The 72089-nt window shown below is 43.4% G+C and overlaps 1 protein-coding gene across 1 annotated transcript; it reads right to left on the bottom strand.

Moving 5' to 3' along the window:
* Positions 1–26270: 26270 nt before the first annotated feature.
* LOC133931203 (polygalacturonase At1g48100-like) lies at positions 26271–29013 on the bottom strand. The gene is made up of 7 exons (XM_062378037.1): positions 28528–29013; positions 28296–28427; positions 27746–27919; positions 27600–27641; positions 27266–27473; positions 26968–27158; positions 26271–26874 (listed from the first exon to the last, which is right to left on the bottom strand). The coding sequence occupies exons 1-7, from the start codon at positions 28786–28788 to the stop codon at positions 26515–26517; spliced, it is 1368 nt and encodes a 455-aa protein (XP_062234021.1). The 5' UTR covers positions 28789–29013; the 3' UTR covers positions 26271–26514.
* Positions 29014–72089: the final 43076 nt, after the last annotated feature.

Genomic DNA, 72089 nt, shown 5'->3' with positions numbered 1-72089 from the left:
AACAAGGATGGCAGCAGTGGCAGGGCAAATGATACAAGGTGGCTTGCGACCTATCTAGGGTTGGCGTGGCGGAAAGTAACACAAGGCGGCTCGCGGTGGCAAATCGAGTAATGTGGTGGCTCGACTTGTTGGTGGGGATGGTGGCGATAGGATAGCGGCATGATCAAAATAGCACGGAGCGTTGACTAAAAACTAAGAACATGACTCTAAAACCAGCAACAAGACTCGACCACGGACACAAACTCAACAACGCGCAACTGAAAACAAAAATTGCAAAGGCACAAAGGGTTCTAGGGCAGCGGAAATTGACAGATTTTTTTTGGCTTTTTCTGGACTCTAGGTAATGACAAATAGACTAATCTAAAGGGGAAAACGAAATTACCTAACGGGCAACCTGAAAATCTGATACCAGTTGATGAGCAATGTTGGCCTAAACTTCCGATAGGTAGCGATAAGTCGGTGGGTGGAGAACTCGACGTTGATGATCCAAAGGCTTCGACTCGAACAGATCATCTCCCTTGCAATCACTATACCACAGCTCCGATGGTTATCAACCGTGTCGCGCGGTTGACCTCGCCAAGAAGGCTCAATCCCTGCAAGCGTACCGAGAACACAAGCAAGAAAATAGAAGATGCAATATGAAATATTACGAATTGAATTCAAGCACTCGAAGTCGGGGTTCCACAAACACTTGCGGCGGCCTAGTCGGTCCGGAACAAGAGCGAAAATCTCATAATTCGTGTGTAGATCAATATCTAAGCAAAACCCAACCCTAATTGGACGCGTCCCTAATGGACTCCAACACGATACACAGCCCAACGGTCCAAAAGATGGTGGCGCAGCACCCTGACAGATTCTGGATGTCCACTTTTTTCGACGATTCCTGTTGACTCCGAAAGAATTTGGACATAGGACCAGTTCCGTTGGAAATCTTATCTCCTTAGCTTTCCAACCATGTGTAGAACGTCCAAAACGGAGTCCGTATGCGTCCTGGGCGACGATTTTAGTGCAGGCTGGTCCTGGACTCCGAAACGGACTCGAACTTGATTGGACCTCCACCTTGGCTTGGGCGCCCTTGCTGTTCTTCTCCCGTGTTCCTAAGTAACAATACATCACAATTATTCAGTAGCATCCCATCATCATCAAAATATAAAGGAACACTAAGGAACGAGCTCACCTCATGATTTAGTTGACGTGCACAAGCTCGTGTCAATGGACCTATTGTTGGAGGAATACTCGGTGTGTGTGTATCCGAAAAAGTGATGTCCTCATCAGCATGTTTTATACTAACATGCATAGGTACACGCACAGAGATGCTATCTATACAATGGGCTCTGAACGGGCCTTTACTGGGCGTCGACTCCTCACGTGCGCCATCGGACGGATGGGCCCCTTGCCGTAGGGAGGCCTAGTGGAGCAAGTGGGGCGCGCAGATGGGCCTTCGGGCCAAGCGCTGGCGTGTAGAGGCCTCAGCCAGATGGGCCTTTGAACTGAGGGCCTTTGACCAGAAGCAGAAACTCTCGGGCATGTGGGCCTAGTGTCGCATGCATGGGCCTTCAGCCAGATGGATGACTCCGCGCACATGGACCTTTTAACCACGCGTGGGGCCCTTCAAATAGACATGCATTTGTGTCTTCAGACCGCTCGTGTGGGCCTTCGGCAGGCAGGCTTCGTAGGCCCACCCACCAGATTGGTATGTCTTAGCACACTTCTTTTAACCAGTTGGCCTACAGCTCTTATCCTGCTACAATCCATGGAGTAGACCATTTATCTTAAGCATTCTAGTGATAATTCTGCTAGCTTTTGTTTTCTGCATACACAAGTTTTATGCTAGGTACATTTTTGGGCTGGAATGTGCAGATTAGTCCTCATCGTGGCTGACAGACCACAAGGTACCTTTGCCCATACATGCCATAAGGTTCCTTTGCCTACTCATATACGTGGGTACCGTGCTTGTGCATGTGCCGAAGCACTTAATTTTACAAATACATCACCTCTATGTCCCACGACCATGGGGTTCGCTAACATGCTGAAGTTTTTATTCTTCATGCATTTGCATTACATATGCATCAAAATATTTACCCTTCGGTCGTATGTCAAAGTATTTATCTTTCGTGCCCTTGCGTTACATTTTCATGAATGCCGAAGTACTCACCTCCTATGTTTACATAGCATAAACGAGTCAAAGTACTCATTTTTACCATTCGCAAGTATATGCAGGTTTTTATGCTACGTTTGAGGGGCTGTTTCTTCCTCCCATGCAGGTCCTTACCCTTCGCATGACATAGCTCATTTTTACATGCTAAAGTGTTTACTCTTCACATACCCACATTACAAGTGCTCATTTTGCACGCGTGCCGAAGTATTTATCTTAGGTGCATTTGCATGAATGCATACTTTGTGTATATATACACTTTGCATGAATGTATATCTTCATTACACACTTGTGATGAAGCGCATACTTTTCATATATCTGCATAGTATTATCACTCAGGAATGCATATGCTTCGCACATTTTGTATTCCATAGGTGCATCAACATATTTATTCGCCGCATATGTTTACTTTTTTAAGGCTTGCATATGTATCAAAGCATTTATACTTTGCACAATTGTCAAAGCACTCATTTTGTTTATGCTTGCATAACTCTTGTGCATCAAGTCAGCTATTCTTACCCTATGCGCGTGCAAAGCAAGGGTTCTTCATGTGATGTATTACATATGCATCGAGGTATTTACCCTTCGCTCATGTGTTGAAGCTTTTAGTTTTTGCATGCTCTCATTACATTTGGACCGAAGCACGTGCCTTTGTGCATGAACATTGGAGTATTTATCTTCTGTGCATTTGCATGGTATAAATGTATTGAAGCATTCTTACCCTTTGATTGATGGAATAGTTATTCCTCATATGCAGGTTTTAACCTTCGCTTGTAAAGTATAACACGAATCACTTGCAGGAATCTATATCCTTCCCAGGATGAAACTGACAATCATTTACTGATAATCATTCAATTCTATCTATATTGTTATTTTGAAACACTGATTGCACAGTGCACAAGACGAGGGATAACACTCACCTTCGCAAAAATGTAAGACGCAGTGATGGTTGACCTCAATAAGAGGCAACGCGCCTTCGCAGCATTGAAAAATTGTAAGACAAAATGACGGTTGACCTCAAAAGGAGGCAATGCGCCTTCGCGGCAAGGAAAAGACAAAGCGTTGATCGACCTCCATACCGAGGCGTTGCCTTCGCAGAAATGTAAATGAAGTGACGGTTGACCTCAATAAGAGGCAATGCGCCTTCACGGCAATAAAAAGATGAAGTGTTGATCGACCTCAAAATCAAGGTGTCACCTTCGCAAAAATATATGACGAAGTGACGGTTGACCGCAATAAGAGGCAACGTGCCTTTGTGGCAATGAAAAGCCGAAGTGTTGATGGACCTCAAAACCGAGGCATCGCCTACATAAAAATTGTAAGACAAAGTGACGGTTGACCTCAATAAGAAGCAACGCACCTTCGCAGTAGTAAAAAGGTGTAAGATGAAGTGCAGGTTCTTACCCTTTTGCTTGAGGAAATATTTATTCCTCATACACTAGTTTGAACCTTTGCATGAGAAAGCTCTTATTGTCCTTATACAGGAATTTTTAATCTTCGTAGGATGGGACTAATCTCTCATATTCCAAAGGTTTTATCCTTCGATGCTACATTTATCATTTGCTAAAGAATGTACTCTTTGATTGTACTTTTCCAGCATCTATTTAACACATGCACAAAAGAGAGGGGCTAAGAGTGCCTACCCCCGCACCAAAGACAAACCATGTCTTCAGATTACATCAATGCATTTAATTATTTATTCTTCATGTGCACACCTAATTGGTTATAATCTCTTTTTCATCTCAAAAAGGATGTGAAGCACCTATAGTCCTACAGGACAGGAAGTCAAAGTGGCACTGGTCTTTAGGTAAAGGTAGCGCACCAATTGACTTGAAAATGAGGGCGAAGGCCCGCTAAGGAGGACCGAGATGCTGCTTTGCTTTAGGTAAAAGCAACGCTCCCCTCAGACCTCAAACAATAAGTCTTGAAGACACGACCCTTTATGCTTTGTGGAGTTGAAGATCTATTCGTACATGGTGCATTGCTGACCACCTTCGTCGACAATGGATGCTACTCCGACCATGTTCACACTTTCGACATCAACTCGTCATCACGTTCGGCATCGACATCAACACAGACAGAATCGCCCTCACCTTTGTCTTTGACAGCGTCGATGAGACTCCGGATGGAGTCTCGATGGCTTTGCCCCCATCTATGTTGACTAGAGTTGCCTTCGGCCATGTTCACATTGGCCATGTTATCTTCCACGTCGACAAGGGGAGTATTCGATCGACAACTTCGACCGCGACAACTTTTCCTCTGTCGACTCCAACTACGTCGACTAGGGGGGCTTGGGCCAACGAATTCTGCCATGATGACTATGCCTCTGTCGACTCTGACTAAGTTCACCAGAGGTGCTTTGACTCCGATGACTTCAGCTCCATCAGCTACTACTACGCTCACAGGAGGGCTACAGCCGCGATGCCTTCGCATTCGTCGACTACTTCTACATTGACCAAAGGGGCTTTAGTCGCGATGACTATGCGTCGACTATGACTTCGCCAACACCAACTTTGACTGTGTTGACCATGTGGCACCCTTCACCACTCACGAACACCGGTCAAGAGGGGCTAGGGGTACCCAGGTTAAAATCCCGTCCTGGGTCCCAAGAGTTTGGCCAGCACACGTGGGCGGAGACGGAGACATCATTTGCTTTGGTAAGCCATGGCAGCAGCCTTCAACCTCTGCTACGTCGACAACGCATGACGAAGCCTACTGAAGCTTCAGTGATAGCCTTCGCTGGTTACTTCATTGAAGACCCCCTTTGCCGACCAGGACGGAGGTGTACCTTCAACTTTGGCTACGGAGTAGGGTTTCCTTGGATGGATTACTACTAAATTCTTGTGATATTTTATTGCTTAGGAACATGAGAGAAGCACTACAACCTTACCCGTTCTATGGAGGTCCTGAAATCTGTTTCATGCAGCTTGGCAAGGAAATTTTGAATAAGGCCAAGTCTACTGACTTGAGGCTGAGCTCTGGCCGAAGTCATGGTCGTGGTCGAGTCCCAGGATAGCACATCAGTAAAATGGGCATAACTCTCTCATACAAAGTCCGTATTAGGCGTTCTTGGACTTGCTGGAAAGCTTATGTCGAGTCCTTTCCAACGGATCTATGCTTGACCAAATATTCCTTATAGTTTAGTTAGAGTCGAAGGAATAAGGTTCTATGTCGCTATTTTGGACCCTGTCGGGTCTTGTAATCGTGTCGAGGTCGGAGTCCAGGTTGTGCATGCCTCTTTCCATGGCTGCACAACCCTAGGTCAACCTCCTCATGTCCCACTATACATATACGGTAGCCGTCATAGTTTAGGCTCGGATTTAGCTTAGATTATTCTATTTTAGACAGTTTCGCTGTTTATCAGTTTGTTGCACCCCAAACTCGAGTACTTCATTGGTAGTTAGTAATATTCAGAATGCATCTACCTGTTCTTGCTTGTGTTCGCGATTTATTTGCAGGAAAATCCTTCTTAGCGAGGTCAACCACGTCTTGGCACAGTTGATAACCACGGAGTAGTGGTGTAGTGGTTGCGAGGGTTCTCGATCTATTCTGTTCAGAGCCTTTGGATCATCAACGTCGAAGCTCCACCAATCAACTTATCATAATACCTTTTCGAAAGATCGGGTAAACGAGCATCAAGTGTATTAGAGCCTCGGTTTCCTATTAGGTAATCTCAGTTATCCCCTTTGTTTAGTTTTGTTCAATAACCTAGTGTCCAGAAAAATTGCCCCACAAAAATATTTAGATCATAGTTTTTTCCGCTGTCCAAACCACTTTGAGCTTTTCGCAATTTTGTTTTCAGTTTTCGCGTTGTTGAGTTTTTGTCCATCATCGATGTCTTTGTTGCTAGTCGAGCCATCGTGTTCTAGTTTCTAGTGTCAATTCTTTGCTGTCTTAGTTGTCATGTATCTCGATTTGCCCTTGTCTGCTTTCATTGAGATTGTGTCACAGGCATGTCGATGACTAGTCAAGTTCGACCATCAACTTGGGTTCAACTACTAGTCATGTTCTTCCACCTACTCCTCTTCGACCACTAGTCGGGTTCGACCACCAACTCAGGTTCGACCACTAGTTGTGCTCGATCACCTACTCGAATTCGACAATCTACTCGAGTTCGACCACTAGTCGAGTTGACCATATACTCAGGATTGACCACTAGTCGCTCTGACCATCCACTCGGGGTCTGACCGGCTGCTCCAACCACCCACTCGGGGTCTGACCGGTCACTCCGACCACCAACTCGGGGTCTCAACTAGTCACTTCGATCACCCTCTCGAGGTTCGACCAGGTACTCTGACTACCTTCTCAGATCTGACCAGCATAGCCGAAACAGAGGTAGCCAAAGTTCAGAGAGAGTGAAAGTTTGTGACCCATATACCTCTTTCAACTTAGAAAAGTCAGTAGAATACTTTTGAGTTTGTGTCACATTCGCAAAAAAAAACAAGCAAGAAGCAAAGAGTGCCAAGAAAAGGAAGCAAAGAGGCAAGAAAAAAGAAGAAAAGAGTGCAAAAGAAAAGAGAGAGAGGATTCAAAAAAAAGAGAGTGAGAATTCAAAAAAAGAGAGAGAATTAGTTTGCATTGCGAATTTTGTTCCGTTGTGCTTGTCTCTGTTATAGTTTTCGACTTGCTTGCGCTAGTAGGAACATGTTCGGGCTAGCAACTGTGATGAGTATTGCGGACTTTTATTCAGCTTTGTGAATCTGATTTCAATTATTGTCATTCCTTGCTACTAAATATTTCCTATCCAAGCTACACCTTCTCTCGATCAGAACGGTATGTTCCCTTGCAACTACCTCACTCGCACCCGATAAAGTATCACGAATCAGCAATCGGTTGTGCCAGCTACGGTGATTGGTAAGAACACTTGCAAGAGCGTGGTAAGACGCTTGAGAATGTGTGACTCCACCTCCACCACCTAGTAGTCGATAGAGATAATTTATCTTTCGTTGTTTTCTATCTTCGACTAACCATGGCAGGAGAAGCACCGAATGCACAGGAGTGTATTTTGAGGGAAGACCTCACAATGTTGTTGGATGATCATCGAAAAAATATTAATAACAAAATCGACAAGAAGCTTGAGGAAACCAATACCGCATTGCAGTGACTCAATGAAAGCATTGCAATGCTCAATACACGCTTTGATCAATTGGTTAATCTGGCACCAAACAATGGTCGAGTGGATCCTCATTGTGCAGCCTATGAACAAGAGGAGTCCGTCGCAGATGATGAAATTTTGAGAAAAGAACATGACGCCTTTGAGGAACGACAAAGGAAGTGATTGAACTTCAACCATCAAGGTATGAGAGGTAATAATTTTCAGCAACATAACCAACGTATTAATGATGATCCATTTCCTAAGGTTAAGTTTACTATACCATCTTTTGAGAGTGTTTATGATGCTGAAAGGTACTTAGATTGGGAGATGATAGTAGAATGGAAGTTTACTGCTCATTTAGTTCCTGAAATGAATAGACTTAGGCAAGCCACTAGTGAATTTAAAATTTTTGCAATCATCTGGTGAATAGGGTATGCATTGACGGATTAGTGCCTACTACATGGAATGCTTTAATGGTTGCTATGTGTAACAGATTTGTTCCACCCTTTTTTAAAAGTGATTTATGTAAGAAATTGCAGCGCTTAAACTAAGGTGATAGATCAGTAGAAGAATATTATCAGGAGCTTCAAATTACTATGTTGCGTTGCGATTATTGAGGATGAAGAGGTTGCAATGCACGCTTTTATGGAGGGTTAAGGTGTGAAATTTAGGACATAGTTGATTACAAAGAATACGATAGTGTTCCTAGATTGTTCTAACTTTTGTGTGTGACAGAAAAAAAATTACAAGGACAATAACAGATACCAAGGAGCAATTTTGGAAGCACGACTACTTTAAAATCAACACCGGGACAAGTTAAAATAGCTCTAGGTTCAACTACATAGTCTGTTGCCCCCTTCTCGAGTAGGACACGTTCAGCAATACCTTCGACATCATCACACGCTATCGAGGTAAGAAAATCCATAAGTGTGCAAGGCCCAGTGAAGAGCTCTTGTTTGGTTGCCTCGACTGGTTGCACAAATGGGGTTATTTGCCACCGTAAGGGAATGGGCCATGTCATGAAGGATTGCCCATGTCAAGGCATGTATATTGTAATAGAAGACGGTGGATATGTAAGTGCTAGTGATGTTGAGGATGAATATGCTCTTGTAACTAACCATGCAGGTGACGAGGATGGACGTGAGACGGATATCGACCATGAGGAAGTGTTTGATGCCACTGCCACGGAGGATTATCGGGCCCTCATTGTGCAGCGAGTGTTAAGCACTCAAATAGATCAAGCGAAACAGCTATAATGCCACAATTTGTTTTAGATGTTCCTGATAGTCAAGGATTATCATGTTCGAGTCATTATTGATGGAGGAAGCTTCAACAACTTTGTAAGTTCAGATATGATCAAGAAGCTTGCCTTGTTGACAAGAAACCATCCTCACCATTATCATATTCAATGGTTCAACAACAGTGATAAGGTGAAGGTAATGCAAACAACTAGGGTGCATTTTTCTATTGGTTTATACCATGATTGTGCTAATTTCGATGTAGTGCCCATGCAAGAATGTTCACTTTTGTTAGGACGACCATGGGAGTTTGATACTAATGCAAAACATCATGGCAGAAGTAATAAGTACACCCTTATGCATAAAGGAAAGAAAATAACTTTTCTAACTTTAACCCTTGTTGAAATTGTGAAATGTGAACAAGAGATAGCTGAAAATAAGATAAAAGAGTTTAAGAATAAATCTGAAAATCAGCAAGTAGCGGAAAAAGTTTTTCCACCCAAAAAGGAGAAAACAACAACAACTTCTAAGTGCGAAGGAATTAGACTAAAAGGGTGTGTTATGCTTGCTACTAAATCTGGCCTTGCTGAAATTTGTGATAATTAGCTGCCATGCTATGCTTTGATATCCAAAGATGCTTTAGTTTCACTCGAGAATATATCTAGCTCTTTGCCTACTGCTATTGCTAACCTTTTGCAGGAGTTTTTGGATGTATTTTCAGCTGAACTTCCCCCGTGATTACCACCAATTCGAGGGATAGAACATCAAATTAATTTGATTCGGGAAGCAACTTTGCTAAACCGTGCTGCATATAGGACCAACCTGGAAGAGACTAAGGAAATTCAGTGACAAGTCCAAGACCTTTTGGATCATGGGTACGTACGAGAATGCCTTAGCCCTTGTGCTGTTCCTGTTCTTTTTGTTTCTAAGAAAGACGGTAGTTGGCGTATGTGTATTGATTGTAGAGCCATTAATAATATTACTATAAGATATTGTCACCCTATCTCTAGGTTAGATGATATGCTTGATGAGTTGAGTAGTTCTATAATTTTCACTAAAATTGACTTGCAAAGTGGACACCACCAAATTAGGATAAAACTTAGAGATGAATGGAAAACTGCATTTAAAACTAAGTTCGGCTTGTATGAGTGGTTAGTAATGCCTTTTGGGTTAACTAATACACCTAGCACTTTCATCCGATTGATGAACGAAGTTTTTCATGCTTTCATTGGAAGATTTGTGGTGGTATACTTTGATGATATCTTGATTTATAGGTAGTCACATGAGTCACACTTTGATCATATACTTGCTATTTTTAATGCTTTGAGAGATGCACATTTGTTGGGTAACCTCGAAAAGTGCATCTTTTGCGCGTTTTGAGTCTCTTTTCTTAGCTATGTTGTTACTCCACAAGGAATAGAAGTGGATGAAGCAAAAATTGAAGCCATAAAGAGCTGACCAACCCCTGATACTGTTACTCAAGTGAGAAGCTTTCTTGGTCTTGCGGGTTTCTATCGGCGCTTTGTGCGGGATTTCAGCACCATTGCTGCCCTATTGAATGAATTGATGAAGAAAGGAGTGGTTTTCAAGTAGGGACCTATACAAGAAAAAGCATTCAAGTTGTTACAAGAGAAACTTACCCAAACTCCTTTATTCCAACTCCCTGATTTTGGTAAGACCTTTGAACTAGAATGTGATGCTAGTGGGATTAGAATTGGAGGTGTGTTAATTTAAGAAGGTAAACCGGTTGCTTATTTCAGCAAGAAATTAAGTCGACCAAGTCTGAATTATTCCACTTATGACAAAGAATTGTATGCTTTAGTTCATGTGCTTGAAACTTGGCAACATTACCTATGACCCAAAGAATTTGTTATATATTCTGATCATGAATCGCTGAAATATATTAGAAGTCAAGTTAAACTAAGTAAACCACATGCTAAATGGGTAGAATTTATTGAGTCTTCTCCATATGTCATAAAACATAAGAAAGGAAAGGATAATGTGATTGTTGATGCGCTTTCTAAGCGTTATACCATGTTATCTCAACTTGATCATAAGAACTTTGGTTTAGAGACCATTAAGGACTTATATACTGTTGATTTGGATTTTAAAGAAGTGCTTGAATATTGTAAAGAAGGGAAAACATGGAATAAATATGTGTTGAATGAAGGATTGCTCTATCGTCCTAATAAGCTATGTATTCCAGCTAGCTTCGTTCGTCTTTTGTTGTTACAGGAGGCATATGGAAGAGGATTGATGGCACATTTTGGAGCAAAGAAGACTGAAGATATGCTGGCCGCCCACTTCTTTTGGCCAAAGATAAGATGAGATATCGAACGCTATGTGTCCTGATGCACCACTTGCAATAAAGCTAAATCTCACTTGAATCCACATAGTCTTTACATGCCTCTTCCTGTTCCTAGTGCACCATGGGAGGATATTTCTATGAATTTTATTTTAGGATTGCCTAGGACGATGAGAGGGAGGGATAGCATATTTGCAGTTGTGGATAGATTTTCTAAGATGGCACATTTTATACCTTGTCACAAGAGCGATGATGCTACAAACATAGCTAATTTGTTTTACAGGGAAATCGTTCGACTACATGGAATGCCTAATACTATCATCTTATATCGTGACACAAAGTTTTTCAGTCACTTTTGGAATAAAATTGTGGATGAAGCTGTTGTTTTCTACTACGTGTCATCCCTAGATTGACGGTCAAACAGAGCTTGTCAACCGTACATTATCGACTATACTACGGTTGTTCTAAAGAAAAATTTGAGGATGTGGGAAGAGTGTTTACCGCATATTGAATTTGCTTACAATAGGTCAATACACTCCACCACTAAGGTAAATCCGTTCCAGGTAGTGTATGGATTTAATCCCCGTGCTCCTATTGATTTACTACCTTTGCCTCTTTTTGAAAGACTTAATTTAGATGCTAAGAAACATGCTGAATTTATTCTTAAGTTGCATGAAACAACTCAAAAGAATATAGAGAGCATGACTGAAAAGTATATGATTGCTGGAAGTAAAGGTAGGAAGGAAATAATATTTGAACCGGGTGAATTAGTTTGGTTGCATTTGAGGAAGGATAGATTTCCAAAACTAAGAAAATCAAAGTTAATGTCTAGAGCTGATGTACCATTTAAGATAATTAAGAAAATCATTGACAATGCATACAAATTGGACCTACCTGCAGATTTTGGGGTTAGTTCCACGTTTAATATTTCATATTTGAAGCCATATTTGGGAGAAGAACACAATCTTGAGTCAAGGACGACTCCAATTTAAGAGGGGGAGGATGATGAGCACATGGCTCCTTTAGATATGATCAATACTATTAATATTCCTCAAATCATACAAGGTCCAATTACCTATTCTTGCTTGTTCTCAATTCGCTTGTAGGAAAAGCCTTCTTGCTAAGGTCAGTCGCATCTTGGCACGGTTGATAACCACGGAGTAGTGGTGTAGTGGTAGCGAGGGTTCTCGATCTGTTCTATTCGGAGCCTTTGGATTATCAATGTCGAAGTCCACCAATTGATTTATCATATTACCTTTTCAGAAGATCGGGAAAACGCGCGTCACTTCCTCATACTCGGAGTCAGAAGAAGAAGATTCCTAGCAGTCTAGATGCTAACGCTTCTTGTTGCGTAGCTCACTCTGTGCCTAAGCTTGCTTACCTCTGACATACTATAACTCCTCGGTGGTACAGTCCAGCTCAAAATTAACTCCAAGGCCAGGATAGTCTGCTCTCCAGGCTTGGTAGTGCCTTCTGCGGGGATAGGAAGAGTGGTGACATTGGTGAATCCTGATGCGTTGATGGTAGTGAAGAAACTGGGTGAAGACCAGGTCTTCGCTGTGGTGGTGGCAGAGGACCAGAAGGGCTAGACGTGCGGTGTCACAGATTCCAGCCTTGAATGTAGCTCTTGGCGAGATGGCATAGTTGATGCTCACCACTTCGTAGGCTCCACGCTCTGATAGCGAACTATAGATCACCACTTCGACTTTCCACTCAGGAGGAGCATCGACGTACTCAGTCTTTACTCCTGCGTACTCAGGTGTCGTCTCGGTTCCTAGACTGTGAAGTATCCCCCAAACCTTGGCAGGGAACTATCCTGTGCGGTGTCCATCGGAGTGGTAGACACGGATCTAACAATAAACACAAGGCGGCTACGATATTGCAAAAGCCATAGCACTGGTTGGGGTCAACAGTCGGGCAGGGAGACGACCACTTGTGCTCTTGCGTGTAGTCTCACGGGTATGAGCTAACTACAACATTTTGAAAGGGAAAGAAGAAGTCGGTAACAGGGTTCAAACAGAATCAGCCAAGAACAACATAGAAAAGCCAAGGCAGAATTTTTTAAAATAGTTTTCTTAACAAAAATCATCCTTAAGACTCGACGATTCTAACTAGGCTCACGTCCTACAGTCAACATGGCTCTAATACCACCTCTGTCACACTCAATTTTATAAAAGGACAAAACCAGATGTAAACCACATGTATATCAGGATCAAGTTTCATACATGTAGCGACTTCATCAGTGTATCACACGCAGTGCCATTATTACAACATTTAACTTAAATAAGATAGGAAGACCTCAAAGTATTTAACTGAACACACTAGAAAAATACGGCGAAGCTCTCATCTTCCACAGGAAATTGTCCGGGGGTCCACCAACCTAGCAATCTTCATCTTCATTGATGTAGTAGTCTGGTTCTCCTTTATTGTTTGAGCAACATTTGATGCATATTTGGATGGAAATAGCAAGTGAGTACATGTCGTAGTCCGCAAGTGTAGATAGTAAATGGCATGCAAGCTTAAATAAAGGAACAAGCTGTAACAAGTTAAAATTTTGCATAAATGCTAACTATGCTATCATAGAGTTATAAAAATATCATATTTAACTATATGATTCATCACTAGACTTCTATCTCCTAGAAACATATCCACATGTTTCTCAACTATGTGAAAACCACTTCAGGTTTCCAAACCAACTGACTTTGATACCCATCATAGGTAACAAAGAACATCCAACCAGACCAACTAATCATATAAGGATCCAAGTCTCATGACTGTGAGTACGGCTGATATATCAGATTTTACACTCTGTAGAGGTTGTCTAGCTTTCCCTACGAGTCATGATTTCCATGTTGCCATGTCCGTGAAACACGTGACACACGCCAATGGTGTGTCACCTGAAAACCCACTACAAGGCTGTTACAAAGTTTTACCAAGTATGTGCACACCTGCTAGGTTTCACCACCGTCAAAGTGGTTTTCACGCCATCAAGGAGCCCCCTTTTGCACCTTGTAGCTCCAGCAAGATTTCACTCTTCCCTTCCACTACACATCACATACCACTAACCAAATGGTTACGAGAATCCACCAATTAATAGGCCAAGCCTATACCATACTAGGTCTCGTGGTTGATACGATACTTCTTGGGTTGTCGTTCCACGAACGGGTCCTTACATAGATCACTTGAGCAATTGCTAAACCAACATCATAACTGTAACCACCATCATTAGCACCTCTTTGCTCAAGACCTTAGGTTCCATGTTGCTATACAACTACAAAATTTCCCAACACATAGTTGCATAGTTCATTAGTCATGTTTAACTGACTACCCATCCATACCATTATGCAAAGCTAAGCATAAGCTATCAAACATAACCACTACTGACAACTAGGCGACAAGTAATATATGGAACATGGTACATTAAGTAAATTGGATTCAGAATGCATGTTTGAAATAGAGAACGCATTTGAAAAACTAGAACTAGAATGTTCAATGACACTTGCCTCTTCCAACTTGCTGCTCAGACTCTTCAAACACTTGGTCCTAGAGGTCCTGTGATTGCTCATCGTCTACTCTCAAAACAGACAAGAAAAGGACACAACAAAACTAACTAATAACAGTACACCAAACAATGGTTAAAATCTATGAAAAAGGTACTTAAAGACAGTACACGTTGCTATGAACACGGCAACGCGAAAATCACCAAAATTGGAGCTAGGCTGAGAAAGTTATGCTAAAAAGAAGTTTAGGATTAAATCTAAAAAAGAAAAGAACCTATTTTGAATAAAAACAGAGAGGATAGGGATCTTTTTGAAAAAACAAAGGGACCTATCTGAAAATAATTAAAAGTTTAGGGGCTAAACTCTAAAAAGATAGGGGTTTTTGGTAAAAATATAGAAGTTTAAGGCTTATTTGCAAGATTACCACTTTTCCTGAATTAAATTATACCGGAAAGTTGATTGGATAAAAGGCAGGTGATGTGGCATTGACATGTAGGCAGATTGGATGATGTGGCCGGCTGTTGTGGATGATGACCTAGTTGGCGGTTGACTGGATTAAGGTTGCCACATGTCATCACAGGATTGGCTCGGCGAAGGGTTATAAATAGATCTAATCTGGGCCATCCATCATGGATCTAACGATGGAGGAGAGAGGTGCTGTGCTCAGGGGTTAGGCCAATGGCAGAGGGCTACCGCACGGTGGAAAACTTGCCAAAATTGAGCTACGGCTCACTGGCGGCGACAGCAAGCGGCAAAAAAGAACCACAAGAGGACGACAAACTCACCTAGGTGCTCGGGTGGCCCCGGGAGGTGGCGAATCGGGCCGACGATGGAAGGGGCGGTGTTGGCTCATGGTGGCTTGATTACAAGGGTGCTCTGATGGCGGAGATGGGATGAGGAGTGGTGGAACCAAATGCTTGAGAGCACTCGGTGCCGGAAGTGGCCTCGGTTGCGGCAAGACGGCGAAAGCAGTGGTTTCACTTAATCTAGGGATCCCCTCCCTAGAGAAAGAGATATGCCTCAAGAATTGCAGGAAACCCTAGGGGTGCCTAAATGTAGTCATTATCAAGTATTCATCATCAAGCCACCCATCAATATGTGAAATGAGGCTTCGACGGATCGAGTACATGGCCAATAAAGATAAGCTTTTTGTCCAAATTTGTCATCGAGTAAAACTTGGGTTACCAATTAGTATGAAACATCTAATCAAGTTTTTTGGGTTCTCAGATTACCTACTTGGGATTCCGAACACCTCTGAGTTCTCAAGTGAGTCCCCGAGAAAATGTTCCATATGGGTAGGTTTTTTGATTGGCCCAAAAATATCATCCTGTCCTTGCAAAGGTACGAGGAAGATAAGACTAATCGCTAGCTAGGCTCGGAAGTTTAACTTTCATAGCAAAAATTTTGCGTAGTGGTGAAAAGTTTCTATCACGAGCATGGAAGAGTTGCTATACCATCTTTTCGACTGTACCCCGTTCACTAAAAAATCCAATGGATAAATGACTACACCGATGGCCGCCTCTTTATTTGTGCAAGCCAGCTAAAAAGATGTAGCCTCGATGACCGTCCATCGCTTGGGTGTTCGTGCCTCATATAATGTGGCCATGCCCAGAATTAATGTTCGGGAGATGAAGCGATGTGTCTCTTGACTCATTGGCCTATGTAAACCTCTTTGTCCTAGAGCTTGGCTGCATCAAACCTGAATCTCCATTGCCCGCCTGGCCACCTTTGAGTGGGCCATGCGGGAGGAGGGGTGTGAAGGGAGGGCAGATTTCTTCGCGGCCCTCCACTTTGCCAGCTGCCAGCCAAAGTTGATCAAGATCGAGGGGACGAAGAGGCCCCTCAGTTTTTGGAAGTTTTCGGAGTATCAACTTCCAGATACAAACGCAGTATCGCGATGCCTTCCTGGCGAAGGCCTTCAAGGGCCGGTGGTATACCGGCTGGTTGCTTTGGTGGTTTTACTGCAGCGTCGGCCCTACATCGCCCCTTCGCTCCACGAACCGGGATATCGCGTATGTTCCGGAGCTAGAGACAGGGATTACGAATGACTAGTTCGCCTCATGGTTGGCCCTTCTCTGGAGGGTGGCCGAGAAGATGAGCATGCGTGACCTCGTGGACGAGTTCACCATGTTGCGTGTCCAGCCCCTCCAAATGGGTTGGAACTGCATTTTTGAGCAAGGTGCGGAAGAGTGGCCAAAGGTGTATTCCGGTCCGCCCGTCAGCGCTGGTGAGTTCCTTTTGTAGTTGGGTTCTCGATCTGCCGATGTGAGCCATCTTTTTTTTCTTTCAAAGAGCTGCCTCCCACTGGAGCGCGCTGTGAAGATTGCAGAGGTGATCATAGGCCCCCATACTATCGCGGAGCGGGAGCGGCGGGTGAACCTGGCACAGAGTTAGGAGCGATACAATAGTGTCTATTTTTACCTTAGCGTGGGGGCTCCGGCATGGCGGGATCCTCCAGAGCCTGGCTGCTGGAAAACAAGCACGTGCAGGCCCCCCCATTTGTACAAGGATGCTCCAGGCCCAGCGGCCCTCAGCATCTGGAGGCTCGCATACTAATGCGATGTCTGAGTTGTCGGAGGCACCCTAGTTCGCAAGAAGCGCCTAAGGCAGGTTGGGAGTGTGAGAAATCAGTCCGAAGGCGAGGGCCAGGGTGGTGGCGATGACCAGGGGAAGGACCAGGCCTCTTTGGATATTGCAAGTCACGGCCAGAGCCAACAGCGAGACGTGGCCTCCGTGGACCTCGACTTTGGTCTCGTCGACTCGGATGCTGAGGATGCTATGGGTCCTCTTGTAAGAGGTTTGGGGGAACCAGGTGTGGTTTGCTTTGTTAGTCATACCATTTTGGTCGTGCGCTGGGATCTTAATTCATATTTCTTTTTTGTTGTAGCGACCTTCGAGGTGGATGCGACCTTGGCTCCACCCCTTGGGGCCTCGGAGGCCTAGCGGAGATCCCGAACTCCTCCGGAGGGGTCTCCGAGGGCCGTCTTGGGGGGATGTGGCTTCATTCCCTAGGGGCCCGGAGTCAGCTGGCGGCCCGCCCACGGCAACTGGTGCCCGAGGCGTCGTGCCCTCCACTGGGAGTCCCTTTGGAGCGGTTGAGGGGGGCCCTGGCCTCGGGATCCTGACCCCGGACGACTTCGCGCTGCGTTCGGAAGTGTCAAGGGCTTTCTCTATGGCCTCCTCTCTGCTTCGGAGTGGGAAGGTCGAGAGAGCATTGGCCCAGTGTCCCCTGGAGGAGCTGGAGGCACGATTGGCAGCGGCGGCCCTTCAGGTCGGTAGTGTTAGTTATGATCGCCGGGCCCGGTGTTGGGTCCTGGGTAGCTTATCTTATCTTTTTCCATCTTTTTGTGGTGCTTTGCAGCAAGTAATTATGACGAGGGTGCTGGGAGGTGGCGGACACCAGGCTTTGGAAGAGGCCTGAAAACAGGCGGTGTCCGCGGAGCGCCATCTTCATGAGGAGATGGTGCTTCGTGAGCGTGTGGAGGCTGAGGCACGGAAGGCTGTCGAAGACCTCTGGAAGGTGGAGGCTGCCGATGAGGCCAACGTGGCCTGTGTGTTCATCAAGAGTGATGCTGACACCCTTTGAGTGGTGGTGGTAAATATGCAGCGAGAGCTGGAGGAGGTTCGAGTATTGGAGGGGGCACTACGTTCGGAGTGTCGGCAGTTAACGGTGCTAGCCGGAGGTGGCCCGGATTACCTCTCATGCCTTGAGCGGCCTAAGGGTCCGTTGTCCACCACTGCCCTCCGACTCGGAGGCGTCAGTCATGCCGCTCTTCTGGCGTTGGTCTACCACGAAGGTTATGGTTAGGGCCGTGGAGGCCTACGCGAGGTCCAGTGCTCGTGTGGCTGCTGCGCTTCAACTGACCCTGCTGCACCAGGCGCGGGTTGAGCCCTTCGAAGCATTGGAGTTGTAGGTGCTGGACTCCGTGGTCGAGGCCTTCCAGCTAAAGGCACCTCCGGTGGAGACTGACGCATCCTTGGAGAGCTTCTGTCGCGGCGTATGGGCGAAACATGGACGGAGCGTGACGTTGCACTTCATGGCCGATCAGAGGGCTCTGGGTGCCTCAGGGGGCCTTCGCCCGAGTTCTTCGTTGGGAGGCCTGGTGCTTCACTCCTAGTCTACGGTTGCTTCGCGGCCCTCAGGGGGAGCTTCATCTAGCGTTGTTACCCCTCCGGAGTCAAGCGTGGATGCCCCGGAGGTGTAGCTCTATCGCGGCTGTCTTTGTTTTCTTTTCTTTCCCAGGGAGGGGGGCTGAGTTCTGGTATGTTGACTACCTCCTTCTGCTTTATGTATATAATCTTTCCTTTATTTGATGGAAACCGCGCATGTCTTCTTGTGTTTTACCTGTGTTGTTTCTGGGATGTTTGAGCCTTTGAGTTTTCACCGGAGTCTGCTCTGCGTGTATAGGTACGGCGGCCCGAGGCCGGAGGAGGTTTCATCTATACCTTGGATATTGCCTCCGGGGAGGGATCGAGTGTGTCTGGTGCATTGGGGTCTACTCCGTTCGTTCGTCGGTGGAGTCGCTTTGTTATGCCCCACGATTTTGATGGGTGTGTTGATCGCAGGTGGCTACCGATGTTTTGGTTAAGGTTGAGCCGGAGGATCCCCCGGTGTCCACTCCGGATGTATGCTTTACCGTGAGAGATGACTGGTGTGTGGCCCGAATGGCCCGAGAGGTTGCTAGCTCACGCTTCTTACGGCGCTTCGTCCTTCCCCGAGGTTCTGACGGAAGGGTGCCTTCGGAAATTCTCGAGTCTACCTTGCGTGAGGTGAAGGTGGAGGAGGCACAGGCCGCGGAGGCCTCGCCGGTGGGGTAGGGGGAAGAGTTGGACTTCTCGGCCTTTGACTCGTATCCCTTCCCGGTGGACTTTTCGTCTTCCCAGGGTCGAGTCTCTATTTCAGGCAGCAGCCCCTTTGGTGGAGGGTGCTCGCGTCGGCCTTCATGCATAGTTGTCGTGGACAACTCTCCAGGTCTCGTGGTGTGTCCGGGAGGCATGGCGGTCGGGCACCCTAGTCTTCCTGTAGTGGTACAGGGGCGTAGTAGGCTAGCTGGTTTGCTGGGCATAGATTCAATGTACAGTGTTAACTGTATAAAAAGACTTTTGTATGTTCTTTTTCCTCTCCCTTTTTGATGATTGATTGCACCGACGTTTTGCCTGTGCCCCTTGTCCCGGCCCCTTCGCATCTTGTGGTTGTGTGGCGGCCACGGGGTGTGAGACTTCGAGGGGCATCGGAAGGGTCAGGTGATAGACTCAATTTTGTTGGGGTTTTTATCCCCTCGCCATGCCTAGGGTGGCCTAGCCTTAGAAATGACAGGGGGTGTTATGCCTGTCTGGTATGAAGGCACTACCTTCAAGATGCCGGAGCGGACTTTGCCTATCCAACATTTTAGGTTTGCTAGGCCCAAATGATGACGAACGGAATGCCTGCCCAACACGGAGACTTTGCCTATCTGCCACGTAGGTTAGCTAGACCTTAAAGATGGCAGAAGGAATGCATGTCCAGCACGGAGGCTTATGCCTTCAAGATGCTGGAGTGGTCTTTGCCTATCCTCCACGTAGGTTAGTGAGACTTTAAAGATGGCAAACGGAATGCCTATCCAACACGGAGGCTTATGCCTTCAAGATGCTAGAGCAGTCTTTACCTATCCACCATGTAGGTTGGCGAGACCTTAAAGATGGCGAACGGAATGCCTGTCCAGCACGGAGGCTTATGCCTCCAAGATGCTAGGTTTTTTTTCCAGGGTTGAGGTTGGGGTTCTTCATACATAATACTTGCGGAGGATCTCTGCATTCTTACTGTGTTTGAGGGGGGTCCCCTCTGCATCGACCAGTCAATAGGAGCCAGGTCTGTTAGACTCGAGGACCAAGTATTGGCCTTCCCATTTCTTGCATAGCTTTCTCGAGGCTAGGGCGCGTCGAAGCACGAGTTCGTCGGGTTTAAAGTTTCACGGCGCAACCCTTGGATTGTACCAAGCCTTTGTTTTCTTAATGTAGAGATATAGGTTCTGAATGGCGTGGAGCCGCGTGCCTTTAGTAAGGTCGAGGGAGAGCTCCCTTTCTCCATCAGTTTGTGGGAGTTGTACCCTGAGTGAGCAGGCCTTGACCTCGGTGGGGGTCATGGCTTCGTCTTCGTATAGGAGGAGGAAGGGTGTGAACCTGGTGGTCCGTGTGATAGTGGTGCAGAGGGACCATAAAACCTTGGGTAATTCGTTAACCCACAGGCCTCGAGCTAAGCCGATGAGGCGTTGATTGAGACCGGAGAGGATGTTGCCATTGGCCCTTTGGACTGCTCCATTGGATTGAGGGTGTCGAACTGCTGTGAAGCATAATTTGATGCTGAGGTCGTCGGTGATCTGTCTAAAAGGCGCAGAGTTGAACTGTGTGTCGTTGTCCACCGTGAGCTGTCGTGGGACGGCGAAGTGGCAGATTATGTTCTTCCAGAAGAATTTCTGGACATTTTTTGATGTGATCACAGTGAGCGGTTCGGCCTCGACCCATTTGGAAAAATATTCCAATGCAACCACTACGTATTGGAGGTTTCCTTTACGCGGGGAAATGGACCGATGATGTCCATACCCCAATTAGCCAGGGGCTAGATAGGGGCAATTGGTTGCAAATGAGTTGGAGGTCAGTGGCTTCGTCGTCGCATCCATTGGCATCCTTGGCAGGTGCAGACGAGTTCTTCCGCGTAGGACATGATCGTAGGCCAATGGAGCCCCTGGCGGAGTGATACCACTTAGGATATGAGGTAGGGATACCAATTGAAAAGATATACCAATTGAAAGAATAGGAGGCATTGATATCAATTACAAAAGACAAACAAAGATCACAAATCATGAAACTCACATGATATAATCTAAACTCCCTCTACATGTGTGCATTCATATGATGAGAGTAAAACATATGCACAACTAGCCAATATGATAAGATAGGAAGTTTAAAACATATCATGCATGGTGAAAGCTTAAATGTAGAAAATGAATTGACAAAGATACCAATTGAATCTTTTAAACATTGCATACCTCTGGGGACTTGTTGATCACTTTATGAGACTACAAAAGATATCACTTGAAATATATTTTAGTCTGAAAATCACAACCCATAAGATATACTCCCCCTAAAAGTGTGCATACAAGTGTTGAATACTTATAAGAGATATGCACTTGTTATTGATAACAATGGGGAATTTATCCTATGGATTAGTTCATGGCACATAAGAAATACTAATTGAAGAGCTAGTGATTACCAATTGAAGGATTAGTGTCATGAAAGAAATCTACAACTAATAGATCATGTAGGTTGCTCATAGAGAGAGAGAGAAACACAAGCAACCTATCATATTTAAAACCTACACTAGGCATTGCAATGAATTGAATTAAGCACTTGCAATCCTAGGCAAGGCAAAGATACCAATTGAAAACATTTTATATCTAGTACCTTTCACCTTTGGATGGGGATTTGGGTATATGATGATCATGTCTTTATCAATGCGCTCAATCTTGTACACTTGGCTTTTTGCTTGAATTTTCACTTAATCTTGTATGCCAAGTATCCAAATCCCCGAAGACCTGTGGACTTTAAGTCTTCTTTGGTACCCAAACCGATTTGGATCCTTTTATGTTGGTGATGACTTCCTTGGGCACCCAAATAGGTTGGTTCCATCCTCGATCCTTTCTCCCAACCATGTGTGCAACCACTTTTGCCATTGTTCTTCTTCTTGAGCTTATAGTGGTTGCTCTTGATTTTGTTCTTGTAGTTGGGCATGGTGTAGATGTTGGAGGTCTTTCTGGAGAGGTTTATCATCTTCTTCTCCTCCTTGGCCTCCTCCTTGACTTGCTTGCATTGGAAAGACTTGTGGCCTTCTTGATGACACTTGAAGCATGTCACGATAGACCCCTCCGTAAGCTTCTTCACCATGGTTGCATGGTTATCTTGAGGAGGTTAGACATGGTTCTAACCTTTTAGTCTTGCCAAGTCCTTATTGAGCTTCTCTACTTCTTGCTTGAGCTCACCATTTTCTTGTGCAATAAGCTCATTAGATGATTCTACAATAACATTCTCAATGCATTTCTCATTGCAAAGGGGTGAGCTAGATAAATCATTTAAATCATCACAAGAAGTAGAAGCATCTAACTTAGTATTGTAATTAAAAAGAGAGGTAAATTGCTTCAAACAGATCTTAGTTTGAGATTCAATGCACTCAAATTTATCCTTAAGCTCTTTACGCTCTTTATTTAGCATATTGAATTTGTACAATAATTGTTCATAATTAGAAACAAAGGTAGCATGAATGTCATTAAGTGCATTGAATTTCTTAAGTTCTTTTGATTGTTTCTTAAGAGCCCTTTGTTGCTCATTGATCAAATGAAGGAGTTCATCATAGGAAGAAGAATTCTCATCGGATTCATCATCACTCATATCGCTATCCATACCTTTTGCCATCAGGCCCTTGTGAGAAGACTTGCGTGATGATGACTTATGTGATGATGACCTTGAGGAAGAGTTCTTCTTAGAGGGGAGGATGATGAAGCTTTCATCACTTGAGCTTGACTCTTCATCATCACTCACCCATCTTCCTATACTTGTGAATGCCTTGGCTCTTCCCCTTATCTCCCTCCCGTTCTTGGTCTTCTTCTTCTCCTTCTTGATATGATCAATTGATTTGACCGAGTCTTTCAAAGAGATTGGATGATCAATCTTGGCATTAATCCTCTTGATGTTCTTCTCCACTTATTGCATGAGCTTGGCCATCTTGGGATCAATCTCTTTATCACTTGATGTGTTTTGATCATCCTCTTCATTGCTCTCTTCATCTTGATCTCTATCATCTTCACTTGAGCTTGACTCTTACTCTTGTCTCCTTATTCTTGCCTTCATATGTTGATATTGAGCTTGCTTGCTTGTGAAAGCAAGGTTCTTGGTGTCAGATGAGGTAGGAGCTTCCATCTCCATGTTCATGGTCATCTCATGGGCGGTGATCTTGCCTAAAACTTAGCTTGGAGTTATCTTGCTCATGTCATGGTTGTCATAGATGATAGAGGCAATTAGCTTGTACTTTGGAAGAAGAGCTTGGAGTATTCTTCTCACCACTTGAGCATCTTCAATCTTTATCAAACCTAGCCCATTGATTTCATTGATAAGAATATTCATACGTGAGTATATGTCATTAGCATTTTGTGGGTACGTTGTTTGATCCTGTTAAGTTTAGTCACAAGAACATGATATTTCTCATTCCGTACATCCTTTGTGTCTTTATGTATTTCAATGAGACTAGTCCAAATATCATGTGCATTGATTAGAGAATATACTCTATTGAATGCATCAACATGTAAAGACAATAAAAGGATACTCTTCGCTAAAGCATCAAATTGTTTCTCTGCTTTGGTGATGCGTCCTTTCAACCCCTCTTTGGTGACCCTCTAAACATCTAGACATTTTGCATCCAAATAACATGTCATTAGAATTTTCCATTAGGAGAAATTAGTGCTGTCAAAGTGTAGAGCACTACCAATATCCATCACAAACCCTGAACGTCACAACTCTAGGCAGTTAAGCCCAATTGAAGAGCATGTGGCTCTGATACAAATTAAAGGGAATCAGGACGTCCTAAGAGGGGGTGAATTAGGACACTTAAAAACTATTGGCTCCAAAACTTTTACAAGATAAGCCTATATCAATTTCTGTCTAAATGTGCTCTAAGCTTATCTAGTATGTCTACTTCTACCGCTCATAAGGGTTGCAAGGTAGATTGCAAGTATGTAAATGCGGAAACGTAAATAAGGTAGAAAGACAAACTCGGCACGAGGAATTTTTATCACGTGGTATCGATGGCATAGAAGCCACCCCTAGTCCACGTTGGAGCTCCACAAAGGATATACTCCCGGTCACCAAGTCTCTTCCAGACATGGCTCTTGAGATGTCAAGTCACCAAGATAAGGCCTCAAGCATGATGAGCCACCAAGTCACCAAAGCGAGGTCTCACCATTAACCTCTCTTCCGGTCACTTGTACGTCGTCTTCACTTCGGAGCTTTAGTCACAAAGTCAAGGGCATCCACGTCCCTGCACAATCCTCTTGCCCCCGCTCCACACCAAGTCGGAGGGTCAACAAGTTACTGGTGAGTCACCAATATTCCAAGGTGCCGGTGTACTTCTTGGTACACGTTTGGATCACTCCTTGATCCACACTCTAGGTTGCAGCAACTAGCAACTCTTCTCTCTAGACCTATAAGCACTAATCACTCACTAATAGTGTGTTTAGTCGCATTGGATGAAAACTTTATGTTCTTGGATGATTTGGATGTCTTCTTAGGTGTAAATGGTTTATCTGGACTCCAGCTCCTTCGAATGAATGAGTGGAGGGGTATTTATAGCCTCAACCGTGTGGACTAGCTGTTATCCCAATGGCTAACTTATTCTGTGAACACCGTATGATCCGATGTTAATAGAGATACAAGCACCGGACCATCCGTTATGTACATTATCAAAAACTAGCCGTTGGAACTCCACTCAGAGTTCTTCTGAACACCGATTATCCGGTGTAATCTTCAATCCATTACTTAACTATCCGATGAGTACACTTGAGCATTCTCATCTTCGACAGCCTTTTTGTGTAAATTGCTCCGGCGTTCATTGTCTTCATCGCCGGACCTTCCGGTGTGTTGAACTTCTCCTTTTCTGGATTTTTCACACCTTCTGTTAAATGCTCCGGTGAAGCCTCTGGTGTGCATCACTTCATCACCAGACTATCCGGTGAGTAGATCTTCGATCTTCTACGCTTGTATTCTTCTCTGCAAAAATTAGTCTAATGTACATCTCTTCTGATCACTGGACCTTCCACTCTGACTCCTTCTGACAGAATTGCTCCGACGTGTACACTCTTTATCACCGGATCATCCGGTAAGACAAACTGCCTTTGGACATAATGCTCCGCTGAGTGTAATTCTTCTAGTGCCGGACATTCCGGTGAGAGCAATTTTTCTAGGACTTTTTCTAATTCAATTAAACTTTGTCCCGATTACGATAGCTTCTTTATGTATTGCATATATAAGACCTACTAACATATATTTTTGACAAACATGTTAGTTTCAATGACTATGTTATCATTAATCATTAAAATTATAATCATGGTCTAATAGAGTTATTTTCGCTATAATGTATATGGAGGTTCGTGCATAACGATTTTAAAGTGGTGAAATATTCACTAAGGTGTAGTTTGTTGATAGGTGTTGACTATTTTGTAAAAGGCCTTATAGTTATATTAGCGTTACAGAGTAAAGTTGGAGTTGAAGTCTCGTGATCTGATCTTCTCGTAAACATAAAAAGACCGTTATAACTATCATGATAATATAACAGAGTAGGTACGTACACGACAAAACTCGTTGGCATTACAACTGTTAGGAGGAGCACGTATAGTCGTTACCTCACGATAGATAAACCTTGTTAATAAATATTATATCCTTTTGCATGTAATCATGGTTCGTCTGGCTAGTTCAAGATGGTCAATTTTCTAACAAAAGTAGGACGCGATACGCAATTGCGTGCAGATCCTGTCTTGTTTTCGGAATCCGTGAACCATATGCCTGGTCTAGGGGCGGGTCATTGCCTCATTGGGCCTAACAGTGTGCATGCCCGTGCACTCAAGATCAAGAAAAGAACAATTTAATAATCTCAAAAAAGAAAAAAAATTAGTATGGACAAAGCCATATTCACCCTTTGTGCCCGTCTAGGCCCGTAGACCTAGTTTGTGCACCCGAGCCTTTCCGACTCCCGCAGGGGCTCGGCCCAGCAGTTGCCTTCCACTCCTTTTTTGTTTCACGGAAGCAAATTCCGCCACCCCTGATCGTAGTTTCAGGCAGAGCATTCGTTCGAACGCGTAAAAAAGAAAGTTGCGTGAAACCGAAAAGCCGCCTATTATCGGCCGTACGCCGGAAGGGCGAGCCCGCTGGTGAAGATGCCTCCCGCGGTAAATGAACTGGAACACTTGCAAGTCTTGAACCATATAAATCTCGTATCCGTATAGTTCTCTGTAGCAACTGTCATATCCTAAATTGTCATGTACCTGAACAATCCTTGTAGCCACTTACAAAGGGCCGGGGTCGGCGTTCTACAGCGACCGCACAGCGCACATTTCAACGCAACGTACCGTATTTCCTTTACCATTTCTAAACTGCCGCTCCACTGATCGTGAGGGAAAGAAATCCCGTCAACCGGCCGTCCATCAGGGGCCACCGGCCATCAGGCACTCGACCGGCGGCTCTACCGGCCGCACCACGTCGCCGTACGCCTTCCAGCAGAACGGCCCGTGGAGGTGGTACCCGCCGTCCTTCACCGGCGCGAGCTGTATGTCGGCCAGGTGGATCCCCGAGCACGGCGCGGCGTCGCTGCATGCCAGGTACACCGGCCGCTCCGTGTACGTCCCGGCGACGCCCTGGTACGCGACGCCGGACACGGCCACCGCTGACGTCTGGTTGGTGCACGTCGTGTGGTCGCAGTAGTATTGGTCGATCGCGATCGGTATCTTCACGCCCGACACCTGCACGTTGGAGAACCGCACGTTCGTGACCGAGCCTGACCCTCCCTATGTTGCATCAACGGTGCAAGGAGATCACGCGTTAGGCTCGGTTTGGCATTCCGGGGCATAACAGCAACAAACTACAGTACTTGCGTTTACCTGCCAGGTCTTTATCCGGACGCCGGTCATCGTCTGGTTCAGCGTGACATCCTGCACGGAGACGTCGGAGACGACGGCCGTGGCGCCGCCCTTGCCGAGCCCGCCGATGCTGATGCCGTGGCCCGGGCCGCATTTCACGTTGCGGATGAACACGTCGGAGCAGCCGTCCTGTATGGAGATGCAGTCGTCACCTGCACATTCCAAGAGCAGAACAGGTATTTTCAAGTGTTTTTTCATTTGGCAACGGTTTCCTCTGCGATCGTCATGAAAGGCGAGGGATGGACCGCAGACCGCTTACCACAAGCAAGGGTGGTGTTGTGAATGGAGACGCCGACGGAGCCGGTGAGGTGGATGCCGTCGGTGTTGGGGCTGTCGCCGGGCGACGAGACGGCGACGCCGTGCACCTCAACGTCCCGGCAGGTGTCGAAGGTGAGGTGGAACTTTGCGCTGTTCCTGATTGTTATCCCCGTCACGGTTACGTTCGCGCCCTGGTACACCCTCACAGCCTTGCAGCAACACGTTTGCAACAACGCATCATTAGTCCCCAACACCTCACAATTTTACTCGCAAATAATCCATTTTAATTATTCAGACTACAGACCGCAAAATGCAAAGTTATCATTTATCTTTACCGTTGGTCTGTTGCTTGTTCCGACACGATCAGGGTCAAGCTCCTGCAGAAGCAACAAACAAGATGCATCAGTTGTAATGTAGTGAGTATTTCTACAGATGGAGCAGGCGTATGGATGACAAAGAGAAGGAAGGGCGCTTGGCTCACCCTCGTGGCGTCGTCATCGCCGTCTCGGCCGCTCCACCATTGGCTGCCGTGACCGTCGACGGTGCCGGACCCTTGAATGGTGAGACCCCTGACGTTCTTGAACTCCAGCCACTGCGTCACATCCCCGGAGTGCCATGCCGTTGAGCCTGTGTCTGCAAGGATCGTGCCATCCACCTGAGAATGCAAACGTTCACGCCATGTTCGTCAGATAACTGCCATGATTGTTTTCGTCAATAGAATTTTCAGTACCCATGGCCCATCCCCAAAATACCACGATGCTACCAATATATGGCATGTTTAGTTCTCGCCCAGATTAAATCGCCATTCAATTTTTCAGCAAAATTTCGGTGTTCTTCGCCGCACCAACCAACCACCACAGCATAGTACAGTTATGCAGAAATTTTGCTGTACTACTTGACTATCCGTGGCACTGTAAGCATCCAGAAATAAAAAGCAACCGGACTCCTGTGACCAACGTACCCGTCTATCCCTACATGGATCCATGTGCCATGAGTGCTTCCTCTTTCGCACACCAATCATCAATTCTCACCTGAAAGACCGTGTTGGCCTCGCAAGAATCGCCCGTGAACGTGATGGGGCCGACGAGGAACACGTAGCTCGCCGGCACCACCACCGTCGACGCCCCGACGCCACACGCCGCGGACCAGGCGTCGGCGAACGCCTGCATTTCCGAAGAAACAGAGACACAACCAAAGATCAAAATCGCTTGTCCTGACCTTGACACGAAAGGAAACATGGTACCACGCACGTTGCGCACTTGCCTTGGTGTCGTCCGTGGTACCATCCCCTACGGCGCCGTAGTGCGTCACGCTGAAGGTCGCCGAGGACGACGGTGGCGAAACGGTTGGAACAGGCGGCAGCGGCGGCGCCGGGCGGTGCCGTGCAAGGGGCGTTCGCCGATGATCCGCTTCAGCTTCTCTTCTCGCGAGGCAGTGATGGGTCAAGAACGTGGTGGTAACGAGCACAAGCAGGACGAAGAGGAAGGTGGCATTGACAGAGCCGTTTGGGATTCTCAGCCCCATTACATCGCCTTTCAGCTTAGTTCCCAGGCTCACTCGATCGTGTGGCGAAGGCAAATTACCACCAGGAATGCAAATGCATGTGAGTAATCCATCTTACATGGCAGTGTATATATATGGATTGACACGGTCGATCTCGCCCCTCATGATAGGAAATGGGCATTGATTGCAAGGAATTCCTTTCTCGAACAGGAATAACTCTGTTGTACCATCGTAATCAATCGACCAAGCTTGCTTCTCTTCCTTAGATAATTTTTCCGTTTGATTATATTTGATAGAATCGACACTGAAATCATATAGGAAAAGATATCATTTGTTCTCTAGATTTTTCTTGGAAAAAAATCTTGCTTCAAAGGAATAAACAAATGGTGAAAGGCATTAAAAGTTTTCAAGCCATATATGGCAACGAACCGACTTGTCGAGCATAGCATTACATTTACCTTACATTTCTGCTGGCAAATCCGTGAATGATTCTCAAGGAATATCTTGCTCTGGCTCGTGACCTTGCTGAGTTATTAGATGACTAAGAAAGTACGTGTGATCAAGACCAATCAAACTTAGCAGAACCAAAAACAGGCAAGCCTCCCTTTGTTTCTTGCAATTGTTCCCTCCAGGGGTAACGTGGGCTTAGCCGTGCAGTCTTCTTGCACGCTTCAAAGGGATAGATGGATTGCGACATAGCTAAGTCGCTTGTGAACTCCTAGGTTCTTCCAGATTGAGCCACAAAAATAAGACTTATTGCAGAATGACATATTGTATTTCACAGATTTTGATATACTACTACAGGGTGCTTTCTATCCAATTTAACATCCGGATTTTTCGCATCGCCAGTTTTTTTCTCCATGTCGTGTGCTCCGGGCAATATAAAAAAAGAACATCGCTACTGGTTAAAAAACAGTGATTAGTTATAGATATCACTACCGGCTCAAGAACCGATACTGATATTCACTATCACTATCAGTTTGTGGCTCCAATCGACAGTGATAATTCGTATCACTGCCAGTTCATGGCTTTAATTTGCCAATTGATATACCTAATCACTATCAGTTTTAACTACGAATCAGCTATAATACTTAATCCTAGAAAAAAATCAAAATTGAAATCGACAAGCCATAATTAATTAAGCTTTATAAGACTAAACCAGAATCACTGTTTTTTCATCACACTAATAAGCAGCAGTCACCATACACCAAAATAAAAGACATGGCCACACGCGTGCAAAAGGAACCCTAAAACTTCCGGTTTGTTATCATCACAAAAGAAACACTAATGAGCCCATGGTTACTTTACATACGATATATTCCGTCAATAATCCTCAAATCATACAAGGTCAAATTACAAGAGCACACGCACAATAATTAGACCATCATGTGAACTCGTTTCTCGTTATTCATGCTTGCTTAAATGGGTTTCTACTAAATTCTTCTGATCTTTTATTGTTTAGGAACGTGAGAGAAGCACCACAACCTTACCCAGACGTCACCTCTCGAAAGCCAAATCTACTCAGACTCGAGGCTGAGCTCTAGTCGTAGTCGTGGTTGAGTTGCAGATAACGCGTCAGTAAAACGGGCATAACTCTCTCATACGAAGTCTGTTTTAGGCAATCTTGGACATTTTGGATAGTTTACGACAAGCCCTTTCCAATGGATATAAGCTCGACCAAATATTTCTTATAGTTTAGTTAGAGTCAATGAAATAAGGTACTACACCATCGTTTTGGATCTAGTTGGATCTTGTAATCGTATCGGGGTCGTAGTCCAGGTTGTGTATGCCTCTTTACATAGCTACACAACCCTAGATCGACTTCCACACGTCCACCCAATATATATACAGCAGTCGTCATAGTTTAGGCTTGGATTTTTCTTAAATTATTCTTTTTTATATAGTTTCACCACTTGTTCGGTTTGTGGAACCCCAACTCAAGTGCTTCATTGGTAATTAGCAATATTTAGATTGCATCTACCTGTTCTTGCTTGTGTTCTCAATTCACTTGCAGGAAAAACCTTCTTGGCTAGGTCAATCGCGTCTTGGCACCATTGATAACCACGAAGTAGTGGTGTAGTGCTTGTGAGGGTTCTCGATCTGTTCTGTTCGAAGCCTTTGGATCATCAACGTTGAAACTCTACCAATCAACTTATCATATTACCTTTTGGAAGATCGGGCAAACACGCATCAAGTGGTATCAAAGCCTCGGTTGCCCGTTAGGTAATCTCAGTTATCCCCTTTGTTTCGTCATTTTCTATTACCTAGAGTCCAGAAAATTGCCCCACAAAAATATTTAGATCTTAGTTTTTCCATTGTCCAAACCACTTTATGTCTTCGCTATTTTGTTTCAGTATTCACATTGTTGAGTTTGAGTCCATTGTTGGTGTTTTTGTTGCTAGTGGAGTTATTGTGATCTAGTTTCTAGTGTTGAGTCTTGTTGTTTAGTCGTCGTGTATCTCGGCCTGCCCTTGTTTGCTATAGCTGAGATTGTGTCTCTAGTCGAGTCGACTATCAACTCAAGCTTGACCATTAGTCGCTTTAACCATCTACTCGAGTTCAACCACTAGTCGAGTCGACCATCAAGTCATGTTTGACCAATAGTCGCTTCACCCATCTACTCGAGATCGACCAAATGTCGACTCGATCACCTGCTCGGGGTCCGACCAGTCACTCCGACCACTCACTCGGGGTCCCGACCAGTCATTCCGACCACCCACTCGAGGTCTGACCAGGTACTCCGACCACCCACTCGGTGTCCCAACCAGTCACTTCGACCACCCAATCGGGGTCCGACCAGGTAATCCGACCACCTAGTCGGAATCGCCCACCTTCTCAGATCTGACCACCATACCCGAAACATAGGTAGCCAAAGTTCAGAGACACAGAGAGTATCTTTTTATTACCTTTATACCCCTGCTCTCCAGAAAACGTTTGTAACCCACGTACCTCATTGGTCTTAGAAAAGGCAGTAGAAGAGTTTTTGAGTTTGTGTCATATTCAAAAAAAAAGAAAAGAAAAGCAAGAAAGAAGCAAAGAGTGCCAAAAAAGAAGCAAATAGTGCAAAAAAAGAAAGCAAATAGTACAAAAAAGAGAGAGAATTAAAAAAAAAAGAGAATCAGTTTGCATCGCGAATTTTGTTTCATTGTGCTTGTGTCTGTTATAGTTTTTGGTTAGGTTGAGCTAGTTCTAGGAACGTATTCGGGCTAGCAATTGTGACGAGTACTATGAACTTTATTCAGTTTTGCTAATCTAATTTCAATTATTGCCATTCCTTGCTACTAAATATTGCCTGTCCAAGCTACACCTTCTCTCGATCAGAATAGTTTCTCCCCTTGCAAATACCTCACTCGCACTCGATAAGGTATCACGAACCAGCCACCGGTTGTGCCAACTACGGTGGTTGTTAAGAACATTTGCAAGAACATGGTAAGACGTTTGAGAGTGTGTGACTCCACCTCCACCACCTAGTAGTTGATAGGGATAATTTATCTTTCGTTATTTTCTATCTTCGACTAACCATGGTAAGAGAAGCATCGAAAGCGAAAGAGTGTGTTTTGAGAAAAAAACTCACAATATTGTTGAATGATCATTAACAAACTATTAATGACGATATTGACAAGAAGCTTGCGGGAACCAATACCGTATTGCAACGACTCAACGAAAGCATTGTAATGCTCAATACATGCTTTGATCGATTGGTTAATCCACCATCGAACAATGGTCAAGTGGATCATCATGGTGCAGCCTATGAACAAGAGGAGTCCATCACAAATGATGAAATTTTGAGACAAGAACATGACGCCTTTAATGAACGACAAAGGCACCGATTGAACTTCAACCGTCAAGGTATGAGAGGTAATAATTTTTAGCAATATAACCACATATTAATGATGATCCATTTGCTAAGGTTAAGTTTACTATACCATATTTTGAGGGTGCTTATGATCCTGAAAGGTATTTAGATTGAGAGATGACGGTAGAATAGAAGTTTAATGCTCATTTAGCTCCTGAAGTGCATAGAGTTAGGCAAGCCACTAGTGAATTTAAAAATTTTGTAATCATCTGGTGGAGTAGGGTATGCATCAACGGATTAGCTCCTACTACTTGGAATGCTTTAAAGGTTGCTATGCGTAAAAGATTTGTTCCACTCTCTTTTAAATGTGATATGCGTAAGAAATTACAGCACTTAAACCAAGGTGATAGATCCGTAGAAGAATATTTCCAGGAGCTACAAATTAGTATGTTGCGTTGTGATATTATTGAGGATGAAGAGGCTGCAATAGCACACTTTTATGGAGGGTTAAGGCGTGAAATTCAGGACATAGTGGATTACAAAGAATACGATAGTGTTCCTAAATTGTTCCAACTTGCGTATTTGGTAGAAAAAAAATTGCAGAGACAACAACAGAGGCCAAGGAGCAATTTTGAAAGCACGACTACTTCAAAATTAATACTGGGACAAGTCAAAATAGTCCCACATTCAACTACATGGTCTGCTGCCCCCTTCTCAATTAGGGCGTGTTCAGGGTCCAGCCAAGAGCTCTTCTTCGGTTGCTTCTACATGCCGATCGACCGGGATTGTATACCACCGATACAAGGGAATGGGCTATGTCATAAAGGATTTCCCAAGTCAACGAGCATACATTGTAACAGAAGATGATGTATATGTAAGTGCTAGTGATGTTGAGGATGAATATGCTCTTGCAGCTAACCATGCAGGTGATGAGGATGGTCGTGAGATGGATATCGACCATGAGGAACTGTTCAATGCCACTGCCATGGAGGATTATCGGACCCTCATTGTGCAATGAGTGTTAAGCACTCAAATAGAGCAAGCGGAATAGTTACAATGCCACAATTTGTTTCAGATGTTCCTCATAGTCAAGGATTATCGTGTTTCAGTCATTATTGATGGAGGAAGCTGTAACAACTTGGTAAGTTTAGATATGATCAAAAAGCTTGCCTTACCGACAAGAAACCATCCTCACCCGTATCTTGTTCAATGGTTCAGCAAAAGTGGTAAGGTTAAGGTAATGCAAATAGTTAGGGTGCATTTTTCTATTGGTTCATACCATGATTGTGCTCAGTTCGATGTAGTACCTATGCAAGAATGTTCACTTTTGTTAGGACGATCGTGGGAGTTTGATACTGATGCAAAACATTATGGTAAAAGTAATAAGTACACTTTTATGCATAAAGGAAAGAAAATAATTTTTCTACCTTTAACCCCTGCTGAAATTGTGAAATGTGAACAAGAGACAACTAAAAATAAGAGAAAAAAGGCTTGAGAATGAATATGAAAATCAGCAAGTAGCGGAAATGGTTTTTCCCCAAAAATGGAGAAAGCAACAACAACTTCTAAGTCTGATGGATAGACTGAAATGGTATGTTATGCTTGCTACTAAATCTGATCTTACTAAAATTTGTGATAATGAGCTATCATGCTATGCTTTGATATGCAAAGATGCTTTAATTTCACTCGAGGATATATCTAGCTCTTTGTCCCCGCTATTGCTAACCTTTTCCAGGAGTTTGTGGATGTATTTCCAGCTATGGTACTCCCGGGATTACCACCTACTCAAGGGATTGAACATCAAATTGATTTGATTCCGGGAGCAACTTTGCCAAGCCGTATTGCATATAGGACTAACCTAGAAGAGACTAAAGAAATTCAACAACAAATCCAAGACCTTTTGGACCATGGGTATTTATGAGAAAGTCTTAGACCTTGTGTTGTTCCCGTTCGTTTGGTTCCTAAGAAGGACAGTAGTTGGCGTATGTGTGTTGATTGTAGAGCCATCAATAATATTACTATAACATATCATCACCCTATCCCTAGGTAAGATGATATGCTTGATGAGTTGGGTGGTTCTATATTTTTCACTAGAATTGACTTGTAAAGTTGATAGCACACAATTAGAATCAAACTTGGAGATAAATGGAAGACTGCATTTAAAACTAAGTTTAGTTTGTATGAGTGATTAGTAATACCTTTTGGATTAACTAATGTACCTACTACTTTCATGCGATTGATGAACGGAATTTTATGTGCTTTCATTAGGAGATTTGTAGTGGTTTACTTTGATGATATCTTGATTTACAGCAAGTCATCTGAACTACACTTTGATCACTTACATGCTATTTTTAACGCTTTGAGATATGCACGTTTGTTTGGTAACCTAAAAAAGTGCACCTTTTGCAAGGATCGAGTCTCTTTTCTTGGCTATGTTGTTACTCCATAGGGAATAGAAGTAGATGAAGCAAAAATTAAAGCCATAAAGAGCTGGCCAACTCCCGAGACTGTTGAACAAGTGAGAAGCTTTCATGGTCTCGCAGGTTTCTATCCGCGATTTGTGCAGGATTTCAGTACAATTGCTGCTCTATTAAATGAGTTGACAAAAAAAGGAGTAGTTTTCAAATAGGGACCTCAAGCATTCAAGTTGTTGAAAGAGAAGCTCACCCATGCTCCATTGCTCTAACTCCCTGATTTTGGTAAGATATTTGAACTACAATGTGATGCTAGTGGGATTGAAATTGGAGGTGTGCTAATTCAAGAAGGTAAACATGTTGCTTATTTCAACAAGAGATTAAGTAGGCCAAGTCTGAATTATTCCACTTATGATAAATAATTGTATGCTTTAGTTTATGTGCTTGAAACTTGGCAACATTATCTATGGCCTAAAGAATTTGTTATACATTCTAATCATGAATCGTTGAAATATATTAGGAGTCAAGCTAAACTGAATAAACGACATGCTAAATAGGTAGAATTTATTGAGTCATTTTCATATGTCATGAAACATAAGAAAGAGAAGGACAATGTGATTGCTGATGCGCTTTCTAGGTGTTATACCATGTTATCTCAACTTGATAATAAGATTTTTGGTTTAGAGACCATTAAGGACTTGTTTGCTGCTGAAGTGCTTGAATATTGTAACGAAGCAAAAACATGGAATAAATCTGTGCTGAACGATGGAGGAGGCACATGGAGGAGGATTGATGGCACATTTTGGGGGCAAAGAAGACTGAAGATGTGCTGCCGCTCACTTCCTTTTGCCAAAGATGAGACATGTTGTTGAGCGCTATGTGTCACGTTGCACCTCTTGCTATAAAGATAATTCTCACTTAATCCACATGGTATTTACATGTCTCTTCCTGTTCCTAGTGTACCTTGGAAGGATATTCTTATGGATTTTGTTTTAGGATTGCCTACGACAAAGAGGGGGCGGGATAGCATATTTGTAATTTTGGATCATTTTTCTAAAATGGCACATTTTATACCTTGCTATAAGAGCGATGGTGTTACAAACATAGCTAATTTATTTTTCAAGAAAATCGTTCGACTACATGGAGTGCCTAATATTATCATCTCGGATCATGACATAAAGTTTTTAAGTCACTTTTGGAGATCACTTTGGAATAAATTGGGGACGAAGCTACTATTTTCTACTATGTGTCATCCTCAAACCGATGGTCAAACATAGGTTGTCAACCGTACATTATCGACCATGTTATGGGCAGTTCTAAAGAAGAACTTGAGGATGTGGGAAGTGTGTTCACCTCATATTGAAATGTCGGTACACTCCACCACTAAGGTAAGTCTGTTCTAGGTAGTGTATGGATTTAATCTCCGTGCTCCTATTGATTTACTACCTTTGCCTACTTTTAAAAGACATAAGTTAGATGCTAAGAAACACGCTGAATTTATTCTTAAGTTGCATGAAACCATTAAATGAATATAGAGAGCATGACTACAAAATATAGGATTGCTGGAAGTAATGGTATGAAGGAAATAAATTTTGAACCGGGTGATTTAGTTTGGCTGCATTTGAGGAACGATAGGTTTCCAAAACTAAGAAAGTCAAAATTGATATCTAGAGCTGATGAACCATTGCCAATGCATACAAATTAGAGCTACCTGTAGATTTTGAGGTTAGTCCCAAATTTAACATTTCAGATCTGAAGCCCTACTTGGGAGAAGAAGAAGAGCTTGAGTCGACTCCAATTCAAGATGAGGAGGATGATGAGCTCATGGCTCCTTAGGATACTATCAATACCGCTAATAATCCTCAAATCATATAAGGCCTAATTACAAGAGCACGTGCACGACAATTAGACGACCATGTGAACTCATTTCTTGCTGTTAATGCTTCCTTGAATGGATTCTAATAAATTTTTATGATGTTTTATTGCTTAGGAACATGGGAGAAGCACCATAATCTTACCTGGACATCATCTCTCAAAGGCCAAGTCTACTCGGACTCGAGGCTGAGCTCTAGTCGTGGTCGTGGTTGAAGTCGTGGTTGTGATCGAGTCGCAGGACAACGCGTCAATAAAATGGGCATAACTCTCTCATACGAAATCTATTTTAGGCAATCTTGGACATTCTGGAAAGCTTACGATGAGCCCTTTCTAATGGATATAAGTTCGACCAAATATTCCTTTTAGTCCAATTAGAGTCAAAGAAATAAGGTATTACACCACTGTTTTAGACCTAGTAGGGTCTTGTAATCATGTCGGGGTCGGAGTCTAGGTTGTGTACGCCTCTTTCCATAGTTACACAACCCTAGGTCAACCTCCTCATGTCCCCCCTATATATACATAGTAACCGTCATAATTTAGGCTTGAGTTTTGCTTAGATTATTCTGTTTCATACAGTTTCGTCGCTTGTTTTGTTTGTGGAACCCCAACTCAAGTGCTTCATTGGTAAATAATAATATTTAGATTGTATCTACATGTTCTTGCTTGTGTTCTCAATTCGCCTGTAGGAAAAACCTTCTTAGGGAGTCAATCGCATCTTGGCACGGTTGATAACCATGGAGTAGTAGTGTAGTGGTTGTGAAGGTTGTCGGTTATATTCGGAGCCTTTGGATCATCAATGTCAAAACTCCACGAATCAACTTATCATATTACCTTTCGGAAGATCAGGCAAACACGTATCAAACACTGCACCCATCATGCACCTACATCTACGCACCATGGCTAGTTGGGATCGGCCACGATGAAGAAGTAGTTGTCGGTGTCAGCGTCACCGTTGATGTTGTCCTCATCCTGCTCCTCCTGCTACTCCTTATCCTCCTCTTTCTCCAAGCTCTGACGCCTCTTCGACTTTAGCTCATCGATGAAGAAGTCTCAAACTTTGTCAGTGGAGGGGGTCCCTATCCATCCGAAGTCCGATGACTACGCCTCATCTGAGCTCTCCAGCAGCACCGAAGCTTCATCATCAGAGGAAGGCACGGGTGTGGGTGGTTTGGCCGGAGATGGTGGATGTGGCGAGGGGGAGTGTGGAGTGGTTGGAGCTGGATATGGTGGTGGAGTTTCCATCTCAGTGGCGGTGATGGTGGTGGAGAGGAGAGGGTGGAAGAGAGAGATAGAGAGAGAGTGGGAGCTAAGTGATTGACCGAGGAGTTAAATTTAAAGGCTTTTGAGAGAAGCCAAATAGACGGAGGCTGGAAACTGTACCGGTAGTGGGCTATCACTAGTGATTCGTAAGTCTAATCAGCAGTGATAGTAGCTATAACTGCCGGTTATTAATGGCACGATTTTTATGTGCTGCTATCACTGCCACAACTTATCACTGCCAGTTCATAGGCAGTAATGTATCAGCACCGGTTTGTAACAAGAATCGGCAGTGATAATGATTATCACTACCAGTTCTTGGTGGCTCGGCTTTTTATGTGATGGTTGAGCTTATGAACCGGCAATGATAATTTATCACTACCGATTATAACAGTATCGACAGTGATAATAGGGTATAGATGACTATTTCTGTAGTAGTGAGGATGAGGTCACAAAACTTCATGTTTTTCTAAATCCCTCGGCACTTAAAACTTCTATTTGTTTGTACCGGTTACAGTTAGTTTATATTTTTTAATAGTCATTTATTTGAAATCAATATTTACATACCCATATCAACAATATGAATCAAATTGATATAGATTCATGTGTTTTCAGTAAAGTCGAATATTGATATACTTTCTCAGTTACATCAAATCCAAGTTGGTTGGTGCAGATCTACAGAACTCAGGTGTTTGGGACCTCAAAACGCCCCCTAACTTATATAGCCACCGCATGACCCTATAGGCATCGGTCGTCTAATGTGATTTATGTATCTTCCAGACCTTTTATTGAACAATAATTAATAGTTGTATGTTGTGTTAAATGCATATATAAAAAGTCTTGAAGAAAACATAAAGATCCATAAATAAATTCAAACATTTACATCAATCAAAGATAACTGTTTAACAGCTCATGGCATGCATCCCTCCAATGGTGGAAGCAGATCCTCTGACTTCACTCATACGTGAAGTCAGGTGACTTCAGTTGGATCTGAGCCATTGGATCAGAGATGAACAGTTCAGATTTAGTGCTACAGTATTTGATAAACAGTAAAATAGTACTATAGTATTGGTGAACAATGCTTCTGCTACAGTACCAAATGCAAACTACTGTTTATCCCGACTCAGTTCACTGTATGTCTCTGACTTTACATTGCTGAAGTTAGAGGATCTGGATCCTCCAATGGTGTATATAGACCTCAAGGGCCCAACATGGTGGATGAATTTTAGCAAGCCCAAATAGGGACTACTAGGGGACGGACTGCTCAACTAGCTATTTTTGTTTTTCCCTCTTACCACTTATTGTCCTAATCCCTACAAATTAATAAAAGTACTAAATTAATCCATGTAATCAGATTTTATTTTTCAGCCTTTTGAATGCATTGATTAAACTATCTATATACGAAAATTAATTCAATAACTTTTCAATAACATGTTTAAAATATATATGTGATTTATTGAAATAACATATTTGGATTACTAAAAAATATATTCAAATTTATTAAAAAAAATAAAAGTCAAAACATATCCAATATCAATCTTGTTTTGTTGCATTAATTCTAAACAACATCATACTTCAAATAGTTTTGGAGATAGATATCAAATTTGAGAGATAAATGTGTTTGAAGTTTTAAAAATACCTCAATTTTTTTATTTCATCATATATTCCAAATATAGGCCCTATTTCGTATGCAGATAGTTTGTAGGAATCTTGCACGAATTTCATAAATTAATTCTTGTTGAGAACAGGTAATAATTGCGGCTTTCCATACAAACATCCTAAGAATGTCGAAGTTGTCATTTGCCCAAAGTGGTAATTGTATGTACCTATCACTCAGGGTGAAGGCAAATATCTTTGGAAAGGAACAAAATATTAAAATTATAACACAGTAATGTAAAATTAGTTGTGACCCTGCAAACATCAACAAGCTAACATCTTAAATATCTTGTTGATACCACATGAGTGCTCTAATAATTCAATTTAAAGATGTCGATGCTTGAAATGTTTTGTTGAGAGAAGATAAAGTGAAAATGATATTTTAGATTTTTCTGATTTTGTGCCTAACTATTACTGTAAGATTTCGTACTCGTGACCTAATACAACAGTGTCCAGCCAGTTGTCGTCTTGTTACAATCATCATCGTTATGCTGTTAATTAGTTTCGTGTTAGAGGGGTTCAGTGCGGCTTGAAGCTGTTGCACTCGATGGCGACTCCGATAGCCCGCATGTGAACCCTCTTGCAGACCCCATTTGAGCCAGCTGTATCCGAGATTATATGATGCTCATATATTTGGACTGAATCCGTGGCCTGACTCTGCCCAGTTCAGCAAGTCATATTTTGTTTGGGTACCTGGTACTAGTAAAAGATCCTGTTTATTTCTTAAGAAAATTGCTGTTGATGATAAAAAATGGCACGGCTAAGTTTTTTTTAACACCGGATGTTCTAGTGTTAAGGCTGTGTGATTGTCGGAATATCTAGTGCGTAGAATATGTTAATGCAATAATTTGCAGAGATTACCGTAGAAATTGATCCGACGAGGTCTCCAGCAAAAGCACCGGACCATCCGGCGAGTTCATGGTGTTTTGCAGAGTGTTTTGGAGCTCTAGAAAATTAGTTCGGTGTTTATAATTTTTTCCTCATTGGAACATCCGGCGTTCATTCTCGGAGTTGGAAGTTTCAGCACATCGAAACATCCAGTTAAATCTTTAATCCAAACCAAGAGGTTGATGTTTTGAAATTTTGGACCTTCCGGTCATATCGGAACATCCAATTAAAGGATTGGTACATCCGATTAATTATTTTTTTCCAATAACCCGAGAACCCATAGTTTGAAAAATCGAACATTCCGGCCATATCGAAACTTCCGATGTTCTAATTGAAACTTCCGATTAAATATTTTTTGCGTCAACCCAAGAAGCCCATGTTTGGAAAAAACAAATTCTCTGACAAGATCAGAACATCTGATTGGGGGAATCGGCACTTCCGATTCGAATCAGCTCGGGATTTTAGAAAGAGATTGAGTCGGATTTGAAACTTGTTTTGGTAAATTACGACTCAAGACGGGGTAAGACTATCCCTCCCTATAAATCTAAAGGGATATGACTGATTGAGATCATCCAACATCCAATCGAACAAATACAATTTATTTTTCTCTTGTTTTATCCTCTTTTGTCCCTAGTTATCTTTTCCAATATCCATTGCTCTTCGTCCTTGATATCGACAACCAAGGACAAGTCACCAGCCATCTATGCTCTGACAGGGTCCCTCCCAAGTGTGGGTGACAATAAAGACTAAACAGTTATGTGCCATGACTGGAATTTCCTAGGTGTTGCTCGTTGGGTACAGTAGATTGGAACTTCCGGTCGTCCCGATCGGAACATCCGGTCTGGGCAGGAAGTTTTGGTTCCATGAGCTGCTCAGTGTTTGGCAAAACGTTTTTTTGCATCAACATACTTTTTGGCGACTCCGCTGGGGACGGCGTTTTTGGCTATCCTCTAGCCAAATTTTGAAGCCCTATATATGACTTCTTCGAAAATTGACAAGGACAACATCATCATAGCATCCTACAATGAGTTACCGAAAGAGGCATGCACAGTGATCGATGCCGACTTGGAACAACATTGGCAGCAGCTCCTCTCACTCTATGTGAAGACTGGGCAAGGCATGTTCAAGAAAAAAGATTCTCCACCGTCAGTCGACCAAAAACCTAAGGTACCAACCAATGTGAGTACTCAACCCTATCCATCACATGAAGATATTGCTAATATGATCGATCAATCTATTGGTGCAACATAGTTAATAGTGTTGAAAAGATGGTTGATGATATATTGGTTGATAAGCTTCGGCATTTAGTTTTACAAATAGACAAGGAACAAAATTTGAAGAAGCCAGTTACTAGTAATGCTAGTGCTTTGATTCTCTTACTATTGCTAAGGTATTACCTAGTGTTTCTTATCCTTATTTGAATAATCATCATGATGGTCGAAATTATATGGGTAGTGTTTCACCTAATCAAATTACTTCTCATGCTATTAAAACTGATATGACACAAAACCCATATCAAACCCCATATTCTAAGCATCATGCTCCAATTTCGGCTCAAACTTATAGAGCCAAAAGTTATCATAATGTGCAAAAACCTTTTTACCAAACCGTAGCATATGGTATCCCGTCTATACTACCATAAGAATCGGGAATCCCTTATGGGCCGATACCTGAAGAAACCTCACCACACCACCTCCTATTACATCTTGTGTGCTGAATGTGCCTACACCACAATTTGAGCCAGTAGTTAATCCCGTTCGGCCCGTGGTCGATTATGCTAAAATTATGTGAGAACAAGTAGCTACCATGCTAAGTGAATAATTTGGTGTGTGTTGGGATCTAAGTCCCCAGACAAGGAAGACCTCCAATCAAGAGGGGAAGCCGAAGGCTTCGAAGTGTGACACGTATCAGAGGGTGAAATAATCTTAATTCCTCTGTCATCTCAGTTATAGTGCTAGTCTATTTATATCCCATACTAAACCACTCCACGCTAGGATTTACAGTTTCACCCCCCCCCCCCCAACTGCCACATTCCCGGCATATTCGGGGATATTATGGTACCATCAAGTACATATGTATATTTACAACTATACCCTGAGCGGCTACATGGCCTTCGACGCCCACCAGACACCTTCGACCAGCCTCGGCACTGCACCCTGAGTCACCCTTCGGTCTCCATCTGAAGGTTCGCCAGAGTCTTCACCTATTATGATCCTCGGCGCCGCGGGTCGACCTTCGGCCTTCGACTGAAGGTCCGCTAGAGCCTTCGCCTATGCTGACAGTTGGCATCGCGGATCGACCTTTGACCTTCAACTGAAGGCCCGCCAGAGCCTTCGCCTGCACTTCCTAAAACACAACTGCAATATTCATCAGTGCTCAACAACTGGCGGACTTCGACTCGCCATTCGAAGGGGTACGAGGGATCATCCCCCAACAGTGTGGAGGTTAGAAGAAAAGCTCGTGCATATCAAAAGTCATATCCCGAGCACTATGATACAATTCCTTACCCCCGTGGTTTTAAAATTCCTTATTTCATGAAATTTACCGGGAAAGATAATAGAACAATGAGGGAGCATATAGGTCAATTTCTTGCACAATTGGGTGAAGTTAGTTCTAATGATGTGCTGAAAATTAGATTGTTTCCTTTGTCATTGTCTGGAACTGCTTTTACATGATTTACATCCCTTGCTCCCACTTCTATACATGTGTGACGTCAATTAGAAGAAAAGTTTCATGAATATTTTTATAGTGCTAATACTGAGTTGAGGCTTTCACACTTAACATCGGTTAAACAAAAATACAATGAACCAATTGTTGATTTTATTAGGAGGTTTAGAGATACAAAGAACCGATGTATTAACTTAATGCTTTCTAAAAAGACTTGACCGAATTAGCTTATTCGAGCTTACTGTCTCATCTTAAGGAAAAGTTAGAAGGTTATGATTTTCAGGATGTTAGTCAAGTCTTGCAAAGAGCTCTAGCACAAGAAAGTCAGGCTAAAGAATCTAGAAATTTTTAGAGGTCAAGTGATAAAATGAAGGTTGATCGTCCTAATGTTCACATGCTTGAGTATGAATCTAAAAAATCGGATAATGATGATGTTGATGTGTGTGTAGCCGAATAGGCTTGGTCTTCTAAGTCTAAACCATTCATTTGCTTAGCTCTTAAGCCGATACCTCCCAAGAATGGGCAAGAAAAAATTAAGTTTACTTTTGATGTAGCTAAGTGTGATAGAATTTTTGATAACTTGTTACAAGAGAAACAAATTAAGTTATCTCATAGTCATGTGATTCCACCATCAGAAGAATTAAAGAAGTGAGCTTATTGTAAATGACATAATTTTTATTCTCATGCTACTAACGATTGCAATATTTTTCGTCGACAAATTCAATCAGCCATTTATAAAGGATGTTTGCAATTTACGGAGATGTAAGTAAACAAACAACCATTCTCAGTTAATGTGGTTAATCTCCAAGACAGGAGCATCCTAATTCGTCCAACTCAAGCCGAATCGATTAAAGGGAAGAATGTAATTATTGGTGAAGAAGAGACTAAACCTTTGGAGGAGAACAAAAATTTGTTGAGAGAGGTGATACTTGAGAATACTCCCGAAGGTAAAGAATCAATTAAGATTGTAGTGAACACTTCAATTCCCGAGGGACATGTCAATGCTAAGCAAAGAATGATCAAACCAAAAAGCCCATAGGTTAGCAAGTGGAAGATTACTGAAGCAAAGAAACATGACATGGTTGAAAAGTTCAAGCCCACTTTCAAGCAACTATTGTCTAAATATGAGAAAGATAAGGCTATCCAAGCAAATATAAGCTAGCCAAGTGCAGTTAAGCGACCAAGATCACCTCTAAAGCAAGGAGTGCACAATTATCATCAACTAAGGGAGGATCATCCTCCTAACATCGACCTACCGCTTGGTCCATCGGCGCCATGGCTATGGGCACCCCCTCCGATGCATTCCCTCCTTGCCTGACATGGGGTTATAACAGTACGTGGATACCTTCTCCTCCTATGCAATTTCCTCCTTTTTCATCTAGGATGGGCAGCACCATAGGGACCGGTATTTGATAGAATATCACATCTTGTCCATGACCGATTGGAGCATACAAATCGGTCTAGTGATATCCAACATGCTAAAGTTGTGAAGAATGTATACTAGGTCAGGGGAAGTAGTATTTCTGCTCAAAATTCAGATTCTATTGTTGATAAGGCAAGGACCACTACTACTGATATTATTAAAATTGATTCAATGAAAGTGGTCATTGAAGAGCTTGGCAAAGGACTAATTGTCTTTAATCCAGTCAAGCCTAAACATATACCTACTGCTATCCAAGTTGGTTCAAAGCCCAAAGATCATGAAGCAAGTAGTAAGTCACTTTCTAAATATGTATAGCCGAGGTGGTGTCCCTCAGACTTATCTCACACAAAACAGAGAAGACTGCAGTGGCTACGCAAGTAAGAGTTGATGGAGCAAGTAGCTGAAAATTTATGAGATGCTACTTTCAATAAGGTTAAACCAATGCAACTCGTAAAACAAGTGTGGAGACCAAAGGTAGATATTATAACAGCTCCTAAGGTAGCTCTTTTACCAACCATGATGTCGGTACCTATGGAAGATGACAAGGAAGATGAAGAGCTACTTGATTATGGTGATTCACCGGTGCATGCTAATAATGCCTCATTGACCGAAGGTATGGACGTCAATATGGTTTTTATGTTAACTTCAGAATTTTGTGCTTTGGATGAAGGTAAAGTGGCTCAATTAGATTTGGGGTCAAAAGAAGCTATCTTTGAAAAGCCTAAGGAGACAGATCGGCATTTGAAGCCTTTATATGTAAAAAGGTCTTATTAATGGGTAGCTGATTTCAAGAATGTTGTTGATGGTGGGGCTGCAGTTAATTTGATGCCATACTCAATTTTCAAGACGCTTGGTAGAGATGATAATAAATTAATGAAGAATGGTGCTCAATGGATTTGCGGGTGATTCTATTGAGGCTAAAGGTATTATCTCTATGGTGCTTACTATTGGAAACAAGACATTATCCACCACATTCTTTGTCGTCGAGGTGCAAAGTAACTATAGCGTTATTCTTGGACATTATTGTATTCATGGAAATAGTTATTTTCCATCTACCTTGCACCAGTTTTTGTTCAATGGGGTGGATGATAAAGTGGAAACAATACATGCAGATACTTCGGCCTATATTACTTTGGCCGATGCTTCGGCCGATTGGAGATATAGCAATGCTAAGTGCTTATCAAGGCTTGATCTTTCATTTTATAATTTTCTTAGTGTTTCCAAGGATGTATTTGTACCTGTGATTGTAAAGTCAGCTTGTGATAACCGGCTCAATGATGTAATGTATCAATGAGTAGGGACAAAATTTATAGTGGCTTCAAAAGCGTATGGACCAATATCCGTCAAATAAGAATGATATTTGTTAAGCCACTGATGACTTAGATGAGTTAGATAAGTTAGGTCAAGGTTTCTCGTCGGCTGATCCATTAGAAGAGGTTGATATAGGTGATGGTACTATATCAAGGTCGGCGTTTGTAAACAAAAATATGGAAGCCGACTACAAGGCTAAATTAATCGAGTTGCTTAAAGAGTATGTTGATTGGTTTGCTTAGGAGTATCATGAGATACTAGGACTTGACCGAGAGTTGGTAGAACATGGGTTACCTATTAAAGCAAGATTTAGGCCTTATAAATAGCCACCTAGAAGGTTTAATCCTAATATGTATAATTGGATTAAAGAAAAGATAGACCAGTTATTGAAATTTGGATTTATTAGGCCATCCAGGTATTTGGATCGGATCTCCAATATTGTGCCGATTGAGAAGAAATAGCGGTAAGTTGCGAGTTTGCATTAATTTTAGCGATTTGAATAAAGCTAGTCCTAATGATGAATATCCCATGCCCATAGCCAACATGTTAATCAATGATGCGTCGGGACACAGAACAATTAGTTTTCTTGATGGCAATGCTTGATATAATCAAATTTTATGGCCAAAGAAGATACGTCTAAAATGGCTTTTCATTGTCCTGGTTTTGTTGATTTATATGAGTGGGTACTTATGACATTTGGGTTGAAAAATGTCGGTGCTACATATCAAGGGGCTAGGAATCTAATTTTTCATAATTTGCTTGGTGTTATACTAGAGGTATATATTTATGACATAGTTATTAACTCAGATGGCAATGATTCTCATTTAGCCAATTTACGTTTGGCCTTTGAAAGGATACGTTGGTATGGTATGCAAATGAATCCACTCAAATATGCTCTTGGTGTGCTGGTTGGGAAGTTTTTACATTTTATAACACATGAGAAGGGCATAGAGATAGATCCTACTAAAATAGAAGCTATACAAAAAGTTCAAGCACCCACATGTAAAAGAGATACGCAAAAATTCTTGGGTAAGGTGAATTATTTGAGAAGATTTATATCAAACTTGTCCGGGAAAATTGGTTCTTTTACGCCTATACTTTAGTTAAAGAGTGAGACCGAATTTACTTGGGGGACAGAACAGTAGCTTGCATTTGATGAAATCAAAAGTTATTTGTCTACTCCTCCGATGCTTCGGGCGCCTAAAGCCAGATTGTCATTTTGGCAATATATTTTTGTGGGAGATGATGTGATTGGTGATGTTTTGATACAAAAAATTGATGGCAAGGATTATGCAATCACTTACTTGAGTGGACGTCTCTTGGAAGCAGAGACAAGGTATGTTTTTCACTGAAAATTTATGCTTATCACTCTATTATGCTTGCACAAAGTTAAGGCAATATTTGCCATCTAGTACTTGGATAGTAAAATATCGAGTACTGTTGTTAAGTATATGTTGCAAAGGTCAATTTTAAGTGGTAGAATTGGTAAATGGGCTTATGCAGTATGATTTGCTTATGAATCTTTGAAATATATGAAAGGCCAAATTGTAGCTAATTTTGTTGTTGACCATCGGATTGATTATAAGCATGGTTTAGAAGTTGACTATATATCTATTAGACGATGGAAACTTTATTTTTATAGTTCAACTTGCAGGGTTGGACAAGGTGTTGGTCTTGTTTTTGTGTCTCCTAGAGGTGTGGTTTTTGAAACATCTTGTCTTTTAGATTATTTTGTACTAATAATCAAGCTGAATATGAAGCTCTCTTGTTAGGATTAGGAATTTTAAGTTTCATGGGTGTGAAGAACATAGAAGCTTTTGGTGATTCGTTATTAGTTGTGTAGCAAGTTTTTTGTAATTATCAATATTTCGATGGATTGCTAAATAGTTATATTCATAAGTGATTAAACATCATTGCAGTTTTAGATGATTTTGCTATTAATCATGTGTCTAGAGATGATAACTTTAGTGTAAATAATTTAGCACAATAAGCATCCAGTTATCATGTAAATAGAGGCAAGTTCTTTGTAATTAAAAGACCGATGTTTGAAAGTGTTGATCATTGTGTAGTCGAATATGAATTTTTGGTTTGGTTGTGTCTTCTCTAGTAGGAAAAAAGGTTGAAGTGGCTGACTCTAAAGATTGGAGAAGGCCTTTAATTGATTACTTGAAGGATCCAAGCAAAGGTATTGATAGAAAGATTCGGCGACAACCTTCAAATATATATTGTTGAACGATGATTTATATCACCGAACTGTGGATGGTTTGGTTCTTAAGTGCTTGGGGTCGGATCAAGCAAGAGTTTTTATGAGTGAAGTACATGAGCTCATATGTGGCACACATCAATCAACATGTAAGATGAAGTGATTATAAAAAAGAGCTGGGTTCTATTGGTATACTATACTTGATGATTGCTTTAGGTACTATAGAGGATGTGAGGCATATGAGAAGTTTGGTGATATTCAATTAGTTACTGCTACTATGATGCATCCTATTACTAAACCATGGCCATTCTGAGGTTGGAGCTTGGATTTCATCAGTCAAATACATCCTCCATCATATAAGGGTCATCGCTTTATCTTTGTTGCTACAGATTATTTTACTAAATGGGTTGAAATTTTTCCTCTCAAAAACATGACACACAAAGAGGTATATTGGAACATATTGTTTATAGATTCGGTATTCCGCAGACTTTAACTACAGATCAAGGTATTTCATTCATCAGGTACATGAATTTGCCGAGTCATTAAAAATTAAACTTTTTAATTCATCTCTATATTATGCTCAAGCTAATGGTCAGGCTGAGTCTAGTTATAAAATTTTGATTAAGCTTATTAAGAAGAAAATAGAGGAACACCTTAGGAGATGGCATAAAGTTCTATCAGAGGCTTTGTGGGCATATTGTTTATTTAGACATGATGCCACTAAAGTAACGCCATATGAACTTGTTTATGGACAAGAGGTTGTATTACGCATTGAAGTGAATCTTGGTGCTCTAAGATTGTCGTGAACAAAATACAATGTTGGCTATGGATTATTATGATTAATGATGGACAGGATTGATGAAGTGACGGATAAAAGGTTGAAGGCTTTGAGGGAGATCGAGAAAGATAAATTAAGAGTAACTAAAGCTTATAACAAGAAGGTATAAGCAAAGTCATTTCAGATTGAGGGTCTTGTGTGGAAGACACTCTTGCCTATTGGATCGAAGGACAACAAGTTCGGCAAATAGTCTCCAAGTTAGGAGGGTTCGTACAAAGTTCTAAGCATTGTCCCTGGAAATTCTTATTTGTTAAAAACTTTGCAATGGGAGAAATTGCCCAAAGCTATTAATAGACAATACTTGAAGAGGTACTATCCTAGTATGTGTCAAGATGCTTAAAGAAACATAACCGATGTATTGGTTACCATCGTCCTAAGGAGTATTCATGGCCGATGTTTTAATCATCACCCTAAGTAAGGTAAGAGAGAAGATGATGTGTTTTTGGTAAGCAAGCTTCACCAAAAACAGGAGGGCATGTGTTGATGACAAAAAATGGCACGACTAAGTTTTTGTGAACACCGGATATTTCGGTCCTAAGGCTGTGTGATCGCCGAAATATCCAGTGTGTAGAATAGGTTAGTACAATGATTTACAAAGATTCCCCTAGAAATTGGTCCGATGATGTCTCCAGCAGAAGTATCGGACCATTCATCAAGTTCAAGGCATTTTGCAAAGGGTTTTGGAGCTCTTGGAAATTAATTTGGTGTTTAGAATTTTTTCCTCTCCGGAACATCTGATGTTATCATCAGAACATCCAGCTAAATATTTATTCCAAACTGAGAGGTCAATGTTTTGAAATTTCATACCTTCTAGTCATATCGTAACATCCGATTAATCGAAACATCCGATTAATTATTTTTGTCCAACCCGAGAACCCCATAGTTTGAAAAATTGGGCATTCTAGCCATATCAAAACTTTTGATGTTCTAATCAGAACTTCCGATTAAATATTTTTTGGGTCAAACCGAGAAGCCCATGTTTGGAAAAATCTGATTCTCTAACATGATCATAACATCCGATCAGGGAATCGGAACTTCTGATTCAAATTAGCTAAGGATCTGGGAAAGAAATTGGATTTCAAACGTGTTTTGGTAGGTTATGACTCAAGAAGGGGTAAGACCATGCCTCCCTATAAATATAAAGAGATATGGTTGATTGAGATCATCCAACATGTGCATCCAAACTGGATGTTGCCAGGTGCTGCTCGTCGGGTACTGTTGATCGGAACCTCCGATCATCCCGATTGGAACATCCAGTCTGGGTTGGAAGTTTTGGTTCGTTTTGCACACGTGGTGCTTCGTGTTTGGCACGATGGTTTTTCGCATCAACAATTGCAAATAACCGTTACAAGTTAGTCAGAATCTGGTTTGCCTCATACAAGTCATTATGTCGTAAATGTACCCCACAATTAGATGCCATTTGATATTTTCCGTGTGGCTCAAATTTCACCAAAAAAATGGTAGGCTGATATAGATGGGTTTGCCTCAAACTGATTTGGTCTGAATAATACAACATGTGCATCCTACTAATCCACAGGCCTCGCTTGAATGATCAAGAACAACCTGGCTTGTTCTTCCAGTGTACTTAACAAAACAAACTAAATCTGTTATTTTTAGAAAAGGGAATGTTTTATTATTCCATGCTCTGCATGAGACATGCACACAACCATTCATTATTACAAAGTTTGAGCCATAAGCTCCAAATAAAAGGCCGACGAATGGCAAGCTTAAAAGATTCACTGAACAAAACACATGATGGGAAGCTAGCTTCAAACACAAAGCCTATTAGTAGACATCCATCCATGTTTGGAGAAGATCTCCATGATTGGGCTCTCCAAGATGTGACATGCCAATCTCATTCAACACCTTGGCTCCTCCTTTTGCAGCAAGGATTAGTATCGAATCCAATGAGTTCCCATGAGAATCACCTGCATATAAGATTTTGTTTTTACATGATTAAAAACAATATTTTCATCCTGGTTAGGTGTTTGCCTTTTCAACAACTCAACTCTTTTGGAAATGTTCCTCAATAACCTGACAATCTTTGTTACTAAACTTCCTATGATGCATAGGAATACCAAGATATCTAAAGGAGTAAATCTCCGTCCCACAACCAAATATTTGTGAATATTGTTCCTTAAACTCTTTGGCCTCCCCATGACAGAACAACTCACTCTTATGAAAATTTATTTTCAAGATAGAAAGTTGCTCAAATGCACAAAGTAAAAGTTTTATATTTTTGGCTTGTTCTAAATTATTCTCCATAAATAAGATTTTATTATCTGCATAATTTAATATAGAGAGGTCATCATTAATCAGATGAGACACAACACCCTGAATTTGACCCATCTTTGCTTCAAACCACTAGGTAAGTGAGCTGGCTCATTTGCTTCATGTAGGGTAAATCGTACTCTGACTCACTGACCTAGGTATTTGAGGCATTCCTACTTTTTTTATTCTTGCTAGTTCAGTTTACTGTCCTGAGGGATGTTGATTTTAAAGTTTGAGCCCTATAATTATAAGGGAAAATTACAAAACTCACATGCAATTTTGGGGGTTTGTCAAAAAAATCCATACAACTAATATTTTGTCAATCAACCCCTTGTAACTTTAATTTCATATCCAATATGGTCTAGCACTATTTGACCATATTGTCGGTGTATTGAGTAAAGGGGTACCCTAGCAAACGGGCCCCTTGAGGGATATAATGGCTAGAGGCGTATATTTCCTAAAACTAGTCAGTCACGCAAACAGGGTATGGTTCCCACGACCAATACAAGGCATACACGACCAGCCTCACTACGCCATCGTATAAACCCGTGACTGGTCTCACTGGTTGCAGGGCCAGATCTGACACAACATGTCAAATTATATTTATTAACATTCACTAAAGTGTTTTCCTTCCCTAGGTGCCAACTCCAATGAATGAAGTCATGGACGGCGCAGAGGGGCATTATCCCTTCTCATAGCATTAAATGCTACAGAGTGGGACTTTTGCAGGTCGATGCGGCATCACACGATAGATGAGATGTTGTTAGCAGGCCGATGAAATAAATGGTCAACGACATAACAGAGGGGTATTGTCTCATCCCGTAGCATTAAATACTGTGGAGTGGGACTTTGTAGATTAGCACAGTGGCGCATGACTACAGGATATACTAAGCCCTCCGAGCAAGTGGACGCGCCTGGTCTTCTGTAATGATGGCATGGGTTAGATATTAGGATGAGCAGGGTCTTATGTTTAGACCCACATGTAAGTTCTCCTCCTTCCTACTATATAAAGGGATGAGGACCCAGTTTGAAGAGAAAAGCAGATCAAGTCTGGCAACAAGCTAGAACTATCTCTATAACCAATTGAGATCCTTCATAACACAACACACAGGACGCACGGCTATTATCCTCCAGGAGGCCTGAACTTGTCTAACCTCCCTGTGTCCATGAGTCCATCGTATGCGCACACATCAATTCCTAAATGCAGTTCACGCACCCGCGATCCAGTATACCCTGAAATCATTTTCAGGGACTAACCCTCGACATTTGGCGTACCAGGTGTGGGCACGTTTTTATCATTTCATCAAGCTTGAAAAGCTTGATCAGGTTACCCATGGCCGGATCCACAACAACCATTGAGTCCCATTCTGAGGATCACGGTGTTAGGGAATGAGTAATCTATGCTAGCCTAAAACAAAAATTTACTACCGCAATCACCCAAGGTACCATGCTAGTAGGAGATCATAGATAGTTACTACTCGACGCATAGTGCAGTAGAAGAATAGTTGGATAGGCCGATCCAACGTCGTGCACGTCAAACTCCATGAACAACTTCTCAATCAGATCCATGACCAGTCCCTCGGAGGTGGTCATGATCAACCAACTTTGAGTAGGAGGTCGTGCTCCTCGACCAGCTCCCGATTAGGTATATTGTGACCTCGACTAGTTCTAAGTGGTTGTGTCATGCTATCCAACCAGATCCGAGTGGTCGCATTGTGCTCTACGACCAAACGAGTAGGTCTGTTGACCAGTGCGTAATGGCTGACGACTAGTCCCAAACACATCATGATCAACACACTGAGAAGATCAGCGCCATAATAGCATCAGTGCCTCTACAGTATCCACACGTACCGGGCAGAAATCCCGGGTGCCGATGTGCTAGCACCTCATGCACGACTAGGGTTTTAGGAGATCGTGTGCAAAGCTACACCTAGGGTTTTTGAGTTGCTCAACCTATCCACGCCCCACCCCACACCTCTCCTTATATAGAGCTCGCTAATTAGCTCCTGTGTTGGAAGCCATTTAGGACTCTAACACCTCATGGATCACAATCCAATCAAACCCATATACGAATCCAATTTGCATGTTTTGTTCCAACCCATTAAGTGTATGACCCGTTAGATTCATGTACAAATGGCTACCACTCGGAAACGCTTTCCAAACCAAAATCAATAGCGGTCCCTAGCAGGACATGTTGACTCCTAAGTATACACAAAAGATCATATCGACCGAACCTTGATATACACATGTATCGATCCCTTCGCCTCACGATACCAGTCAAGCTCAAGGCGAGATATGTGCCACCCTTGTGATAGCTCGACCATTCACTCGATCAAGTAGTGGATTCATCATGATTAACTCTTTAATCATATTGGCATGGCCATGCACTTTCTCAATCTAACTACCTCGAGAGGCTAAGAGATATCTCTCCTGTTATCAAGGAGGGGCAAATTCCATCTTAATCGCTCACACCCCACGACATGTTTTATGACAAATCCGAAAGATACCTTTATGACTATCCAGTTATGAAATAGCATTTGGTAGCCCCAACGTATGTCACTACACATTCTGAGAATCAATGATGATCTCAGGTCTAATGATCTTGCAGATGTACCATTTGAGATAACAATTGATAGCACATCATAATAACAATCCTAGCAATATCTCATGGTGGGTGTATCCAACATTATGTTCTCCAACATAAATATCCATATTATTGATCTGGTATCTCTATACCTATGATCCATAAAACATGATCATCAATCAATACATATGCTGGTCTTATGTATCATCATAATGATATGTGACCAAGGATCTACTAAGAATAACATCATGATATAAACAAAGAGTTTCATGAACAAGTCACATACTTGCCAATCAAAGTAAACGATAGTCATTCTTATAATAACACATTATTCAGAAGTACATAAACATACGTGTGATACAGTCATCTCTATGATTGTCTCTAGGGCATATCACCTTCAATCTACCACTTGTTCTAGAGTCAATCATATAAATATCTAATATCCATAGCTTTCATGTGTGCCTCATGCTTGGGCCGTGGGAGTGGCTTTGTCAACAAATCAGAAATATTCAAATCTGTATAGACCTTGCATATCTTCACATCACCCCGATCTAAAATCTCTCGAATAAGGTGATAGCATCACAGTATGTGCTTGAACTTCTGATGTGATCTAGGTTCTTTGGCTTGTGCAATGGCTCCATTATTATCACAATAGAGATCCATTGGACTAGAAGCACTAGGCACCACACCTAACTTAGAAGCAAACTTTCTGATCCAAATAGCCTCTTTTGCAGCTTCAAAAGCTGCGATATACTCGGCCTCCGTCATGGAATCAGCCACCGTTTCTTTCTTGGAACTCTTCCAACTCATTGCTCCTCCATTGAGGAAAAACACAAAACCAAATTGCGATATCGAATCATCCTTGTCGGTTTGAAAGCTAGAACCGGTGTAACTATTTACAACGAGCTCCTCCTCACCTCCATGGACTAGGAATATATCCATAGTTCTTCTCAAGTACTTTAAATATTCTTTACTGTTACCTAGTAAGCTTCACCCGAGTTTGATTGGTATCTACTCGTAACACTTAGAGCATAAGAAATATTTGGGTGTGTACAAAGCATGGCATACATGATGGATCCAATAGCGGAAGCATACGGGATCACACTCATCCTCTCGAGCTCATCAGTGGTCGAAGGACACTGACTCTTGCTGAGAGTAATGCCATGTGATGTTGGAAAGAAACCCTTTTTGGAATCCTGCATATTGGAACTTTTGAATACCTTGTCGATGTATGTACTCTGGCTTAATTCGATCAGTCTTCTCAACCTATCTCTATAAATCTTTCTGCTCAATATGTATGCTGCCACTTCTAGATGTTTCATTGAAAAACTCTTTTGCAATGAAGATTTGACAGCATCAAGCATCGGAATATCATTCCCGATCAATAATATGTCATCTACATATAAGACCAGAAACACAAGTGCGCTTCCACTAGCCTTTTTGTAAACACGGGGCTCTTCTTCATTCTTGATGAAACCAAACCCTTTGACCACTTCATCAAAACAAATATTCCAACTCCAAGAAGCTTGCTTGATCCCATAGATAGACTTTTGCAGCTTGCATATCTTGCTAGCATTTTTCGGATCAACAAAACCTTTAGGTTGTGTCATGTACACATCCTCACTTAGGTTTCCATTAAGGAAAGCCATTTTGACATCCATTGCCATATCTCATATTCATAATATGCGGCAATTGCTAGGACTATCTGGATATACTTTAGCATTGCAATAGGCAAAAATGTTTCATCATAATCAACACCTTGAATTTGGCTGAAACCTTTCACTACCAATCATGCCTTATAGATGTGAATATTTCCATCAACATCTATCTTTTTCTTAAAAACTCATTTACACTCAACTGCTTTACACCATCAGGTGGAACAACCAAGTTCCAAACTTGGTTATCATGCATGGATTCTATCTCGGATCTCATGGCTCCTAGCCATCTCTTAGAGTCCGGTCCCACCACTGCTTCCAAGTATGTATTAGGTTCATTATTGTCCAACAATAAAATATCATACTGCTCCATGGTTAGGAACATAAACCTCTCAGGTGCGCGACTGATCCTTTCCGACTATCGTGTGGCTGGTGTCTCCACAACATGTTTTGCAACATCCAATTGTGATTTAGTAGGAGCTAAAACACTTTCTGATGGTTCCCGAATCTCTTCAAGCTGCACTGTGCTCCTACTGATGTTCCTTGAGGGAAACTCTTTCTCTAGAAAAAAAATGTTCCTTTCGACAAACACTTTGCTTTCTTCTCGGTTATAAAAGTAATATCCTTTGGTTTCCCTAGGATACCCTACAAAGAGGCATTTATCTAATTTAGGAGTGAGCTTATCTGACATCAAACATTTTACATAGGCCTCACAACCCCAGATCTTAAGGAAAGACAACCAAGGACGCTTTCCGGTCTATATCTCATATGGTGTCTTGTCTGCAGCTTTAGATCAAACCCTATTTAAAGTGAACGTAGCAGTTTCTAGATCGTATCTCCAAAAGGATAATGGAAGATAAGATTGTCTCATCATGGACTGGACCATGTCCAACAAAGTCCAATTCCTCTGTTCAGACACTCCATTCCATTGAGGCGTCCCCAGTAGAGTCAACTGTGGAACAATTCCCAATTGCTTTAGATGATCACCAAACTCATGGCAAAAATAATCACCCCCCACGATTAGATTGCAGAAATTTAATTGCCTTGCCAAGTTGATTTCATGCTTCATTCTGAAACTCCTTGAACTTTTCAAATGAATTAGACTTGTGTCTCATAAGGTAGATGTAACCATATCTACTAAAGTCATCAGTAAAAGTAATGAATTACTAAAAACCACCTCTAGCGATAGAGCTCATTGGTCCACATACATCAGTTTGTACAAGGGTCAACAACTCACTCGACCTCTCCTTGACGGATGAAAGGCGCTTTAGTCATCTTGCCAAGTAAACAAAATTTACATGTATCAAATGATTCAAAATCAAATGAATCAATAAGACCATCTTTATACAGCCTCTGCATGTGTTTCTCATTTATATGACCTAAGCGACAATGCCAAATAAAAGTGGGATTCAAATCATTAAGCCAAGGCTTCTTCGTATTAATGTTATAGACAGGGACATCCTCAAGATCTAGAATATATAATCTGTTCATCAATGGACAATTACCATAGAGAGTACCATTCAAATAAAATGAACAACACTTGTTCTTTATTATGAAATCATATCCATCTTCTTCCAAATATGAAGAAGGGATAATGTTTTTGCTCAAGGCAGGAATGTAATAACAATTATTTAATTCTAAAACTAATCCTGAGGGTAGCGATAAGGAATAAACATCGACGGCCAACGCAGCAACTTTTGCACCATTGCCGACACAAGCATCCATCTGACCTCTCGCACACTTCCTAGTCCTTTTCAATCCCTGCAACAATTTGCATGTATGAATCATCGATCCAGTATCAAATACTTATGAATCATTAGGACGAGTAGCAAGATTAATTTTAATAACATTTATACCAAAAGTGCAAGTCTTACTTCCCTTCTTCTTCTTGAGTTCTTCCAAGTATAATTTGCAGTTTCTCTGCCAATGGCCAGGCAGTGGTGGAAGGCATCAGAAGCAGCAGGGCCAGCCTTGGACTTTCCAACAGGTTTAGGCTTTGAACTTGAGATCTCATCTGACGCTTTAGCCTTGGCCTTGTGCTTTATCTTCTTGCTATCCTTTTGAACCATCATCACATGACTAGAGCTTTTATTAATGCTTTCCTTAGCAATCTTAACCATCCCATGCAATTTAGCCATACTCTTCTCCATGCTATTCATATGAAAATTCAAAATGAATGGCTGCTCGTAGGGAGCGACTAGAGAATCACATCCATAGCCAACTCAGGACTAAGGGGAAAACAAAGTTTTCGAAGCTCTCAATGTAACCAATCGTCTTGATCACATGAGGACTAACTGGACTGCCTTCTATCAACCTGTACGCAAACAAAAACTTGGAGGTGTTGAACCTCTCGGCCCTAGCTTGGTTCTCAAACATGCCTCAGAGTCCCACAATCATATCGTGAGCATCCACGTTCTCATATTACTTCTAAAGCTTAGAGGACATAGTGGCAAGCATCAGACAACTAACATTGAGTGAATCGTTAGTATGCTTCTCGTAAGTCAACCAATCAGCGGCAAATGCATTATCAGCTAGTTCATCAGGATAGGGAACATTAGGATAGGGAACCTCTAGAACATACTCCTTTTTTTCTTATTTGAGAACAATTCTTAGATTTCTATATCAATCAATAAAGTTTATTCCAGATAGCTTTTCTTTTTCAAGAATCGAACGCAAAGTAAAATTAGAATTGACGTTAACAGTAGGTGCCATGATCTACAATAGAAATAAATATGCAAAGTTTAGCACTATATTTATGTAAACCTTTCATTAAATAGTTTAACGAAAGATACTCCCACTATATGTTTTGAAACCGTTTCTCTTTAACGACATATAGTTAAACAAGATCCATATTCAACTAGTTTCTAGTGAGCTTTGGGATCACTGCTAGAGACTTAGGTGACATAGGTAAGCAACATCTTTCTAATCATATCCCTATGTGACTCTAGTTTGTTAGATGGCATCGAATGCCCCGGGGCTGAACTCTATGTCCTAAGGACTAAAACCGTTTTGATAGCTTTGTTAAGTAAACCAACACTATGCGTGTGGATGTCCGATATCCACTCTAACTGGTTAAGATAAAAGATGGCACCCTACTTTAGCAGACCTACTACACAATGATCAAAACCTAAGTAGGTGTAGCTACTGAGAGGGCAAATTACTCTTAATTTTTCTGAGGGAAGCTATTCTATCATGTAAATATATCCATCTCATATAAAATATGAATAAAATAACATACAGAAAAATAGATAAAGATCATAGGCAATCATATTTACTGTGACATAGTGTGGCCCCTTCACATGGTGATCTCCATCGCCATGGTCCCTATCCTCCGGGTCATCGCGCTTCAAGTCTTCATGATCATGTACTAGTTTATTACACCTAATAGCACTAGTCAAATTACAAAAGAAAAGGAAGCATCACAAGTCGGCATGCAAACCATTATATAATAACATGACAGACTTTAGCTGCAATTGACCTTGACTCACAAGCCATAAAAATTACACGCATGCATCGTATATACATAAAGGTCATACTATTCACACCATTCCCTGCAAAAACAAGTTAAGCGTATAATTGAATTCTAACGGGATGATGAAAGCATGGTCACGAGGAAGCTCGAGGGCTATTGTCAGTGTATTGAGTAAAGGGGTACCCTGGCAAATGAGCCCCGTGAGGGATATAATGGTCAGAGGCATATATTTTCTAAAACTAGTCGGTCGCGTGACCAGGGTATGGTTCTTGCGACTAGTACAAGGCATACGCGACTGTCTCCATGCACCATTGCATAAACCCATGACCGCCCTCACTGGTCACAGGGCAAGATCTGACACAACCTGTCCAATCGTATTTATTGATATCTACTCTAGTATTTCCCTTCCCTATGCGCCAACTCTAGTGCATGAAGTCATGGGTGGCATCGAGGGGCATTGTCCCGTCTCATAGTATTAAATGCTACGGAGTGAGACTTTTGTAGGTCAACGTGACGCCGCACGACGGATGGGACATTCTCAGCAGGCCGATCAAACTAGTGGTCAGGAATAACAAAGAGGGGCATTGTCCCATCCCGTAGCATTAAATATTGCGGAGTGGGACTTTGCAGACCAGCACAGTGGCACATGGCGATGGGATATACCGAGTCCTCTGAGCAAGTGGACTCATCTAGTCCTCTATAATGATGGCTTGGGTTAGAGATTAGGATGAGAAGGGTATTTTGTGGACTCATATGTAAGTTCTCCTCCTCCTTACTATAAAAATGGATGAAGATCCCATTTGTAGAGGAAGGCAGATAGTGTGGCAACTATCTAGAACTACCTTTATAACCAATTGAGATTCTCCATAATACAACACACATGATGAAGAGTTATTATCCTCTAAGAGGCCTGAACCTATATAACTCTCTGTATCCCTGAGTCCATCGTACGTGCGCACATCAATTCCTTAATCGCCATTCACGCAACCATTGTCCAGCATACCCCAAAATTATTATCAAGGAATAACCCTGGACATGCATGATGTGGCATTTGCATAACTTTCTAGAGTTCCTAGGGTGGCATAGTGATATCTTGCATCACTTCCGATTCACATACTTTTGAATATTTATCATATGTAAGGGTTCAAAATTGTAGTGGCAGATCCCATCTAATGATTTAGGGTACTATGTAAATCATTCTACAAGTGAATGTATTGTTTTGAAGTCACAAAAGTAACATATCGTGTGGTCAAACAATGATAGAGGGATATTTGACATCAAATAAAAGTTGTAGGGGTTGACCATAAAAAAAAGTTATACGGTTATTTTTAACAAACCCTCAAAGATGCAGATGGGTTTTTGTAAATTTTCCTAATTATAATATATGAATTTTGAATCTTCCGAAGTACATGATGAAGTAACTTAACTATTCTTCAGTATCTTGAACCTGGTAAATTGGAATAACTCGACTGAAAGTCGTTTGAGTTGTTTCGTTTAGCCTGTTAGTTAGAGCATGTGAACAGGTTTTGTTTCGTTTAACTTGTTAGTTGAAGCATGTGAGCGGTCTGCTAGTTCACGGACTCCGGTGTCGTTGGCAGTTTAGATTGCGTCCATCCCTTGGAGTTTGCCACCAAATGGCTCTTCCAACTGGGCAAATCAAACCAAAGCATAACACGTCAAAGGTAAGGAGTCTCTCCATGCCCTACTAAATTACTTGCACATTATGTAACTGAATCTTTCACTCAATCAAAACACAACACCATCAAACAACCAGAATAGAGAAAAAAAAAACCCAGCCGGATCTTGTTTTGACTTTGTTGTTCACTGAACTTGCGTGTCCTTACGTCCTTTTGCCTTCCGCTTTAGGTTTCCTTTTTCATATTTCATCAATAGCGAATAACTTACCTATAGGGCAACATATTTTGCCAAGTTATCAACGTTTGTGATGTTACAAGGCTATGTTCCTTTACAAGGTCACTTGCCTAATTTCATTTATTTTGCTTGGTTTGAATAGGCGCGTTAGAGGCTTAAGTTTAACTCGGTAATAAAGATTGTGTTTGGTATTGTTTTGGCTGGTGTTTAACACGCCAAACACCAGATTAGGGAGGATCACCTTAACCTAATCAACTTCTTTTTTAACCCCTAATAACACATCATTTAATTAACCTACAAAAGGATGGAATAAGGTAACCCCACAACTTTCTACTGTTGAACCACTTAACGCACCAAGGATCTGTCTGTGGTTGCTATAATATTTTGCATAATCTACTTAATAAAGGGATTTTTTTACTGATTCTGGTAAGATCTTATTGTAATTTCATAAAAAACCATTTAATTTATGCTATTGTAGCGCCATAATTTTACTATTGTACGTACAAATAAATAAGTGCTTCTTAATTAAAATTTAGACTAATTTTATTATTTGATAAATAAAAAACCTACATTAAGATAACACAGATGAGTTAAAGCTTAAGTAGTCTAGTTATTTTAATACCGAACAAACACAATCCTAACATTCCTTTGATCGGAAAGAAAAAAAAACGCACAGCCCTAAGGGTTTGTGCTAGTTGGGCTAAACTCTTTAATGTTAACGGGCTTTGCTGGTTCAACAATGTGTCAGTTGGGCTTAATGGTTGCGGCAAACTAAACTGAGGTTCAAGAATTTTGTTAGGGAATGTAACATAAAATAAATTTTGTTACTACGTTTAACTAGAAAATCATACTTGTAAGTGATCATAGATTGTTACAACTAAACACGTAACGTAGCAGAAGAAAAATTGGAGTAGACCGATTCAACATCATGTATGTTAATGTAGAGGAGGTAGCTCACTGACTAGCTCCGAGCGGGTGCGTCGCTGTCCTCGACCAGCTCCAAGCAGCAGTTGCGCTCCTCAACCACCTCTGAGGGCAACCAGCTCTGAACACAACCAACTCCGAGCATGACCAGCTCCAAGCACAACCAGATCACGACAAGATTCGAGCATGGCTAGCTCTGAGCATGACGTTGCAAATTTTACGCCAAGGAGATCGGTGTCACAGTAGCAGCAACATTTCTACAGTATCCACATGTACTAGGTAGGATCGCCATATGCTGGTGTGCTAGTACCGCATGCACGGCTAAGGTTTTGAGAGATCAGGTGGAAGGTTGTGGCTAAGATTTTTTCAGAGTCACACAAACATTTGCCTCCACACCTCTCCTTATATAGAGCTCGCTAATGTGCTCCCACGTTGGAAGCCCTTTAGAACTCTAACTCTTATATATCACAATTCAATCAAACCCATATACGAATCCAATTCGTATATTTTGTTCCAACTCATTAAGTGTGTGACCCGTTAGGCTTATGTACAAGCTGTTACGACTCGGAAACCCTTTTCGAACCGAAATTAATAGCGGTCCCAACCAATACATTTGACATCTGAGTATACACAAAGATTATATCAGCTGGATCTTGATATACACATACACCGATCCATTAGTCTCATGATATCAGTCAAGCTCAAGGTGAGATACGTGCCACCCTTTGTGACAGCTCGACCATTCATTCAATCGTGTTGTGGATTATCTAAACCATGCTTAACTCTTTAATAACATTGGTATGGCCATGCACTTTCTTATCCAATGGTAGTGAGGGGCCTAGAGATATCTCTCCCATTATTAAGGAGGGGCAAATTCCATCTTGATCGTTCACACCTCACGACATGTTTCATGGAAAATCTGAGAACTATCTTTATGACTACCCAGTTACAGAGTAGCATTTGGTAGGGCCACAGTATGCCACTGTACATTCTGGGAATCAATGATGATCTCAGGTCTAAGGATCTTGCAGGTACACCATTTGAGATAATAATTGATGGTATATCATAAATAAGAATCCTAGCAGTATCTCAATTTGGGATTATCCAACATCATATTTTGTAACATAAATGTCCACATTATTGATTCGGTATGTCTATACCTATGATCCGTGAAACGTGATCATCAATCAATACATGTGCTGACCTTATGAATTATCACAATGATATGTGACCAGGGATCAACTTAGAATAATATCATGATACAAACAAAGAGTTTCACGACCAAGTCACATAATTGCTAATCGATGTAAATGATAGTTATTTTTAGAATAACACGCTATTCAGAACTGCATAAACATACATGTGATACAATCATCTCTCTGATTGTTTCTAAGGTAAATCACCATCGCATTTCTCTATTACAAGCAAGACACACGTGCACACACACCACACTAACATGCCTAATTAGACACAAGTGGTAAGTATTTTGGTGATTAATAACAACCATAACATTGTGACTAATAAGTTTGTTTTAAAGGGCAATTAAAATATTAGTTCACAATGTTGTTGGGTGATCTTGGTCCCTTAATTGAATGGTCGAGCGATCAAAGGATGTCAACGTTAAGATTAAGAACCTTCTTGTTCTAAGTGTCTCAAAAAGATGAAGGTTACTTAGAGTAGCATATGCTCTCTTTTGTTCTTTAACTATACTAGAAAGAGGAGCTAAGAGTAGTAGCTTTATCTAGTTGAGTCTAGATTTAGTTGGATGCACACTTGTCAAATTCTAGCACTAGGTAGTTTAGAGAGGTCCATGGATGAGCTGAAAAGAAGATAGAACTTAAAGAAATTTGAATTGAACAAGTTATGAAAAACTCTATATGCCAGATGGTCCGCGCACACCGGAGTATTTGTTCAGAAGCGGGCCTTAATGCTTGTACATGTCGAATGGTCCGGCGTACACAATGGAGGCATCATCGGAGTAATTCCAGAGGGATTTCCTTCGGTTCAATGGAAGATGGTCCCACACACACCGAATGGTCCAGTGTATGTATCCTGGGTGGACGATTCACACCGGATGGTCCGGTGTCTAGAGCCTATGCACGTAGGATCATCCGGTGTGCACGAAAAATGTGGGTGGTTGGGCAACGGCTAGTTTTGGATCGCTAGGCTATAAATACCCCTTCATTATCTATCAATGGTATCTCTTGCGAGCCAAAAGAGCTAAAACACTTAGTATGTGATCAAGAGGCAAAAGAGTGCACTAGAGTGATTTGTAAAGTTCTTAATTGAAGATTAAGGATATCATTAGTGCAAGGAGAGTAGCAAGTGTGCATCTTGTTATAGTCTAGACTTGATTTTGGTCATGTGAAGCTATTGGCTTGTTACTCTTGGTGGTTGGCAACACCTAACCGGTCTTGATGATTGGAGGTGTCTTGGTGAGCTCTTGGGGTTCTTGTGGGAGCCCCAAGAGGAAGCTTTTTGCTTGGTTTGAAACCCGCCAATTCAAATATGGAGAAGTAACTATCACAATGGAGCACTTGAGTCTTGGTGACTCAAGGGGGAGAGATATCCTTAGTGGATGCGTCAACGAGGATTTGGGGGGAGTGCTAACTCCTTGATACCTCAGAAAAAAATCATTTGTCTTCTTGCCCATCTATTTACTTTCGTGCATTTACTTTGAGTATTTACATTCTTGCAAGCTAATATTACGCAATTCACTTCATGTTGTAGCTTGCATGTTTTCTTGCTTACTATTCTATCAAATTTGTTCGTTGTAGTTGCTTTACTATTCATCTAGGATGAGGTTGTTTACTTGTTCTAGAGTTTGGTTGAAATAGATTGAATTAGGGCCCAATTTACTACCCTCCTCTTAGGCCATTCGATCCTTCCAATTGGTATTAGAGTCTCGTGCGTGCTCTTGTTAGGCTTAACATCCTAGAGCAATGTCCCCCGGGATTGGCGGTAGCGTGCCAAAGTTCAATGGAAAGAATTTTTCTTATTGGAAAGTTTGCACGGCAAGCTATCTTTAGGCTATTTCCCCCAAAGTTTAGCTAGCCATCTCCGTTGGGTTTGAAAAACCTTTTATCGACAAAGAAGTTAGATGAAATGCTAAGCCTGGAAATATTCTTTTTGAGGGAATTAGTGAAGATGGTTTTTCTAGAGTAAGAAGCAAGGAGTTAGTATATGATATTTGGACCAGTCTATATGAAATTCATGAGGGCTTAAAGAAAATCCTGGAGGAAAGATATGATGTGCTAATGAACAATCTTAATCAATTTAAAATGCTTCCCATTGAGTTATGCAATGATATATATTCTCGCATGAACATGCTTATTGAGGAAATTAACTCACTTGATCTTACTCTATCGTCTCAAGGGGGCATCATTCGTCGTATCTTGATGGTGCTTCACAAGCCACAGTATAACATCGTCATCTCTCTACTTCATGAGAAAGACATCAATGAGATAACCGTCACCGATGCTATGGGTAAGATTCATGCTCATGAGATATTCTTGTTTAGGGATCAAAATAAAGAATCTTCCTCCAAGAAGAATCTTGCTCTCAAGGCCAAGATGGTTGAGAAGACAAGAAGAAGAAGATGATGAAGCTTCCATCATCAAGTGAAAACGATGACTCCGACTCCGACACTAAGCTTGCCCAGCTCATGAGAAGGACAACACAGATGATGTCGAAGTTGGACAAGAAAGGTTACATCTATTATCCCAAAAAGGACAAGTTTCGCTCAATAAATTTTGACAAGCCTGGTGGCAGAGACAAGAAAAAGTGCAACAATTGTAGTAACTATGATCATATATCATATGATTTCTCTCATCATGACAAGAGAAATGAGAACAAGAACAAGTCAAATGATTTAAGTGATGATGATGAGTGTAAGCACAAGAAGAAGAGTCAAGACACGAAAAATAAGAAGCTCTTCAACAAGAAGGGTGAATGTTGCCAAGCCTACATTGTTGGTGACTGAGTCTCCAGTGAGAGATCAAGTGATAATGAAGACAAGAAATTCGTGGGACTCACCATCTCTAATGAGCATCCACCACATCCTCCAAAACCTATGTGCCTCATGATAAAAGTTAACTACAAGGTGAGTGTCACGTCCTGAAATCCGTAATTGTGTGTTTTAATCCTAAAACATGCAATTTCAGCCTCATGTTCCAGTTTGGGTCACTGGAGCACTTCACTTTGAATCAATGAGGTGGGAGAAGGAAAACTAAGAGAAATAAAGGAGCTAGAAGTAAGTCTGGACTTTCCTCTAGGTAAATGGGGCCCACTTGGGTGGAAAATATCTCTCTATAGCTGGGCAACAACACTCTCTCTCCCCCCAAAAAGAAGAAACTTGCCCATACGTACTACTCACCCACTCCACCAGATAAGGCTTTTTGAGGAAGCAAGTTGGAGTTGGCTGTCTCTCACTCTCTCTCTTAGGCTCCCTTTTTTTTCCCTTTTGGATCCCTACCTCTGGGAGCAAGATCAAGGTACGTATGTGGTACTCACGTGACCACCAGCTCAAGGACTACTCGTCCATCCAATTCATTTTCAGTTTCCCCGAAGGAATTCGAGCTGGTTCTGAACTTGTTTGGTGTTCTTTGGGTGAAGCAAGGAAGCAGCAGTTTTTCCACTCTTCTCCAAGCCATTTTCCGTCGTTTCCTCCTTCAACTGGCGGTCACCAATCTCAGCAAAGGACCTTGGGTGAGTCTGCTAGGCTCCCATGGCAAGTATGCTCGTTTTTGGTTGGATAGATCTTGAATCTGGAACTAGGGTTGCAAAGTTCTTCAGTCTGGGAACAAATGAGGATTTATGTAGATTTGAGTTAGGAATCAGGTTGCTAGACGGTTGAGCAAAGTCTAGACCCTGTACACCCTTCTAGGCATTTTTACCTTTGATTTAAAGAGACTCCCAGGTTAGTTTAGCCTAGTTTTTCCCTTCGTAATAGCTGCTATTCTGGAGCTGCACGAGGCTGCTTTACTGTAGCACCACTGTTCACCCCCGAGCACCCGTGTGCAGTTCACCCCCGAGCACCTTCGGGTACTGTTCACCCGAGCACCCCCGGGACTGTTCACCTTGAGCACCCGAGAACTGTTCACCCGAGCACGGTTCACCCCGAGAACTCCCGGGTACTGTTCATCCGAGCACACCGGAACACTCCCGGGTACTGTTCACCCGAGCACTCCCCGGGTACTGTTCACCCGAGCACGTGGCAGCCCCCGAGGACTCGGTTCCCCGAAGGTCCCACCAAGTGCTCGGGAGAGAGTGCTCGGGGCTGCACGTGGCAGCCCCCGAGGACTCGGTTTCCCGAAGGTTCGCGCAAGATCATTCGACGACCCGAAGGGTCCCGTCGTCAGGGTGTCATCCAGTTAAAGGCCCAATGCCGTATTTAATAGGCACGCGCGGCCTGACATCCTGACATCCTGACATTCTCAGCTGCCCACGCCCCAGTGTCAGACCCTGCCATGCACTGGCAGGGGGGCGTGGGTCCATTAAATGCACGGGTCCCGTCCCGTTTCATCCGGGTGCCTCGGGATAACGTTGCCCGAATCGAAGCGCTCCGCCTGCCACCCTGCCCTGGCAGAAGAACAAGACAGGGTGGGCGCACCGGGCACCTCTGAGGCTGCCCGGTGGGCCCCCTTTATGGCGCCCGAGGGCTTCCACAGTGGCGGGTGGTCGGATGCGCGCCGCATTTCTCCACCGCCCCTGTCACTTCGCCAAGACGAAATGATTACGCCTTTCTCCGTGGCACCTTGGCATTCGCATCCCCTCTTTCCCATTCAGGATATGTTGAGGTCGGCGCGCCTATAAAAGGAAAGGATGGAGAACACGTAAAAAGGGGACCAAAAGGTGTGGTGTGTGAAGAAGAGGACGCAGACGCTCAAACCCGCTCAAGCCAAGCTAGAACACGAGAGCCTCAAGCTCTCAGTAGGTGTCTCTCTCTTGTAATCAGATACATCCTTGGAGAATTCCCTTCAAGGGCAGATATAACACTCACACAGGAGTAGGGTGTTACGCTCCGTGCGGCCCGAACCTGTCTAAACCCCAGTGCACCCATTTTTCTCCCGTCAAGGGCGATCATCTCCCACCAGCCATTGCATTTGTTTCCGTTCCCGCTTATTTCCCAACAAGCTTATCCAGGATCATCCCCCCGGCCGAATCTCTAAAAAGGGGTCTCTCGGGATCCCTGCGACAGGAGTTCATCCTCCGACAGCTGGCGCGCCAGGTAAGGGCCCGGTCTCTCGAGGTGGGGGACCTAGTTCTCCGACGCGTCCAGTCGCGCGAAGGAATGAATAAGCTGTCCCCTGTGTGGGAAGGTCCCTTCACTGTGATCGCGGTCCACCGGGCAGGTTCTTTCAGGTTGGCGACGGAGGAAGGACAGCCACTCCCGAATCCGTGGAACATCGAGCATCTCCGACGCTTCTACCCGTAGATGGTCGTGCTCGCGGCTCAGGTCAACGAGGCCGGGGGCTTCTCCCCGCCCGAGCAATCTGAAGGCTTCGCCCCGTGGGGTAAGTCGCTGTCGCCCAACCTTGTAAATATTGCACATTCAGTATTTCAATAAGCAATCGCTATGTCAAATTATTTTTCTGGATTCCCTATGTTTAATCTGTCTGGTGAGGTGCTCGGTTGTGCGAGAAAAAGTTCGCTCTCTCATTTTTCCCCGTTGATAAAAGAATCTCAATCGGTATACATGCGAGCAGTCGCAGCTGACTTACGTTCGACATGGTAGGCTGTGGTATTCGGTGTCGTGGTAGGCTCCCGGGCACTAACCGAGTTTCGGGGTGCTCTGGATAATCCCATCACTCGAGCTGCTCGAGTAGGCCGGAGCTCAGGCCCCCGGAGCGGGCTGTCGGTGCTCGGTCTAGTCTACCATACCCGGGCGCCACCAAACCGTAGGACCTCTGGGTTACGCTTTTGCCCGCTCTTGTCCGCCGGTTCGGGTATTCGAGAGATCTCGGGTCGAAAACGAGAGCAGTCTATAGCAAGTACCGCACTGACAGAGCGCACCAGACAAAGAAATCCTATTTTTTCTCTTAAGTCACAGGCTGGCGATCACGAGCAGCTCGGCCGCGAGGGCTTCAATGCCCCGGTCTCTGGTCGGTCCCAAGGGTCCTCGGGTGGTCCTACCACTTAGGCATGGGTGGTCGAGATCACCCGACCCTAGGAGCCTCGTACGCCTTCCGGGCGCTCGGGCGCCCCGTTGAAAGAATTAAGTTCCCGGGCACCCGAGCTCGGAAGCACATCCCTCCTGGATCGGTGGGCCGGAAGGCCGACAACTGTCCGGTGAGTGGTTATATTCAGACAAATCTATTTTCAGTAAATTTATGTTCCCGAGTCATTCTCGGGGGCTCTCGCGCCTTAATCTGTTCGGTGAGGTGTTTTCCTCGCACGCAAAAACCCTGCCGCGTGTCTACTTTATCCCAGAACGACAGAGCGGTTTGCAGAAAAGAGTAGCGCGCTTGCGATAATGTCTGACCGAAGCCCTTCGTGGTGGTCGTGGTGTTCGGTCCGCTTTTAAGGACCCCGAGCACTACCGAGTCCTCGGGTACCCTGGGTAATCCTATCGCTCGAGCTACTCGAGTAGTCCGGAGCTCAGGTCTCGGGGGCAGGCTGTCAGTGCTCGGTCCGGCCCGTTTCAAGCCCTGGCATCACCGGACCGCGAGGACTCTTGGTCACATTCTCGCCCGCACGCGTCTCCCTTCTACTAACTGAGTGGTCGCAAAGTGAAAAAGTGTTCATTAGGCACGGCGTGTTCCGAGCAGGATCGATCCATCTCCCGGGCAAGGAAGTCTGTGTCTTTGTTCTTAACTTAGGCAATGCGGATTCGCGAGAGCTTGAAGGCCGACTGTGCCAGAAGACAACTTCATCCTCGGGGACGGGAAGGTCGGGAACGGCCCGACTGAGTACTCCCCGGGACTTCAAAGTAAAACATCAGAAGAAGCATCAAACACTTAGAGAAACTGGAGTTGCGAGCCCAAGGAAAAACTGCCATTTAATATTCACAGGATATTTACAAGGCATTTTCTAAGGGTTCACTCCTACATCTACAACAAAAGAAAAGAGGGCACAAAAGGCCTAGTCGGCGGCAGAGGCGTCGGCTGAATCCTCCGAGTCATCCCCGGGCGCTGGCAGCGGCGGCACCTCTCGCCTGAAGCCGGCCGCCACCTCAGCGGCAGTACTCCGGACCGCTGCCCGGGCGGCCTCCCCCTCAGCCTCGACCACTCCCTCCCGCGCCGGCTCCAGCGGGAAGTTAGGGTCCCTGCTTCGGTAGCAGGCCAGGACGTGCTCGGCCACTGCATGCGCCAAGCCACGTCCCTCCCGGGCGGCGAGTTCCTGGACCGCCCAAGGCAGGGCCTCGAGGTGCTCGCAGACCTGCTGCAGCCCCAACACTTGTCGTGCGGGGCCGTCGCCCTTTTCGCCTTCAACGAGCCGTCCGAGGCCACCCTTCTCCACGGCCCGTCGCATCCGCCGGAGTATGTCGTCCAGCATATGCTCGAGGTTGACCCGCGAGACAAAGGAGGTCTCGATTTTCTCCTTGGCGGCCCGCAGCTGTGCCTCGAGTCCCTGGTTCCCGACCGAACCAGAAGAACCGCCAGCTGCGGCGGGGGTGGCAGCCTGCTGCGTCTTGGCCACCAAATCGGACAAGGCGCGTTCACGAGCGGCCAATTCCGCCTCGTGCTTCGCATTCTCCTCCGCCCTGGTAGCCGCGGCGGCCGTCGCAGCAGCAGCCTCGCCCTCTCGACGACTCAGCTCGTCTTCTCGGCGCCTCATCTCGCCCTCCCGCCGGGCCAGCACGTCCTCCTGCTGAGTCACCGAATCCTCCCGAACATCGAGCTCCGATGCTAATAGCTCGTTGTTTACCTCCTGCAAGGAAACGTCCTCCTCCCAACGGCGAATCTCTTCCCTGGTCTTCCGAAGGTCGTCTTTCCTGCGCTGGAGGTCGGTGCCTGTCTTCTCGGCTGCGCCCTCCCGGTGGGCCAGCTCGGCTTGCCGCTCCTCCGCCGCCTGCTCCCGGGCTGCGACTGCCACCTCCCTCTCCTGCGCCTGCCCCATCCTGGCAAGGGCCTCGGCAGCTTGCTGCCTCGACGCAGCCAAGCGGGCGGCGTCTTCTCGTTCCCGCGCGGCTTCTGCCCGCGCGGTCTTCAAAGTTTCTCGTTCCCGCGCGGCTTCCGCGCGGATGTCTTCTAGGAGCTTCTGCTCCCGCGCGGCCGCCGCGCGGGCCTCCTCCTGGGCGCTCGCCAGCCGCGCCTTCTCCGATGCCAGGCGGGCGCGCTCGGCCTCGAGCTCCCCCTCCTTGGCGTTCACCGCTGCGCCCAGCCGCCCAACCGCTACTTGGACGCCTTCAATGGCGGCCAGGAAAGGATCGGCGGGCTGGCCGGGCACCGGTGGGGCCCAGGCTTCTCCGCAGAGTGCCTCCAGGGGGGCCGAGCTCTCCGCAGAGCCTTGCACCGCCATCCGCCCCGGGCTCTGCCTGCCCGGGGTAGGCTCCGCCGGCGCCGAAGACTCGGGCGGCGGCCGCATTCCCGCATCGGCCGCCCTGTCCACCGACCCCGGCAGAACATCCACCTCCACCATTATCCGCCCCGGGCTCTCCGCGCCCGGGGTAGGTTCCGCCGGCGTCCTCCTCTCGGCCGCCGCCTCCGCCTCTCTCCCAGTGGCCGCCACGTCAATTGGCGCCTCCGCCGTTCCTGTGCCGGCCTCTGTCGGCGCAGCCGGCGGGCTCGGCTCTGGCCTTGGCGCCCGCGCTTTCCCCGGCGCAGTGGCACCCGCGGTCGGCCTACGGGAGACAGATGAAAAATGTCAAAAGCTTAGTTCGGGCCAGAAATGCCCAGGAAAAAGCAAGAAAGGAGGCTCACCGATACTGCCACTTGGCCGCTGGGAGCCTAATGTCCGGGTCCGGTGCCGTCGGTCCAAACTCCTCCCGCCGCCTCTTCCGCTGGGGTTCGGTGTGGCCGCTGCGCGGGCCTCGGGTGCCGCCGCGCGGGGCTCCGGATCAGCCGCGCGGGTCTCTGGCGCCGGCGCAGCCCCCATCCGCACCAGTCGCGGCGCCAGCACCGGGAACGCCGCCGCCGCCGTCGGCAACGGCGGAGAGTCCGGTACTAGAATTAGGGCCCTGGGACGCTTTCCCCGGTCTCCCGGCGCCACCTCCTCTACGACTTCCGTGGCGCCCTCCTCTCTGGCACGGCGGCTGCCGCCTACGGCGACCCCT

This window comes from Phragmites australis, chromosome 10, assembly GCF_958298935.1.
Source record: "Phragmites australis chromosome 10, lpPhrAust1.1, whole genome shotgun sequence".
Classification (NCBI taxonomy): domain Eukaryota; kingdom Viridiplantae; phylum Streptophyta; class Magnoliopsida; order Poales; family Poaceae; genus Phragmites; species Phragmites australis.
The sequence above is the reverse complement of the archived record's forward strand: the minus strand, read 5'-3'. Positions and strand labels throughout refer to the sequence as shown.

Bases quoted from the DNA above. Each gene is read 5' to 3' on its own strand.
- LOC133931203 (XM_062378037.1), bottom strand. From the start codon at position 28,788: ATGGGGCTGAGAATCCCAAACGGCTCTGTCAATGCCACCTTCCTCTTC. The intron at 27,920-28,295 runs GTGAGAATTGAT...TTGCATTCTCAG, and splicing joins AGGCCAACACGGTCTTTCAG to GTGGATGGCACGATCCTTGC. The intron at 26,875-26,967 runs GTAAACGCAAGT...GATGCAACATAG, and splicing joins TCCGGATAAAGACCTGGCAG to GGAGGGTCAGGCTCGGTCAC.